The sequence below is a fragment of the Rutidosis leptorrhynchoides genome, chromosome 11, assembly GCF_046630445.1.
Source record: "Rutidosis leptorrhynchoides isolate AG116_Rl617_1_P2 chromosome 11, CSIRO_AGI_Rlap_v1, whole genome shotgun sequence".
In the NCBI taxonomy this organism is placed as follows: Eukaryota; Viridiplantae; Streptophyta; class Magnoliopsida; order Asterales; family Asteraceae; genus Rutidosis; species Rutidosis leptorrhynchoides.
In genome coordinates this window covers 234,237,266-234,309,354 of record NC_092343.1, presented here as the reverse complement: position 1 = coordinate 234,309,354, position 72,089 = coordinate 234,237,266, and the positions used below count along the sequence as shown (strand labels likewise).

At 36.2% G+C, this 72,089-nt stretch overlaps 1 protein-coding gene across 1 annotated transcript; it reads right to left on the bottom strand.

Moving 5' to 3' along the window:
- Positions 1-31,210: 31,210 nt before the first annotated feature.
- On the bottom strand, positions 31,211-41,362 carry LOC139876568 (uncharacterized). The gene is made up of 8 exons (XM_071863909.1): positions 41,270-41,362; positions 40,457-40,504; positions 40,334-40,370; positions 40,183-40,241; positions 31,984-32,015; positions 31,777-31,901; positions 31,601-31,676; positions 31,211-31,408 (listed from the first exon to the last, which is right to left on the bottom strand). The coding sequence occupies exons 1-8, from the start codon at positions 41,284-41,286 to the stop codon at positions 31,404-31,406; spliced, it is 399 nt and encodes a 132-aa protein (XP_071720010.1). The 5' UTR covers positions 41,287-41,362; the 3' UTR covers positions 31,211-31,403.
- Positions 41,363-72,089: the final 30,727 nt, after the last annotated feature.

Here is a 72,089-nt window from a genome sequence, read left to right as displayed (position 1 = left end):
CGGCCATGCGATCGCATGGCAAAAACACTGAAAACTCATGCGATCGCATGAGCTACAGTAAATCGAAAAGTAATATAAATACGCAGTTCGTTCGACGAATTTTTTTCAAATTAAACTCTCAATATTTATATTTATATTATAATTATAATTTTAAATTTAAGTTTAATAATAATAAGTTATATACGAGGGTGTTTTAATTCGGGTTTCAAACCGCTTTAAGCTAAGGAAATATTAGGTATTATTCGGGGTATTGTTCTTGAATCCAAGGCCAACCATACAGTCGTCTACCATCATTACGTCTACGCAATTTGCCTACAATATTGAATCGCAATATTGAACTGTGAGTTATAGTCTCCCTTTTTAAATACTTTAAATATTTTTGGGCTGAGAATACATGCAATTTATTTTAAACGCAATAAGACACAAGTACATACAAAATTCTACACTGAGTTAAACCGAAAATCCCTTAGCTTTGGTAACTAGTAGCTGCCAGTACATAGAATATGGACTGGTGGGCGCGAATAATTGTATATGGATCCATAGGGCTTGACATCCCCGTCCGAGCTAGAGCGCTAGCCTTTTAACGGACGTATATTATTTGAGTTTAAGACACGTTGGTTTGCGCGTATTAAAACGAATGGGGTAATTATCACTATAGCGTTAAGTTTAGTTACCAGGGTGCTCTGTTACGTAGAATCTATTGATAAACTTTTGATGAAATCTTGTGGTCTATCTTTATATATGTTTATGACTCGAGCAATTAAACCTATAACTCACCAACATTCGTGTTGACTTTTTAGCATGTTTTATTCTCAGGTCCTTAGAATGCTTCCGCTGTGATGTGCTTGTTGCCTGCATGGAGTCTCTCATGCTTTGTACAAAGTTTATTGCATTCAAAATAAAACTGCGCTGTGTAATAAATAATTGGACTGTGATGTCAACCTGTAAATTAAAGACTTATGTATTTTGGGGTTTTGCTTATACCTAAGCACTCGCCCACATGTTTATAACTTTCTATGTTTAGAAAGTCACTTATTTTAATGAATGCAATATTTTATCAAAACGTATCATATAGAGGTCAAAACCTCACTTTGGAATCAATGATTAACGTGCCGCGTCAATAGCGATTTTGACGGGTCGTTACACTTGGTAACCATACTTAACATTTAATCACGTCGCATATTCCCTTTATTATGAAATCTTACTACACCGTACCAAGTGTAGTCACGAAACGAAGTACTGTGCAACCGTTGAATACTGGTCGTCCAGTCCGGTTAGGGTTGTCAGGCCCGATAGATCTATCAACAGGATTCGCGTTTACAATACCGCTGTAAATATTAGTTACCAAGCTACAGGGAAGTATGCCAGTGGTACAACTCAACGTAGAATATATTTTTCAGTTACTTGTGTCTATAACGTAAAACATAAAATACATGTATTCTCATCCCGAAATATTTAGAGTTTAAAAGTGGGACTATATACTCACTTTCATCTTGAAGATATGTAATGTTGACTTGGTCTCCGATTGATATCACGAACCTATCCATATATAATTTATCAATATATTTTCATTTTAAACAAACGTCACATATATATACATATAATACTTTTAATACTTTTAATAATTCCTTAGTCCGTAGTTAGCAGCTCGATGTTAGTAATTCAATTTTAATGGTTCATTTTTAGGTGTTTAATAAACCCCCAACGAAATAAATAAAACCCCATCGTATATGTATTGGTCGAGATTAATCTTGACCCACGGTACCGGTGTTGTCAAATGACGTGTTGCGTACATAAAGTACCGGTGTTGTCAAATGACGTGTTGCGTACAATCATGGGATCTTATGATTAATCTTCTCGTATTGTTTACGGGTGATCCTGAACCATATAAAATTAAATTATGAGTACATATATATAAAATATCATGTTATTTTAGAAAGATGTGATTTATTTAATTTTTTCCAATTAATCACGTAGCTAAACTAGTCTTGGATAACCAATTTTGTTTTAGTCGTAGTTTCTTCGTTACAACTCCGTTTTTGTTGATTCAACTTGCCATATCCTTGGATCGAGTCCCTCTTTAAGAATATTAACTGTAAATACCTTAGTTTGTATTCGAAATCACAGGTCATAGGTGAAACTTTGGTGAAACTTATGAAGTTAATCATTTTTGTTACAAAAACATCATTTGATGACCATTTTTCTAAAAATACTTATACTTTGAATTAAATCATGAAATTTTTATGTGTTATCATATTCATAGTAAAAATCATTTTTACAGAAAATAAACCTCCAATTCAAAGTTTAAGATGGTTTTTAATTATCCAACCCAAAACAGTTCCCGGTTACACTCCGACGTCGTAAAAACAGTTTTTAAGGTGTTCTTTGAAAAACCAAGTTATACCTTGTTAAATTAGCATATATTTAAGTTATATTACAGGTCTTGAAGTATTTTAAAAGTTAAGTTAGAAGGATCTATTTAGTTTGCAAACAAGTTTGAAAACATTCAAACTATGTTCTTGTTGTTAAAATTTTATACCACAAAATAAGATAGCTATATATATATGAATCGAATAAGGTTATGAACAAAGTTACTACCTCAAGTTACTTGGACAAGATTGCTGTAAAAGAGGAGTAAAGACCTAGAACTAAAAGGGTGATGGAATTGGATGAAAGTTTGGAAGTAAACTTGTATAGTTGGAAGAATTTTTTTTTGAAGTGTTCTTGAAAGGATTTTCTTATGATGTTTAAATGTTGTTTTTGAAGCTAGTTCATGATGAAAATTTGCTGGAGTGTTTAAGGGATTTTTTTCTTTCTTAAAAGAGTGTGTTTTAGTTAAAGGAAATGTGTAGTAAAATGAAAATGGAATGGAGTATAAATGATGGTGTAAAAGGTGTATAAGTTTGTAATTTTGTGAAAAAATCTTTTAATCATGTGAAATTGTCATACTAAATAACAAAAGTAGTTACCTTATACATAAGGCATGAACAAGGGCTGGTTGGTGGTGATTTGATGTGTATATACCAATAGTAAATACGTATAGAAGCTAGGTATGATACGAGTACATATACTCTAGATATACGTATAGAAATTTTGTGAAAAATGGAATGAGAATTCAAATATAGCTATCTTTTGTGAATATACTTATATTGTTTTATGTATTTAAGTTCTTAAAAAGTGAATAAATACATTACATATACGATATATGTATAAACATTATAGGTCATAAGTATTTATGTCAAATAACGTTACGTATGGTTATCGTTTTGGAAACTTAAGTTAGTAGTTTCAAAATATACTTATAACTCATTGTTATTAGTACACAATGAGATGTTAAACATCCTTAGATCATGTTAAATATAAATAAATACATATATATACAAACATATAATTATCGTATGTTATATAGTTCGTGATATCATCGGTCAAATTGGACGGTCAAACGTTAAGTAAAACTCTTTTCAAAATCATAAATCTCAACAATTTAGATTGCTTATCATGTTGGTAAGGTTTAATTTATGTAAATATTAATCTTATAAGTGTAAAACGATCGGAAAAATCCGGTTCGTTACATTACCTACCCGTTAAATAAATTTCGTCCCGAAATTTGATAGAGATCGTCATGGATAACAATATGGGTGTTTTCATGACGTATATGAGGTGATAATGGAGTTTTATCATTATTGGGAGGTATAGATACAACGGCTCGATCAAGTGAAGCGCACAAGTGAAGCTATCACAAAAGAGTGAATTGAGTAAATATGGATTTGTTTGAACCGATAACGTGATTAGAATTGATTTCCGGAATTTATGGAAAATCTTACGTAATAAGATTTGGTTCTTTGGTGATCAGGATCTTCTTTGATTTAGTGCGGCGATCTGTTTCGATTTCTTTGTCGAATATTTTGCTATAAATCCACTTCCTTCTCTTCCTTATTTCCCCAACTCACATCTTCTATCCTTTCTCCTTCAACTCATACCTTAAAGTATTCTTTTAAATGCTCCATCCCGTTCTAATTCTTGTTATACTTCTAACTTTCATATCTTGCATTCTTCTCTTTCATTTATCGCCAGAAGAATCTATTTACTTCTATCCTTTCCTCGGAATTATAATGTTTTTAATTCTCCCGTGTCTTTACGTTGCAATACGTATTGATATACACGGTTTGTAAATCCTGGGTGATTTTCGGCCTTTGTATTCTTCATTATTTTTCAAAGCTTCATACTTTCGTTTTCTCTTCCCGACTTCGAGTCAAGCGAGTAATGGTCCGGAATTTGTAGATATGAGATTCGAAATGAGTATAGCTAATGCTCTAAGAAAGAAATGGTAATAGAACAATTTTGATTTGTCAAATTACCAGAATACCCCGGAAAAGATAGAACTGTCAGGATGACATGTTCCTATTATTTTTGAGAATTGGATAGAATGTAAGAGCCGTGTAACATGGCACATGATGATGGTACTGTGAATCATCACATTTTATTAGAAACTTAACATGACTTACTGTAATATAATGAAGTTGATCAAGTTTCATTATATTATACTAATTCATGCATCAGTTCCCAACACTGCTTCAGAACATTCCTATTTTAAACTTGAAGGTTTTAGAACTTAGAAACTAACACAGTTTCTTTTATGTTGTAACGCAGATATTACGGAGAGATAAATATTCTCAGATAAGAATAGTTGTAAAAATATCTCCAGAAATATGGAGAATATGTATAACGGAAGATATGAAGATATCTTATAATATCTAAGATAAGATGATGATGAAGAATATCATCGGGAAAGGTTTAGAATAAGGGGTAGGGTTTTTACTAATGGTTTCAGCAGGAACTGAATCGTTTGAATCCTTTGAAAGCAGATTCAGTTCTTGTGATTTATCCACAACCTCTTTCATACTTTGCTCAAACCGTTTTCCGGTTCCAACTCTTCTCTTTTTCTGAGTTTTATCAACACACTGTGCTTCATCATCAAACTTTTGACTGTTTAAAATCGTTTACAATTTTCGCTGCTTCATCAGCATTTAAAGAACTACTTCATAATTCAGGGTGTTTTTCAGAAACTTCACCTTCGGAGTATGAAATCCTTAGGAATAGACGTTATAGGTATGACTGAGAAGTTTTGCGAGATTTTTAAAATACTAATTGCGGATTTCGCCAAAAAGATGACAAGCTGCTGGTACATGATGTCGTGGAATATGAAAGGTTCTCCGATAACAACGGTGAAAGGACAAGGTATATATATCGAGGATATAATAAGAGTAGTCCTACTGAGAAATCAAAGTGGAGCTGTGACAAAATCGACTTATATTGAAAAGAGAAATGTAAGGTTGTTTTGCCAATGAATGATAAGGAATTTGACGCGGATAAGTTTTAACGATAACTTCGGTTTCGAAAGTTTCAGGTGTATAACTGTATGCATAAATCTTTCTTCCGTAGACGAGGTGCGGCTGGTTCAACTTCTCGATCGAGGTGTTTTCAAGAATCATGAAAAGATTTGAACGAGGATTATAATTGTCGAAGTACAAATGAGGTTTAGGATGAAATCAAGTGGCAAACTTGAAGAATTGTTTAGTTTCATATGTTATAATCAACATTTTATTTCATTTTAATTGTCCAAAGTTAGCAGTCCAAAAGTCCGATTGTCCAATGGTTCAATAAATTCGTATATAAATTAAATATATAATATTCGAGTTAATTTATACGTATCGTGACCCGTGTACTGGTCTCAGTGTCGATCACAACTCAAACCATATATATATTTTGGAATCAACTCCAACCCTGTATAGCCAACTCCCATCTTCACATATAGAGTGTCTACGGTTGTTCCGAAATATATATATAGATGGGTCGATATGATAAGTCGAAACCTTGCATACGTGTCCCGTTATTTAAAATGCGTAAAATAAATAAATATATATCATGACCCATTATACAATGTGTTGTCTCAGAATTAATCCGACGTATTGTTGTACATGTGTCCCGACGGTATGTAAAGTGCGGAAATTAAATAACAATAAATAAAATTGCGAGAATGTAAATTGCGATAAATTAAATGTTAATCAGTTAGCTGGGAACAGTTAGCCGAAACAGTTAGCGTGGAATCTTAACAATGTTCATCATAGTTAATTCGTGTGTTTCTAACCAATTTTTAATTTGTCCAATGTTTCTTCTTTATGCCACTTGTTGGATTCGGATAGGTAAAAATCCAAATATGAAATTTAAATGGAAATGGTTATTCTGGGGTGAACGGATACGTATATCGATGGTTGTAAGTAGAATAACAAATGACCGTTGAATCAGATTCGAAGAATGTACAGTGTAACTTATTAATATGAAATCCAAATATTCCACGGGTACTACCTACCCGTTAAAATATTTTTCATCATTAACAGTTTGTACGAAAGAATTTTTTAGTTACAATCTTTATGAAGATATACTTGCATATATATTTTCTTTGGATGTAATTATGAATTTAATGAGTCAATAAGATATTAAACTCATTTGATTTTTCGGTTAGAATTGGAGTACATAATCTTTAAAACATTAAAGATTACATAATCGCTATGTAGAACGAAAACAAATGATGTAGAACAATACGTAGAACGATGATAATCAATGTGGAACAATATATAGAACAAAGATCATACTCGAAGTTCCGATGAGGTTTTTGAGGTATGTGATGTTGATATCCGAGATACAGTTTGTGAGGTTGAGATTTTTGGGGTGACAAGAGTACTGTCGGCGTTGATGATGGTGGTACAGATTATGCTGCTGGTGCTGCTGCTGGTGTTTGTAACCTTCGCACCGTATTTTCTAAAGCCACTACCCGAGCGCGAAGCTCGTTGACTTCTTCTATTATACCGGGATGATTGACGGTTGGAACGAGCGAATGAACAAGATTCGAAATATGGGATAGTATGTAGTCATGATGAGATACTCTAGAAATGAGCGAGAAAATGGTGTTTCGAATAGGTTCGCCGGTAAGTGCTTCAGGTTCATCGTTAAGAGGACAATTTGGTGGATGGAATGGATCACCTTCTTCTTGCCTCCAGAGATTTAGTATATTACGAACCCATCCCCAATTCATCCAGAATAGATGATGGGAAATTGGTTGATCCATTCCGGTGACGCTGTTCTCGGAGCTCGAATGGAAATCCATATCGGCGTAGCTATCGAAGTCGGAGGAATTCGAACTGGATGAAGAATCCATCTTGTATAGTCAGAGAAATGAATTTTTGGTTTGGAATAGATTATAGAAATTGGGTTTGGTACTCTTCAATACATAATTTACATATGTATATATAATACCAAAATCCCGTGAATTACGGAGAATTTTTGAAATACGTCAAACAATGTCTATAGTAACAGATACGCTAAGATATGAATTTTGTCTATACACTATCGATGCACTAAATGCAGTAAGACGTATCTAGACTTAAGAATGATAAGCAGGCAGTTTCCTAAGGATGATAAACAGATGATTTCCGACTAGAAATGATAAGCAAAACTTTTGGACATGTAGACACGGTCAAAGTCCAGACTCACTAATGCATCCTAACAACTACCAGTTAGACACACTAATGCAAGGCCTGGTTCGCTAAGACCAACGCTCTGATACCACATGAGACGACCCGACCCAATCCATAGGGACGAATACAATAACATATGATAACATTGCGAGGTACCTGACCTCTATATGATACATTTTACAAACGTTGCATTTATTCTTAAAAGGCAATCTATTATTACATCAAAAGTTGACATGTTCGCCTAACACTTCATAATATCCAAATGACCTAATCTGTCATTTACTTAGTAATAGTCTCTAATGATCTTCAATGACTCGAATGCAACGTTCTTGAATCCTGGCTTAAATGGTCCCAAATAGTATCCTTAATATGAGCTAATGCACAGCGGAAGACTTAATTCATACCTGAGAATAACATGCTTTAAAACGTCAACATAAAGTTGGTGAGATATAGGTTTAATGCCGGCAGCAATATATATATATAGACCACAAGATTTCGTATATAAACATTTTAATAAAAATATTCTAAGTGGTTGAGCACTTGGTAACCATACTTAACATTTAATCACGTCGCATATTCCCTTTATTATGAAATCTTACTACACCGTACCAAGTGTAGTCACGAAACGAAGTATTGTGCAACCGTTGAATACTGGTCGTCCAGTCCGGTTGGGGTTGTCAGGCCCGATAGATCTATCAACAGGATTCGCGTTTACAATACCGCTGTAAATATTAGTTACCAAGCTACAGGGAAGTATGCCAGTGGTACAACTTAACGTAGAATATATTTTTCAGTTACTTGTGTCTATAACGTAAAACATAAAATACATGTATTCTCATCCCGAAATATTTAGAGTTTAAAAGTGGGACTATATACTCACTTTCGTCTTGAAGATATGTAATGTTGACTTGGTCTCCGATTGATATCACGAACCTATCCATATATAATTTATCAATATATTTTCATTTTAAACAAACGTCACATATATATACATATAATACTTTTAATAATTCCTTAGTCCGTAGTTAGCAGCTCGATGTTAGTAATTCAATTTTAATGGTTCATTTTTAGGTGTTTAATAAACCCCCAACGAAATAAATAAAACCACATCGTATATGTATTGGTCGAGATTAATCTTGACCCACGGTACCGGTGTTGTCAAATGACGTGTTGCGTACATAAAGTACCGGTGTTGTCAAATGACGTGTTGCGTACAATCATGGGATCTTATGATTAATCTTCTCGTATTGTTTACGGGTGATCCTGAACCATATAAAATTAAATTATGAGTACATATATATAAAATATCATGTTATTTTAGAAAGATGTGATTTATTTAATTTTTTCCAATTAATCACGTAGCTAAACTAGTCTTGGATAACCAATTTTGTTTTAGTCGTAGTTTCTTCGTTGCAACTCCGTTTTTGTTGATTCAACTTGCCATCTCCTTGGATCGAGTCCCTCTTTAAGAATATTAACTGTAAATACCTTAGTTTGTATTCGAAATCACAGGTCATAGGTGAAACTTTGGTGAAACTTATGAAGTTAATCATTTTTGTTACAAAAACATCATTTGATGACCATTTTTCTAAAAATACTTATACTTTGAATTAAATCATGAAATTTTTATGTGTTATCATATTCATAGTAAAAATCATTTTTCCAGAAAATAAACCTCCAATTCAAAGTTTAAAATGATTTTTAATTATCCAACCCAAAACAGTTCCCGGTTACACTCCGACGTCGTAAAAACAGTTTTTAAGGTGTTCTTTGAAAAACCAAGTTATACCTTGTTAAATTAGCATATATTTAAGTTATATTACAGGTCTTGAAGTATTTTAAAAGTTAAGTTAGAAGGATCTATTTAGTTTGCAAACAAGTTTGAAAACATTCAAACTATGTTCTTGTTGTTAAAATTTTATACCACAAAATAAGATAGCTATATATATATGAATCGAATAAGGTTATGAACAAAGTTACTACCTCAAGTTACTTGGACAAGATTGCTGTAAAAGAGGAGTAAAGACCTAGAACTAAAAGGGTGATGGAATTGGATGAAAGTTTGGAAGTAAACTTGTATAGTTGGAAGAATTTTTTTTTGAAGTGTTCTTGAAAGGATTTTCTTATGATGTTTAAATGTTGTTTTTGAAGCTAGTTCATGATGAAAATTTGCTGGAGTGTTTAAGAGATTTTTTTCTTTCTTAAAAGAGTGTGTTTTAGTTAAAGGAAATGTGTAGTAAAATGAAAATGGAATGGAATATAAATGATGGTGTAAAAGGTGTATAAGTTTGTAATTTTGTGAAAAAATCTTTTAATCATGTGAAATTGTCATACTAAATAACAAAAGTAGTTACCTTATACATAAGGCATGAACAAGGGCTGGTTGGTGGTGATTTGATGTGTATATACCAATAGTAAATACGTATAGAAGCTAGGTATGATACAAGTACATATACTCTAGATATACGTATAGAAATTTTGTGAAAAATGGAATGAGAATTCAAATATAGCTATCTTTTGTGAATATACTTATATTGTTTTATGTATTTAAGTTCTTAAAAAGTGAATAAATACATTACATATACGATATATGTATAAACATTATAGGTCATAAGTATTTATGTCAAATAACGTTACGTATGGTTATCGTTTTGGAAACTTAAGTTAGTAGTTTCAAAATATACTTATAACTCATTGTTATTAGTACACAATGAGATGTTAAACATCCTTAGATCATGTTAAATATAAATAAATACATATATATACAAACGTATAATTATCGTATGTTATATAGTTCGTGATATCATCGGTCAAATTGGACGGTCAAACGTTAAGTAAAACTCTTTTCAAAATCATAAATCTCAACAATTTAGATTGCTTATCATGTTGGTAAGGTTTAATTTATGTAAATATTAATCTTATAAGTGTAAAACGATCGGAAAAATCCGGGTCGTTACACATAATGTCAGAACGTCCATGTGAATCACCGTAATATAATCCCGGAAATTATATTACCCTGATTCACATGTGCATTTAACATTACTTTATAAAGTCAAGGTGGCGCGTCAACAAAATTTATCAACGTAAGATTAAGATCGAATACGAGTTAGATATGATAGAAAAGTTCGAGTATAATGCACAAATAGTCAAGTAATTCCTACTTCAGTGTATATGCCGGTTGTAGTCTAGATTCACCTATGTACCTATGACTCGGGGTGGACACAAATGAACTCTAAATCCCTACAACCAATGCTCTGATACCACTTGTAGCGACCCCGTCAAATCGTCAAGTGACGGCGTCATCTACGTAGGTCCTATTACATGGTCATAAGTCTTTAAGACAACGTTTGACCAAAATATGTCGCCTTCATTTCTAAAGTAAAGATTATTCCAAGGTTTACAAGAATTGTTCATCCAAAAGTTAAGTTACAAAGTTATTAGTACAAATGAAATCTAGGCGACACAGTTTCAAATAAAGTCAAAAGACGCTCCATGAAATGCATGTATACTCGACATCCAAAGTAAGTATCAAATAAAGAGCGGAAGCATATTTCACATATCGTGCAAGACCTGAGAAAAACATAGAAATCTGTCTACGAAAAACGTTGGTGAAATCATAGGTTTAAGTATGTAGGTGAGTAAAAGTAAAGTAAGCCGAACCACAAGGTTTGCAAAGTTGAAATAATAGTAATACATTCTAAAATTTAATATTCACGAGCACTCAATTATCAAAGCTTAACATTCCGTCCGTTGATACCCCATTCATAGTGCTAGAACAACACTGTTTCTCGAAAATATATTTCATCCGTAGACGGTAGCGAACCGTCAAAGATGAGGGTTTGTCAAACCCATATGGCCATACAACATAAGTTCACGCCTACGCTTACACACTGCAAGAGTACTAATGATAATTGAATTGAGGATTTTTGTTCTAAACTCGTATGTAGAATGTTTGTTTTCCGGTTCTTGTGTTCACTTAGTTAAAAGAAATGTTTATATTTTCTCATCCCAAAAGTAAGTTCAAAAGAGTAAAAAGTGGGACTATGATCTCACATTGAGTGCGAGAGTTAGTGAAGTACTTCAACAAGTAAACGCGTGCAAAGACAAAGCTAGTCTTGACCTAAACATATAGGTTATATCAATAACGGTAAACACAAACGGTCAAAGATGTTAAATTAGTCCTATGGATCGTTACGACTCGATTATATAGCATGTGAATCAAATTGTCAAGTTTCATGCAAGATACAAGTATATAAGCATGTTAAAACGATCACATAAAAGTTAGGTTAAGTTTGACTAAAAGTCAAAGTTGGTCAAAGTCAAAGTCAACGTCAATGAGGTCGGGTCGGGTATCCGACAATTTTTCTTCAATTAGTGGTCATATATAAACATGTTGGCCAAAATTCATGTTAATCGGAGTTGCGAGTAAGCGGGGATGAATTGGTGAAAACACTAAACAAGTTGGTCTACTTTTTCAGCACAGGAGCGTCGCACCAAAACCAGGAGCGTCGCTCTTGAGGGCCAGAAGCGGCGCTCTTGTTTTCAGGAGCGGCGCTCCTGACGTCTGATGAAAAACTCCACAAAAAGACCTACTAGGAGCGGCGCTCTTAGTTCAGGAGCGGCGCTCCTGTACCTGGGAAATGCTGTTTTCTGGGTTTCATCAAGTGCACGAACCAAACTTCAAACAAGCATAACTCATGAACCGTAAACATTCAAAACAAGTATCTTATATCGTTGGAAAGGTATTTTGACGAGGAATACAACTAAATACATAACAACAACCAAAAACATCAATTTAAATAACCGATTTCCCGTCAAGTGATCATTTAAAATTCATCTTCAAAGCTTCAAGTTCTCAAAATGCGTTTTAAGATTCGGGAAACCAATTCACACATATGATATGCCGTTTTGAAGGTAATGAAGCATACATTACTACTAAACACTAACAATTAACATTTCATGGCATTCAAGCATCAAAAATTCATTTCAAGAACTATCAAACCCTAGTCAAGCATCACAAAATCAATAATCATGTTTTTGAAGTTTTACAAATCACCCTACACATCAAAATGAAGCTAGTGACACTAGTAACACAATTAAAACATGAACTTTAACAAATTAACAACATTAACTCTTCCAAAATCAAAGATTAAGCAAGCACTTTTCATATTCAAGCTAGTTACACCAAAAACAACAAATCGAGCATACAAATTACATACACGACATCACAATGAGCCATAGACACTAATTAACACACTTTTAAGTCAAGAACACAAAATTAAAGAAATCTAGTGATTTTAGAAAGTTACCCAAATTTGATAAAAATCGGTATGGAATCGAAGAGGAAGATGCAAGGATTCCAAATATGTAATTTGTTTGGATTGAAGCTTGATCGATCTGAAATGGATGATGATTTCCTTTTTGAAAGATTGAGAGAAAATGGAGAAGTATGAAAAGAAATTGGAAAAGAAATGAAAAAGAAAGATGGGGAGGAGGTTGACTAGTCAAAGTGCTAGTCACCTCTTTGTCTTTTTGGCAAAACTAGTCCCTCTAGTTTGTAGTCGGGTGCGGGAATTAACCAAACGAATATTTTGAATTACACGGGAGTACGGGAGACGTTATAATCCAATAACGAAAATATTTTTAAGAATGTAGCTAATGGAGGATACGAATCGAGATGCTGAGGATATTAAATAAAATAAAAAAAGACGGCGTTAAAAATAATTTAACGGAAAAACACGGGATGTTACACACGGTTCTTAGCATTGTGGTTTCTAAATCATGGCCATTACACCAATTAGATGTCAAAAATGCTTTCATACATGGCAATCTCACAGAAACGGTGTACATGTATCAACCGTTCGGCTTCCGTGATGCCACGCGTCCGAATCATGTGTGTTTATTAAAGCATTCTCTATACGGTTTAAAACAAGCCCCACGGGCTTGGTATCAACGATTCGCCGATTATGCTTACAAGGTTGGTTTCATACATAACAAATGTGATCACTCACTTTTTATTTTTCATCATGGAAAAGACATTGCATATCTTCTCTTATATGTTGATGATATAGTTCTTACCACATCGAATGATGGATTACGAAAAAGACTCCTATCTCTTGTTTCTAATGAGTTCGCTATGAAGGATTTAGGTCCATTACATTTTTTTGGGAATCTCGGTCACTCGTTCATCACGTGGTTTATTCTTAAGCCAAGCCGCCTACGCAAACTCCATAATTCAAAGAGCTGGACTTACGGGTTGCAATCCAGTGTCAACCCCCGTGGATACTATCGGTAAACTAGGTGGTAAACAAGGAAAACCGTATGCCGATTCTACTAAATATCGTATCCTAGCCGGCGCTTTACAATACTTGACGCTTTATAGACCCGACATACCTTATGTCGTGCAACAAATTTGCTTGCATATGCACAATCCGAAAGAAGCACACATTAACGCTTTGAAATGCATTATTCGATATTTACAGGGTACCTTGTCTATTGGATTGCATATTAATCGATCTAGTATAATCTTGTTGCATACACGGATGCGGATTGGGGTAGTTGCCCCGATACAAGACGATCAACATCGGGCTATTGTGTATATTTTGGAGATAATTTGATTTCTTGGTCATCGAAACGTCAAACCACTCTTTCTCGTTCTAGTGCCAAAGCGGAATATCGGAGCATTGCTAATGTCGTTGCCGAGTCGTGTTGGATCTGAAACTTATTACTTAAACTACAAAGTCCGATCAATAAAGCTACACGCGTGTTTTGTGATAATTTGAGTGCCATATATCTATCCGGCAATCCAGTTCATCATCAACGTACAAAGCACATTGAGTTAAATATTCTTTACGTTCGAGAAAAAGTTGCATGAGGAGATGTTCGCATTATACATGTCCCTACACGATACCAAATCGTGGATATTTTCACCAAAGGTCTATCGCGAATATTATTTGAAGAATTTCGTTCCAGTCTCTGCGTCTCTTTACCGAAGGCTTCGACTGCGGGGGAGTAATAGCTGTGTATTTATTTATAGATAATATTGTATTAGTCAATGATAATATTGTATAGCATATTGGGTAGAAATAGTCATACATATCCATTCCATAAATAATGGAATATTGGTTAGGATTAAGAGATCACGTTCTTGTATATATAGGGACATTGGACAGATGAATAAAGCACGCAATATCATTCTTTCACTCGTCACCCATTCGGTTTCGTAATTCGGATTTTGTAACAACCCAACCCGATAACCGTCCAAAAACAGTCCCAAAAAAAAAAAAATTCAACTGCACAGCAGGGTGCGCGGCGCGCACAGAGCCTCCCAGGCTCTGATCAAACTGTTTTTATATCCGAAAAAGATGGACCACTTCCCGACATTTTTAGACCGAACGCTTTTCACAATAAGCTTATATATGTAAAACTAACACGAATCAAACATAAAAACGATGTTTTACAAGTGGGGCCCACACGACCCAAAATACAAGTTTAATACAAATTTTAGAGTTTCGACCACCAAAAAGTTTAAGTTCCAAACTACACAATGAGCATGGCGTTTGGGATTAAACTACCCCACTATCGGTCAAACTCCAAGAGCTACCAAAGCCAAAAGCATCCCCTAGCATCAAGCGGGAATCTCTAGTCCAAAACGATGCCCTTACCCTTGTCCAATACCGAACCTATAAAATAGTAAACACCGAGAGGGTAAGCAAAGCTTAGTGAATGCAATAATTATACGAATATATATATAATTATACCTACTTGCATACACTTACACAAACCGCAAACATGCTAGCAAACACAATTAGCTTAACGTCACAATATCAAGCTATAAACTCTAATACCATAAGCTAGCATAACAACCGCATATAAATATAACTCGAGCAATGTAATATGCTTGCAACACAAATAACCATGGTCGACCAATAGTACAAGGGAACGGCGCTCGCGAAAACGCCATCGGTGTTCATAACATCCATTAGGGCACTTAACATCTCGCACCACTAACCCCTAGGGTGGCACCTTAACACCTCGGCACATCACCCCGAGTGGCATCTTAACACCTCGATGCAACACTCATTATTTTACGGAGTGGTGTCTTAACACCTCGACACTACACTCCTAGGTGACATCTTAACACCTCGATGCTACACCCGAGTGGCATCTTAACACCTCGATGCTACACTCTTCACGTGAAACGTGGTGTCTTAACACCTCGACACTACACCTTTCACGCTACAACAAATAGATACATTATATACATACACATATAATTATTCCACTCACCTTAACAATTAGATGATGATTTCAACCTCCACAAGCTTCAAAGCAAAGTACCTAATATAATAAGTACTTGATCAACATACAAGCTAAGTGGACTCAATACCAACACTTACACATGAGCATTTAATGACTTAATGTATTAAATCGCCCATTTATAACAAAACCGCCCAATTAAAGTCAAGACCACCACTAATCACTAAAAGCTAGTGGCTAAGGTCCATCAATACCAACTAATACATAATTAGGGTAATTCATACCCATCTTTCCAAACTAGGTCAATTTATTACCCAAATAACCATTTTAAGACAACACACCCATTTCGGGTCATCCACCAACTAACCAACACCCATTTACTAATTAACTAGGTGTGTTAGCAATTAACTCACCAATTAGGGTTCATAAACATCATTTAATACTTTGAAACCCTATACTAGTCACCAATTAGTGTTCAAGACTCAAATTTACCCAAGAACACCCAAAATCACCAATAATGGGTTTTGTGTTCATCAATTACTCAAACCCTAACCCTTACACTAAATCAAAGTAAGGAAAATAAATTAGAACATACCACAACCACCAAAACGAAGCTAGAGATGAGATGAACGACTTTAGTGCTTGGACTTTAACCCAAAACAAGCTCCTTCCTCAAGGATTTAAGCTTTCTCTCTCAAAAATCACAATCTCTCTCTAGGATTAAAGTTAAAGTGATAAGGTTGTTGAAAATGGAGTAATGGTGCTCCACAAACTGACCTATCTGCCTTTAACCCGTCCATAAGTGCAATTACCAAAATGCCCATCAAAATATCAGATTAAAACAGCTGGAACCCGGCTACAGTAAAGGGTGCGCGGCGCGCTCCCTTTATTGTGCGCGGCGCGCACAAGGCGCAGATCCCTCAGTGACCTCTGTTTTAATTGTACAACTGATACACACACTAAATAAAGTATTTACATTGCTGTACAACAGATTAGGGTCTTACAACTCTCCCCCACTTATTCGGATTGCGTCCTCGCAATCCAAGCCGCATGACAAGAGGGAAGATATACCAACACGAACTCCTCGGGCTCCCAAGTAAACTCGGAACCTATACTTCGACGCCATTGGACTTTAAAAGTCCTCACCTCTTTATTTATCAATTTCTTAACCTTTTCATCAAGTATAGCAACCGGCTCCTCGACATACTCCAACTTGTTATTTAGTTCAATCTCGTCTAAAGGCATCCACGAAGAATCATCCGCAAGGCACTTACGGAGATGGGAAACATGAAAAGTATTATGGATCCCCGCAAGTTCTTCGGGTAATTCCAAACGATACGCGACTTCACCAACACGAGCTAAAACTTTAAACGGCCCAATAAACCGAGGAGCTAACTTTCCCCGTTTTCGAAATCGAATAATACCCTTCCATGGCGACACCTTAAGCATTACCATGTCGCCTTCTTGAAATTCGATCGTTCGTCTATGTTTATTGGCATATGACTTTTGTCTATCTTGAGCCTTCTTCAAATGATCCCGAATAATATCAATCTTGTTATTCGTCTCTAAAACCAAATCGGTACTCCCGATTTCCCTTTGACCCACTTCTCCCCAACAAACGGGAGTTCGACACCGTCGCCCATAAAGCATCTCATAAGGTGGCATCCCGATACTAGTGTGATAACTATTATTGTACGAGAATTCCACCAAAGGCAAATGCTCATCCCAACTACCACCGAAATCAATAATGCACGCCCGTAACATATCTTCCAAGGTTTGGTTCGTACGTTCGGTTTGACCGTCCGTTTGAGGATGATACGCCGTGCTCAACCTCAATTGTGTACCCATATCCTCATGAAACTTCTCCCAAAATCGAGATGTAAAACGGGTATCTCGATCCGAAATAATGGATATAGGAACCCCATGTCGAGCGACCACTTCCTTGATAAACATCTTAGCCAAGGTCTCCGACGATATTGCTTCTTTAATGGGAAGAAACAAAGCACTTTTCGTCAACCGATCCACAATCACCCAAATCGAATCATATTGAGTTCTCGCCGTCTTGGGTAACTTCGTGATGAAATCCATGGTAATGTGCTCCCATTTCCATTTCGGGATTTCTAATGGTTGCAACTTACCATACGGCTTTTGGTGCTCGGCTTTAACTTGCAAACAAGTAACACATTGTTCAACATACTTCACCACATCACGCTTCATTCCCGGCCACCAATAGTCTTTCTTCAAATCGTGATACATTTTCGTCGCGCCCGGGTGGATAGAATATTTTGACTTATGCGCCTCATCAAGTAGCACCCGTCGGTAATCACCCATCTTAGGCACCCACACCCTTCCTTGAAAAGATAATAAACCCCGCGAACCCATAGTAATAAACTCCGATTGGCCCACAATTCGTTCCTCATGCTTATTGTGAACATAAGCCTCGATTTGAGTCTCACCAAGCTTCTCAAGAAAATCATTTGTAATAATCAAACGTAACGATGCTACACGTATCGCCGGATGTTGAGTCTTTCGACTTAACGCATCCGCAACCACATTCGCCTTACCCGGGTGGTAAAGTATTTCACAATCGTAATCTTTCACCACATCCATCCATCTACGTAGCCGATAATTCAAATCCTGTTGAGTGAAAAGATGTCTCAAATTCTTGTGATCCGAATAAATCGTACATCTGACACTATACAAGTAATGGCGCCAAATTTTCAACGCATGCACAACCGCCGCCATTTCAAGATCATGAGTCGGGTACCTCATTTCGTGCTCCTTTAATTGTCGAGAGGCATAAGCGATGACTTTGCCCCTTTGCATAAGAACACACCCGAGCCCATTTAAGGAGGCATCACAATAAACCACCATGTCTTCAACACCTTCCGGTAACACTAACACTGGAGCTTGACATAACTTCTCTTTTAACAATTGAAAAGCAATTTCTTGCTCGTTCTCCCAAACAAACCTCGCATTCTTCCTTGTCAGTTTCGTCAACGAAGAAGCGATCTTAGAAAAATCTTGGATAAACCGACGATAATAACCGGCCAATCCGAGAAAACTTCGGATTTCTGTAGGCGTAGTCGGTTGCTTCCAATCTTTCACCGTCTCGATCTTCCCCGGATCTACTTGGATACCACTTTCATTCACAATATGACCAAGGAATTGAACCTCCCTTAGCCAAAATTCACATTTAGAGAACTTTGCATACAACTTCTCCTTTCTTAGCGTCTTCAAAACTTCACGCAGATGACGTTCATGTTCGTTCATACTTTTCGAATAGACTAGTATGTCGTCAATGAACACTATTACCGACTTGTCCAACATAGGTTGGCACACTCGGTTCATAAGATCCATGAATGCCGCCGGTGCATTCGTAAGACCAAAGGGCATAACTACAAACTCATAATGCCCGTAACACATTCGAAAAGCCATTTTCTCTATGTCTTCCTCGCGGATCCGCATTTGGTGATAGCCGGACCGTAGGTCGATTTTGGAGAAATACGTCGCACCTTGTAGTTGATCAAACAAATCGTCAATCCTAGGTAACGGATAACGATTCTTGATCGTTACTTTATTCAACTCACGGTAATCAATGCACATACGCATACTACCATCCTTCTTCTTCACAAATAACATCGGTGCACCCCACGGCGAGGCACTCGGTCGGATGAAACCCTTCTCAAGCAACTCTTGAATTTGATTCAACAACTCTTGCATCTCCGTTGGCGCTAATCGATAAGGAGTTTTAGCAATGGGGGTAGCCCCCGGAACCAACTCGATGCGAAATTCAACTTGTCTTTCCGCCGGAACACCCGGTAACTCGTCCGGAAAAACGTCTTTAAATTCACTAACCACCGGAATTTCATGAATGGGTGGTGGCTCATTACGTGTATCAACAACATGAGCAAGGAAAGCCATGCCACCGGTAACAACGGAACGGCGTGCCCGTGCAAAAGTGCATATCGGCACCGGTCTCCTTCGCTTATCACCATGAATAATCATTTCTCCCCCACTTGGGGTCTTCACACGAATAAACTTATCATGGCATGCAATATCGGCTCTATAATGATCGAGCCAATCCATACCAACGACAATATCAAAATCGCCCAGAGTCATCGGAATGAGATTAATTTTAAAAGTTTCGGCACCAAAAACAACATCACAATTCTTACACACATCAACCACTAGCACCGTCTTGCCGTTCGCTATTTCGACTTCTACCGGACGACTTAACTTAGCTAACGGTCTATTAAGTTTAGGCACAAATTTAGGAGACACAAACGACAGATTTGCACCGCTATCAAAAAGAATCCTCGCCGGATTAGAATTAACCATAAAAGTACCTGAGACAACTTCGTTCGATTGTTTGGCTTCATCGTTAGTCATCAAATAGTTGCGACCCCTAGCCGTGCCCGCCGCCCTCTCTAACCTTTTCACATTATCATTTCGCAAATCGGGACACTCCGGCTTCTTATGCCCCTCTTTGCCGCAATTAAAGCAAGTGATTTTGTTCCCGGATGATGGTTTCGGACACTCACGAGCCATATGACCCGGTTGCCCACAATTGTAACACGTATAAGAAAACCCGCCGGTAGTGCCTTTCTTCGTACTATTAACACTTTCGGCCCTCTTGCTCTTGCTCTTCTTGCTTGAGGCGTTAGAGTAACTAGAACCTTCAAACTTTCTTTTAGAAAAAGTAAAATCGCTTACTCTTGGCACCACCGGTTCAAAACCCCTAGCCAACTCGTATAAATCTTCAAAAGACTTAGCCATCCCCCGGCTAATCTTACCCTTCAATTCATCACTCAAGGTACGGTAGAAATCTAGCATCAACTTGTGATCATCACCCACATACTCCGGGCAAAAACGAGTCTTTGCCAAGAAAGTAGACTTGAGAGTAACCAAGTCCATTGACCCTTGTCGTAGATTGTGCAACTCATCTCGGATTTTATCAAGATCGGAAGAAGTTCGGTATTCTTGGAAAAATTCTTTCTTGAACTCCTCCCATGTCAAACTCATGCATTGCTCTTCACCATATCGTTTGATTTTATCATCCCACCACAACTTGCCTTCTTCACGCAACATGCTTGAACCATACCTCGTCTTCTTCTCGGGAGGACACTCCGCGGTACGGAAAGCCCCCTCGATGTCCGAAATCCAACAAGTACTCTTCAACGGATCCCTCACCCCGTTAAACATCGGAGGTTGAATATCCTTGAAGTTTTTGTAGTGGAAGTCTCGCCTTCCACCCCCACCATTACCTTCACCCATTTCAACTCGAGGATAAATGTTTCTAGCGTCAAGTGCCTCTTCGATAGTGGCCTTCATTCGTTCATTTATCATTTCGGTCACTTGCCCATCGACCGACTCTTGGAAGACCTTTCGAACGTCCGCAAGAAAATCCGATTTCAACTTCTTAAAGACGGCCTCAACCTTGGTCGAGAACTCGGCGTCTTCACTTGTACTTCTGTTATCGTGATCGGGACCTTTTCTCGTCTTCATTCTATAAAACGAATTAGGTTAAACCACGAAACGAAAGGACAAATATACACAATTACATACATACACGCCACACTACCCCATCTTGCTCAACAATCGTCGTACATTGCTCGTTTGACCCGATTTGCACTCGTAGTAATGGTAGCTAGTCATTACTACGTGAGCACGTCGCGCTAACTTGCTAGTACAACGTCCATCTCGCTTGATGATTGCTACACACAACACAAAAACAATAGCATATGATTGGTTGACATAAACCTATGCACTAACCATCCCGATCCGACCCAAAGTCCTACAAGTCCCGCATAAACGCGCACACAAAAAGTCTAAGTCTAGGCGCCTATCTCAAGTCACCTAAATCCCTTAGACCATGCTCTGATACCACTTGTAACAACCCAACCCGATAACCGTCCAAAAACAGTCCCAAAAAAAAAAAAAAATTCAACTGCAAAGCAGGGTGCGCGGCGCGCAGCCCCTATTGTGCGCGGCGCGCACAGAGCCTCCCAGGCTCTGATCAAACTGTTTTTATATCCGAAAAAGATGGACCACTTCCCGACATTTTTAGACCGAACGCTTTTCACAACAAGCTTATATATGTAAAACTAACACGAATCAAACATAAAAACGATGTTTTACAAGTGGGGCCCACACGACCCAAAATACAAGTTTAATACAAATTTTAGAGTTTCGACCACCAAAAATTTTAAGTTCCAAACTACACAATGAGCATGGCGTTTGGGATTAAACTATCCCACTATCGGTCAAACTCCAAGAGCTACCAAAGCCAAAAGCGTCCCCTAGCATCAAGCGGGAATCTCTAGTCCAAAACGATGCCCTTACCCTTGTCCAATACCGAACCTATAAAATAGTAAACAACGAGAGGGTAAGCAAAGCTTAGTGAATGCAATAATTATACGAATATATATATAATTATACCTACTTGCATACACTTACACAAACCGCAAACATGCTAGCAAACACAATTAGCTTAACGTCACAATATCAAGCTATAAACTCCAATACCACAAGCTAGCATAACAACCGCATATAAATATAACTCGAGCAATGTAATATGCTTGCAACACAAATAACCATGGTCGACCAATAGTACAAGGGAACGGCGCTCGCGAAAATGCCATCGGTGTTCATAACATCCATTAGGGCACTTAACACCTCGCACCACTAACCCCTAGGGTGGCACCTTAACACCTCGGCACATCACCCCGAGTGGCATCTTAACACCTCGATGCAACACTCATTATATTATGGAGTGGTGTCTTAACACCTCGACACTACACTCCTAGGTGACATCTTAACACCTCGATGCTACACCCGAGTGGCATCTTAACACCTCGATGCTACACTCTTCACGTGAAACGTGGTGTCTTAACACCTCGACACTACACCTTTCACGCTACAACAAATAGATACATTATATACATACGCATATAATTATTCCACTCACCTTAACAATTAGATGATGATTTCAACCTCCACAAGTTTCAAAACAAAGTACCTAATATAATAAGTATTTGATCAACATACAAGCTAAGTGGACTCAATACCAACACTTACACATGAGCATTTAATGACTTAATGTATTAAATCGCCCATTTATAACAAAACCGCCCAATTAAAGTCAAGACCACCACTAATCACTAAAAGCTAGTGGCTAAGGTCCATCAATACCAACTAATACATAATTAGGGTAATTCATACCCATCTTTCCAAACTAGGTCAATTTATTACCCAAATAACCATTTTAAGACAACACACCCATTTCGGGTCATCCACCAACTAACCAACACCCATTTACTAATTAACTAGGTGTGTTAGCAATTAACTCACCAATTAGGGTTCATAAACATCATTTAATACTTTGAAACCCTAGACTAGTCACCAATTAGTGTTCAAGACTCAAATTTACCCAAGAACACCCAAAATCACCAATAATGGGTTTTGTGTTCATCAATTACTCAAACCCTAACCCTTACACTAAATCAAAGTAAGGAAATTAAATTAGAACATACCACAACCACCAAAATGAAGCTAGAGATGAGATGAACGACTTTAGTGCTTGGACTTTAACCCAAAACAAGCTCCTTCCTCAAGGATTTAAGCTTTCTCTCTCAAAAATCACAATCTCTCTCTAGGATTAAAGTTAAAGTGATAAGGTTGTTGAAAATGGAGTAATGGTGCTCCACAAACTGACCTATCTGCCTTTAACCAGTCCATAAGTGCAATTACCAAAATGCCCATCAAAATATCAGATTAAAACAGCTGAAACCCGGCTACAGTAAAGGGTGCGCGGCGCGCTCCCTTTATTGTGCGCGGCGCGCACAAGGCGCAGATCCCTCAGTGACCTCTGTTTTAACTGTACAACTGATACACACACTAAATAAAGTATTTACATTGCTGTACAACAGATTAGGGTCTTACAGATTTCACAAGCTTCATTGCGGAAAAACATTTTTCGACGGTTGAACGATGTTTTCCAGTTTCCACCATTAATCAAGAAAGATCAGTAGTTATATTCAAACTAGCAATGTTAACTGTGCAATGTTAAGTATTCGTGAATGCATCATTCTACCTTTCTAAGTTATTACTAGCGTGAATGATTGAATATTGAGAGTATAAGTCTCCAAGCATTAAAAGAGATTTTACTTAATGCTTCAGAGAAGAAATGTGGCATATTCAAGGAATTTATTGGTGCATAAAGGGGAAATCAAGTGAAGTTGAAAATAATGTCACATCCTGGGGGAGTATGTTTATCCTCAAAAGAGTTTAGTGGTGTATAAGTCTGAGTAAAGAAGGAATGTTGATAGAACTAGGTCATAGGGAAGTTTGTTGATGCATTAAAGTCATTAGTTCGTATCACCCAACGTAAGATAAAGCAAGACGAGATTGTCATCGACAAACAGGCCTGTTGACAGATGGTCCATGCATAATAAATAACATCCTATGCTTCACAAGTTAGGGTTATTCACCCTATTGAGTTTCCTCGCCATTTTCTCTCTATTCCAGCTGTTCCCAAACCCCACAAATTGAATTAACGACTCTAGGCATCAATCTAATCTGACAATCCAGATCGGTTTGACTCAAGTGATACCCGAAAGTAAAAAGGTTCGCTAGAATACTTGATCCCAAGATCCAAGTATATATGATTAATAATAATAACGTGATCCAATAGGAATAACGATAATAATAATAATAATAACCTTCAACAAAAAGAGATACGAAACACACAACAAATCTGTTGCACGTGTGTACGATCAAATGTGTTTTTTCTTTGTTTTGTTCTTCTTCTTCTTTGTGTTTAATTAGAAGCACTGGAGAAAGAGGCTCTTCTAGTTCTACATCGTGGAAGGTTCTTCTATACAGAGTTTCTTAACCATGTTGGTATTGCGTACTACGTGAAAGTCTAACACTGACCAGTCAACATCCTTTTTTTTAAGTTGCCAATATTTTTCTCTAACATGAGTAGAATCATTCTAGAAATGCGAAGCAAGTATAGAGTTGCACACTGGTACATATGTGATTGTTTGGTGAATAGTGAGTTGAGAAGACCTGATATGGGTAGTGGAATTGAGTCTGCAGTTCAGCACCTTCGGGACTCGATTCGAAATGCAGGGTTTCGAGTGTTCCGGATCACTAGAACTAGTCAGTTTCATTTTCTTCTATTACACCACTAGTTCCAAATGGTTAGCAAAAGCTTTCACATGCTTCTTTATCGTCTTTTTTCCCCTTAACTGTGTAAAACATGATCATTAGTTTATCATACTCGTTAGTTCAGCATACTCGTTTCTTCGTTTCTTGTTGGTCATCTTCTTTATCATCTTTTTTTCTTTCTTAACTGTGTAAAACATGATCGTTAGTTCAGATGATTAGCAGAAGCCTTCACATACTTCTTTATCATCATATTTTCTTTCCTTTTTGTTTTTATCCGCAATTATAAAACAAAAATAATAGTTCACGAGTTTAAAAGTTTTAAGTTTTTATGAAGACAAAATTGCTTAAATAATCTGGTATTATACCTTTTTAGCTTTTTTTCGTCCCTCTCAATTTATAACTGCATCAATCAATAGTGCTTAAATACACTATTTATTCTCAAATACATCCTTAGCCGTAACGATAGTGAGCTGTTGCGTTAAAATTATTTGGTCTGATCAATAATTTGAGAATCATTTAAATTGGTGGCCAACGTTAACCAATTCGTACAGACAATCTCGTCATGATGTATTTTAAAAGAGTATCGTGAATATTCGAGGACTTCAATCGTCACTTCACAACTATCAAGGTTATTCAGCTTGGTTTCTCTGACTTACCGAATGTTTTCTTTGTTCCTATTCAATGGTTGACAATGGCACTAAGGGCAATTCGTTACAAGGTTAGACCACCTGATGTAACTGGTCAACGATACAAACAAAGACTTGCAAGTGAAGCACGTGTTTGTCTTGAAACTATCGAATCATGTCCAACACTCCAATTATGTATTTTGAATCTGGGTCTTGACCAATTGAGCTATTAATCCTATCATGAGCCTGAAAGAATAAATGAGTGCAACTTGACGGGATAGTTAATATTAACTAACGAGTTAATATATAGAAATGGTGTACTAGTAATGTCTTTTGAGTCTAATATTGCAACATCGTCTGTAAATTACGTTTCCTATCTTCTTTTTTTTTTTTTTTTTTTTTTCATTTTTGATTTCTGATTTTAATCATGCGATTGATGAATATTTGGCGTTGGTAATGCGATTGATCGTTCGTGTTGGTAATGTGATTGATGAGTATTTGGTTATGCGATTGATGAATATTTGGTGATTATATTTTAGCGTAATTGGGTCTTTTGTTTTCCAGGCATGGTTTATTGTTTTCAGTTTTTAATGTTCTTTTTGCTTTCTGCTACCGTCGGAATGAAGTTGTAGGTTTCAATTTTCTGAAAGGTTATCTTTTTGGGGATTTTAGATTATATGCTTTCGAACTAAATTTTATAAAGCAAGTTGGTTGTTTTTGCAAGGTGTCTGTACTTGGTGATTTCAGAGTGGTTTTATGTTCTTTAGGAGTATATTTCTACTGTTATTTTGTAACATTTGGCAGAATTGCATTTTATGTTTTTCTTTCATAACTGTTTTCAAAGGATTTTTTGTTGTTGTTTTTCTCTGCAATTTTTAGTAATTAGTAATCTAAATTATACCATCTAAGTATTATTTTCATTGATAGAAAAGCAAACAAATGGTCTCGAGTAATCATGTACACGTTGAATATGATTATAATTATTAATTATACATATCAATACAAGAAGTTTTATCTCTGCCTCTTTGTGCTCTAAGTTACTACTTTAAAAGTTATGCCTATAGTGTATTTTGTGTTAGTTTTTTCCAGGTTCATTGCTGATTAGTTTGTTTTTTGTCTCTTCACTTGCAAAAGGTAACATTGATGTTTGTTATTTCAAGTATAGATAGTATTAGTTGCACCTGTTAAGTTACAGTTGTAATCTTTGTTGTATGAAGTAACATTCAAGGGCTTACTATCTCAGTAATCGTACTAATCATCATATAATTTGTTCATTCCTAGTGAGCCTATTATTTCTTCGTTTACCATACGACGGACATCAACAGGCGGTGAACATGTGTTCGTCGAGTAAGACTCACCTTAATCACAACAATCTAAGTCGTTTTTGGTGTTACATTGTCCAGAGAGAGAAGAAGGCGGCGGGGGGTGGGGTGGGGGGGGGGGGGGGGGGGGGGGTAGGGTACCTATTAAATTACCATTAGAGAGTTGCATTTTGACCATCAATGTGTGGTGAATATGCGACCACAAGAACAAGTGATATAATTATGTTTAAGGTGTTCATATCATAGTTGTACACACAAGATTACGAAATATGAAATGTTTAGTAGAAATAACTAAGTACTATTATATAAGTTTTGTCTCCATAAGCTGGGATATGCACATCAGCAGCAATCATTTTGACAACCTACAAAACAAAATGTCATGCTTTAAGTGGTGTTACAAATATCAAGTAATCAGATTTAAGTAATCACAAGTTGATATAGAGAAAAATGAAGAAAATATTATATGTAACCTGCTTAATTTTCTTCCTTGACGCCACTAGTTCTGATTATCACCGGTGCCCTCACACCCTTCTTTACCATATTCAATTCTTTCTTGCCTGTGTAAAATATAAATATGATGTTAGTATGTTCGTTTTCTTCATTTCATGTGTGAAACATAAATAAATCAAATTTCCTAATTTATTTACGGGCATTTCACCAACAATCTCTTCTTCCCTTCTAAATGTTTTGAATTAGTTTAGCATGCATAATTATTTGAAAACTGTTTCATACCTTCCATAGCGTTAAGATGCTCCTCCACAACCCGGGTGAAATCTTGATAAAGAGTTTCAGTAAATATTTTCTCATCTTGAAACGATTTTTCAACCTGCGTATCAGAAATTAAAAGGTAAATGAAGAAGTAATACGGGTGTTCATCGGTTTGGTTTCCGGTTTTTCCGGTTCGGTTTTTTTCAAAATTTTCAAAACCAAAAACCAAATTTTCAAACCCAAAAACCGAATTTAAATTCGCTGTTCGGTTTCCTCAATCCGAATTCGGTTTGGTAATCGGTTTAAACCAAATATTGAACACCCCTAAAATTTAATAAACATTTTAGTCTCTGCTGCATACCTCGCTGAGATTTGATAGTGCCTTGCCAATAACTTTCCTGTAATTGACACGATAGATAACAGATAAGCATTTTAATTAAGAAAATTATTACTAAAATAAATAGCTGAATATAAGCAGTTACGTACTTCCTTTCCTGCAATAGTGACAAGCACTCGTCAATTTTAGCTGCAACACTATTAGAAAAAAAAAAAAAAAAAAAAAAAAACAAAAACAATTAATAATAATATTAAGGTGCAATCAACTAAACATTGAGTAGCATAGCAAACAACTATCATATCATGCAAATTCCATATAGCACAAACATGAATAAACCAAGAATAAAACCTTACTAGGTCAAATAAACTCATTTTTTCAATAATAAAATTGTACAATAAGCAACAACTAAACCCAATCAAACTATGTCAATCACAACAATTATTAAAACTGAATATAAAGAATATATTTGAACTTTCAAAGCGGCAAGGCCTGGTGTTTATGATTTATTTAGTAACACACACATACACATGAAGAGAGTGCTACTGAGTGAAATATATAAAAGGCAAAAAGGGATGGGACTGAAATCTTTAGCTGTATTCTGAATTGAAAAATAGGGTAAAATGAACTGCCTGCAGCATACTCATGGCCAATTTGCAAATTATCGGATAAGATTCACAAACTATTTTGGTTTTAACCAGTGTTACAACGAAATTCTCAAAATCACAATGTGCAAGGTCAACGTTTATACATTATTATGATTTTAACAATTACTTTTAATCATTTTCTTCTTTTTTTAGTTTCAATTGTTTACTCATCATACAGAAGAACTGGTATCAATCAATACATATAAACATAATTATAGCAGAGCACTTACTTATAATCTCAATAAGTTACAAATATACATACATTATACGAATTACAACTAACCAATGTTTTCCAAAACATCAATTTATTTCTTTACATACGAATTGAAGGAACGTACCTTGAATTTGTCGCCATTAATTCAGGATTGATGAAAGAAAAAAGGTTCAAGAGATCGTAAGATTGTGGCCGGTTCCTGAACTCTAGGGTTTCTAATTGGGGTTATATCTTGACTGGTTGGGTTGTTGATTTCATGTAATCAGCTATTGGGCTACGAAAACTTGGGCTAAAATGGTTACCTGGCCCTAGAATTGTACCGTATAAAACGAGGAAAAATAACCCATTGAAGTGGGATGCTTTGGTTGGTTAAATAGAGGAAGGAAAAAAACTAAAAATACTTTAATAAATTAATTTTTTTTTTTTTTTTTTTTTTGACAATCCCCAAAGTTGGAGATAATTACGGGGCTACCATTGTGAACTCGATGAGAAATTTCGAAACCCTAAATTCTTGAACCGGGTCCGAGTCTACGAGTCTGGCTCGACTATCGGAATGATTTTTTTTTTCTTTTTCTAATTTCGGGTTTGGGTCCGAGGATTCAACCCTTGTAGAAACAAACACGATTATAAAACAACAATTAGAGAGATGCACAATGAAGTATCCAATCCATACCTGATTTCTAGAAATTTCATAACCCAAAGTGTCATGATTAGGCAATACTAAGAGGTGGCCCAGGTGGTAACATTGACTCATTTACTTGTACATGGTGGTTTTTTTCGATAATTGAACGTAAAAATAATAATGAGATGAAAATGAAGGTAAAAGGAATGACGGGAAAAAAAAATTAAATAGAAGAAGGAAAAAAAAAACATAAAAATAAAAAAATGACAAATTACCGATTAATTTTAGCTGAAATGGATACTTATAACCCATTTGGGTCATACGCGCCTATTTTGACCCATATGCGTAGTTTTGAGACACCGAATGTCATTATAGACTTATGGTAACAACTGGGTCAGCCCAGGTTGATTAGTTTGAATTTTGAGTCGTCGACGAGAAAATTTTACCATTTTGGTTAAAGTGTCAAAAATAAATTTCGGGCCTAGTTGAAAATGGTTAAGTTTTGGCAAAAACTAATAATTGATTTAGAAATTAGACCCGACGAGCTTCAAAATGGTATATGGTATGGTTGGGATTGTTGAGTATAAACGTGTTCTAATATGATGTCAAAAAGGAACTTTGTATGCTGCTCTTGCTGTCCAGCTGCACTTGGTAACAGCATGAGTCAACTATTTTACTATTTTCGTAAAGCCATAACTTTCTAACTGTAAATCCAGTCTGGACAAATAAGCTATCTACAGAAATGTGCGAGAGTATTCTATTCAACGGTAATGGCCTAAGAGACTATATCAGATTACGTTGGACCAATAATCAGCTGAAAAGCGGCTTTTTTCTTTCTTTCTCTTTTTTAAATATAAACATCGTGGTTTACACTTGCCTCATCGCAGCCCTGTTGCCTTAAACTATGTTTTGGTGATAAGAGACAAGATTGGGAACCTTGGTGTGCACGAAAGATCCATGTATCCATCATCATATACATTTGGTAATTAAATGTTACAAGTGTTGTTCTTCATGATTTTGTTAAATGTTGTCGATGATTAGCTTTTTATGTAATAGTTAGGGTGGAGGGTATAACTCATTTCAAGCTAAATTGTAACAAATCTAAAATGTTTTTACAGTTCGTTATTTAGTAGTCATCATGCATTTCTTCATGTTCTATGTTTTTAGGTGACATTTTGTTAATTTGAAGATTTTGATAAATAAATGTTCATGATATTTATCTCTTTTATTTATGGTGCTCAATTGAGTGTACACAAGGTTTTCGGTTGTGATTCTTCAACGGTTTAGGTTTACCAGGATGGAGCAAAAGGCGAAACAATATAGGTTGCCGTTTTCCCGTTTATATGTTATATGTAAGCCACGTTTTGTCATAACCCCGCCGCAACAAAGCGCGGCATGTTCCTACACTCGTTGATGTATCAATTAGAGCATGTGGTCTGCATCCTATAAAGTAACGTCTGTATTGCAAAAGTAAAAAAGAAAAATGTACATTTGAATTCAAGGTCAAAGAAAAACCTGTAGCCTTTATAATATTATAATATATCTATATCTATATTTGATGATAATATACGGTTTACACGCTAGTTAGTATGTAACGGGGACCCGAATACCCGTGGGGATACCCGTTTACCCGCAAGTTAGTAATTAAATGGGGTCCCGTCGGGTTTGGGACAGGGTTTCTTAATCGGGTTTGGGTTCGAGATTACCTATACCCGCCCGATGCCATCCCTATTTGCAGGCAATTAAGCCCATTAAAGTGCAAGTAAACAGGACCAAATTCAGTTTTGACTAAGTAAAATACTTCATCCATCTTGTCTCAAATACTTAAATATAATATGAAATTTATGATGGAAATAACTAGTAGTGAGACAAGTTTTGTCTAAATAAGCTAAGGCTATACACCTTTAGCACTAACCATCAGCTTCGATTTACTCGATGTCCTCAACAGCATCAATAGTTTTGTCAGCCTACAAAACAAAATGACATGCTTAAAGTGGCGTTTAAAAATATTGATTAACCAGACTAGAACAATCTCCAGCATATATAATAATTTTAGTATTGATTTATTTATAATATGACCATATATTTAGTGATTTAGTTCGGTGCACAAGATCTGTAAGACATACATGTCTCCATGAATGAGTGAAATTATTTATTACCTCCGCCGCCACCACTGCTGCCAGCACCTGTGTTGACAGTGAGGCTTTCAATCATGTTGATGAAGCGTACTTTGTTCTACAAAACAAAATCTCAACAAGTATTAATATGCGTAACAGGTTAAAAATGAAAAAATATATGTGTGTGTGTGTGTGTGTGTGTGTGTGTGTGTGTGTACCTCATTAAATGTCCCGTCCACCACTTTTTTGAGCTCATCCAAAAAACGCGACATGACGTTTTTAATCAACGTATCTTGAGCCACAGTCATTTCTCGGAAATTATGCACCAAATGTTTTTTTGCATCTACGTACAGTATTTTGAAAGATGGTGGTTAGTGTAGCAATATTTAAATCATATTTATTTGGAATTAGGGAAGGTTTTATACCATCTAAATTTTTAAGAGGAGCTGCTAAATCCCTGATGTAACAACCCAACCCGTATTAAAATCCGACCCATAAAATTTTTTCCTTTTAATACGCGTTAAATAGTACTTTAGGTCCCATTTATTATTTTCCGAAACGTCTTTAACACAATAATAAGTTTAACAATCTTTAAAACATTTAATACATTAGTTAATTGTCCAACCGGACATACACGACCCGACTGGTTTAGTCTCCAACAAAACCGAGCATGGTGATTTGGGACTACGCTACCCAAATCCTAATCGAATCCAAAAGCAAGATCTTCTAAAGAAACTAGCCGAGATCTCTAATCCCCAAGCTTACCCGAGCCGCCAAGCATGCAACCTATAAAAATGTCAACAACGAGAGGGTAAGCTAACGCTTAGTGAGTGATAATATACTACATACATATATATGTATAAAATGGACACGCTACACAAATATCAAATACCGCATACCGAAACATTCATGTAAGGCAACTACACTAAGCATACCGTACGATCTCAACGTCACAAGCTAAAGATAACAACAAGGTATAAGTTCACCAACGACGATGTGAACTATGCCGATAAACTACACCCGAAGAGTTAGCTACATCACAACAATACAATAATATAAACAACATTATATGTATACAATATACATATATAACAACGCGTAAAAACATCCAAGGTTAACCATAACGCTATGGTGCTACCGGCTCGTGGTTCACACCATACGCATTTGAGTCTCACTCGTTTATAGTGCTACCGGCTCGTGGTTCACACTCGATGCTACCGGCTCGTGGTTCACATTAATTATTTTATAGTGCTACCGGCTCTTTGGTTCACACTCGATACTACCGGCTCTTTGGTTCACATCCATTATTTTATAGTGCTACCGGCTCGTGGTTCACACTCGATGCTACCGGCTCTTTGGTTCACATCCATTACTTTATAGTGCTACCGGCTCGTGGTTCACACCATAACACTTACAATATTACCCTTCGCAATTTGGGTCATATAATCCACATCACAATATTAACCCTTCGTCATTGGGGTTACAACATCCAAATCACAACCACGTGTGATAACGTACACACAAACATGTACCTCGCCAAAGGTGGTCAACCAAAACGCACAACCATGCCAATTGGACTCATACAAAGATCCATCAAATCCACCTATATGTAAAGTGAGCTCTATAACCGAGAATCACTTCACCCGACCCGCACCCATCCTACACATACATATGCACATAGGATATTAACACTCACCTTGAAGTCTTGAGAAAAGCTTCCAAGTAAACCGCAACACGCCAATGGGAAATACCTATTCCATTATCATAAATACCACAACACAATTAGATTGGATTTACAAACCAACCCAATTCGACACTTAGTGCAAATTCGACCCGAATGCACTTCCAAGTACAAACCGCAACCAAACTTTACCAATAATCATTAACACAAGTGATAATGGTCTTAATACGCCAATTAAACTCGAATGCAAGTGTTACACACGTGTCTCACCCATTTTGACACCAAAACCCTAATTTTGACCCATAAAGGTCAAAATCTCCACATTTACAAGTTTAACGCCAAAACACAATTTAAATCGGTTTATTACTTCAACTTAATCCATTTTAAGTTTATAAACCTTGCTAAATCGCTAATTGGGTCATAATCACCACTAAACCCTAATTTTGACCCAAAGTCAAAACTAGTCAACCAAATACCCTAAAATGGTTTCCAATACATCCATAATCACTAATCCAAGTGATTACACACTATAATCAAGTCATAAACATGGCTAAATCGTTAACCAACCCAAAACCAACCAACATCAACAATAATGAGTTCCAATTACCCATTTCATCCTCTAAATGGGTTTTTCAACAAACTAACTCAAAACCCCAAACTTGAATATCAAATTACCAAAATGAAATTCGGAGTTGAGACTTACCAATACCGCCAAAATGATGCCGTTGACGAGTAGAACAACTTTAATACTTGCAACCTTGATTGAATCAAGCTTCTTCCTCCTCCAATGGAGCTTTCTCTCTCTAAAATCAAGTTCTCTCACTAGGGTTTGAGTGGAGAAGATGAAAGAGTGAAAAATGAGTTAGGATAAGGTTTGGGGACTGATCTCAAGCCTTTATCCCGGTTTTGAAGTGAAAGGACCCAACTACCCTCGAATTCTATTTAAAAACGAGCACCAAAAAGGTCATTCAGCAACATTGTCGCGATCCGCGACTTGTATGTCGCGTTACGCGACGGCTGGGACGCGGTACCACCAACTGAAACGCGATATATAGAACAGTAGGCCCCCAAATTGACTCGTCGCGTTTGGGCTGGGTCTGTCGCGACCCGCGATGAGTTGAAACGCGATGATGGTGGTTCAAACGCGATACCACACTGTTTTGGCCCTTTTCCAATTTTAAAACATGCTTAAACCACTACTACTAATCATGGTTCAATATTAAATGTTTACGGGCTTAAATACGTACCTTAAAACACGATTGGGAAGAACGGGGTGTTACAACTCTCCCCCACTTAGAATCGATCACGTCCTCGTGATCCTAGTCACGAACCCAAATGAATCACACTCCACGGTCCTCAACTCAAGTCCCAAACCGACTTTCCTAGGCAACTCTTTCCAATGAATCACCTTCTAACAACCAAAATCGTCACACGCGATTTATCAAATCGTAATCCGAGCACTGAAACCATGCTCAATCCCGCACACCGGGAAACTCAACCAATCTCGAACCGAGACATCAACCTTCTAGCGTACCATTACCAAGTACAATGCTAAAAGCAACCAAGTCTCAAACCTAAGGTCAACAATCCGAAACGATGAAGACCGAACCAAACGAATCCTCACGCATAACACAAATCACTAAACATCCCTTGTAGTGCGCAATACGACCCATACGCCACTACCGTATCATCATAATCCACGGCTAGAACCGATAGCGTCCAAAACGACTAAGGAAACGCAAATCCCAAGGTGCACGAAATCGACTATCGTCACACCCGTAACAACATGTGAGCGAAACACGGCTATCGCATCACCAATCATACCACATGGTCCTCACGACCCCACCATCGGTGTATGAACAACCGATAGTTCACTCAACACCGGATGAAGTCAGCGGACCCCGTCAACGGTCATGCTTCACCGATATAACAATACCTCATGATGAAGTCAGCGAACCCCGAAGGTCATGCTTCACCAATATCAACACCGGATGAAGTCAGCGGACCCCTAAGGTCATGCTTCACCGATATAACACCACGCTCATGATGAAGTCAGCGGACCCCGAAAGTCATGCTCCACCAATCACGTACTCTCATGATGAAGTCAGCGGACCCTAAAGATCATGCTTCATCAATCAACCATACCATAATGAAGTCAGCGGACCCCGAAAGTCATGCTTCATTATTCACAATACCATGATGAAGTCAGCGGACCCCGAAAGTCATGCTTCATCAATCAACGCCCTTTTTGGCCTCGAACGACGAGTAGCGTAACATCGTGCTCTGCTACGCCATAGTGAATACTAACGGATACCACTAACCATCCACACACTCGAGCAAGAACCACCTATATCGGACATAGGTACCAAACAGTAATTCTCCAAAAGAGAATCCGACACATACCTCCCTTAACCAAAGGATTTCACCTTGCTCGCCAAACACGTCCATTATCTCTCAACGAGATTTACCACGTTACCACCTCGGTGATAATTCAAATCCAAACCATAAGTACAATTTATCCAAAATTGTACTCTACCACAAATCGACCAAAACTAGGTCTCGACAAGATTTCCGGATCTACCAAAAGCATCATTCGAAATATCACACTACAACTTCCTCGTGCGGGAGTGCGACTCCCCCACTTGGAACCACGTTCCTATATCACAACTCGTACAACCGTACAATGCTACCAAAGGTAGACTTTACCAACGATTACACAAACCATACCCTCGCAATTATCTAATTGCTTTAGTTTGTCAAGTTTCACCTAGTCACTCGTGTACCTACGGGTTTCTCCCGGTACCCTAAGTACAATGTAACCACAACACAATCGGAGTCGACACCACGCTAGTAGGTATAAAAGAGGCACCTAATGTCGCGTCATAAAGACTCCATTACCAACACACATCGAGATTTTAAACACTCGTCCTCAAAGGTTCCAATCACCCGACGAACCTCATGGTTCATCATTTCAACACAAAATCGAACACGCGCTTAACAATCGAACATCAAAACCATTTCCGTGGCTTGGTAGAAACATTACCCAAATACTAAGGAATGCTTGGTTGCACCAAGTCTTACGCCCTTCGCCCGACAATCAACGTCACCATTGGGTACTTCCATTAGGAACGTCACCCATAACAACAATATGCACACCACAAGGCATTTAACAACTCAATCTCAAACGGCACCGAACATCACTAAGACTTGTGACCCCTCATGCCACAGTTGTAACATCTAGACGCACTAGAATCCGATATACCCGTTCGCATACCACCCGTGCTCATACTCGGACCCTTAGTCCTCTTACTCGGAGCACCATAAGAAACAACTTTTCTCTCACTTGAAGGTTTACCCCTTTTCGATCGTGAATACGACTCGAAACCTCTAGCCACGGCGACTAATTCCGAAACGATTCCGCGTAACCCCGGCTAATCTCATTCTTCAAGTCATCATCCAAAGCTCGATAGAAATCACCCATCAACAACGATCATTCCCCAAATACTCCGGGCAAAAGCGAGCCCTCGCCATAAAGGTCGTCTTGAGAGTACTCAAATCCATAGACCCTTGTCGCAAGTTTCGCAACTCATTACGCAATTCCCACAAATCGGCCGAAGCCCGGAACTCCACGAAGAATTCCTCCTCAAACTCGTCCCACGATAAGGCCATAAACGTTTCGCCACCGACAAGATCAATCTTACCATCTAACCAATCCCTTGCCCTACCACGCAACAACTAGTAGCGAGTCTCGTCTTTTCCTCGGGAGGGCAATCAATAGTACGAAAACACCCTTCGACATCCGAGATCCAAGTTGTGCTCACCAAAAGATCCGGTTTCCCATCACACATCGGGGGTTTAGTCCTCATGAAGCTCTTAAGACATCGCTCCATTTAGCCACTACTTTGAAGTTCGGAGTACTTCCTATCCATCACTTCCCGAAACGCACTCATTTTCTCCGCAACGGCGGCCGCAACTCTAGCGTTAAACTCCGCGTCATTCGTCTCGATCTCGTTTCGCGTCGTCATTCTAAAGAATGCAAAACGATTAGTCCACGTACGTATAAAACCGCACGCACAACGCCGCCCCATCTTGCTAAACACTCGTCGTACATCACTCGTTAGACACGATTTGCACCCGTAATAAGGTCTGCAAGTTCTTATTACGCATACACGCCGTATCGACTCGTTAGTACAACGACCGCCTCGCTCGATGATTTAACCAACACCGACAAAATTTCCTACACGAGTAAACATACGCAAGGAATAACATCACAATACAACCCAAAATCCTAGTTAGTTCACCTACACGCTAAGGCACTAACCAAGTTCCCGTCCGTCCCTTTCTCCTACAACTCCCGCAACAAAGAAGCACACACAAAAGTCTAAGTCTAGGCACCTATCTCAAGTCGCCTAAATCCCTTAGACCATGCTCTGATACCACTTGTAACAACCCAACCCGTATTAAAATCCGACCCATAAAATTTTTTCCTTTTAATACGCGTTAAATAGTACTTTAGGTCCCATTTATTATTTTCCGAAACGTCTTTAACACAATAATAAGTTTAACAATCTTTAAAACATTTAATACATTAGTTAATTGTCCAACCGGACATACACGACCCGATTGGTTTAGTCTCCAACAAAACCGAGCATGGTGATTTGGGACTACGCTACCCAAATCCTAATCGAATCCAAAAGCAAGATCTTCTAAAGAAACTAGCCGAGATCTCTAATCCCCAAGCTTACCCGAGCCGCCAAGCATGCAACCTATAAAAATGTCAACAACGAGAGGGTAAGCTAACGCTTAGTGAGTGATAATATACTACATACATATATATGTATAAAATGGACACGCTACACAAATATCAAATACCGCATACCGAAACATTCATGTAAGGCAACTACACTAAGCATACCGTACGATCTCAACGTCACAAGCTAAAGATAACAACAAGGTATAAGTTCACCAACGACGATGTGAACTATGCCGATAAACTACACCCGAAGAGTTAGCTACATCACAACAATACAATAATATAAACAACATTATATGTATACAATATACATATATAACAACGCGTAAAAACATCCAAGGTTAACCATAACGCTATGGTGCTACCGACTCGTGGTTCACACCATACGCATTTGAGTCTCACTCGTTTATAGTGCTACCGGCTCGTGGTTCACACTCGATGCTACCGGCTCGTGGTTCACATTAATTATTTTATAGTGCTACCGGCTCTTTGGTTCACACTCGATGCTACCGGCTCTTTGGTTCACATCCATTATTTTATAGTGCTACCGGCTCGTGGTTCACACTCGATGCTACCGGCTCTTTGGTTCACATCCATTACTTTATAGTGCTACCGGCTCGTGGTTCACACCATAACACTTACAATATTACCCTTCGCAATTTGGGTCATATAATCCACATCACAATATTAACCCTTCGTCATTGGGGTTACAACATCCAAATCACAACCACGTGTGATAACGTACACACAAACATGTACCTCGCCAAAGGTGGTCAACCAAAACGCACAACCATGCCAATTGGACTCATACAAAGATCCATCAAATCCACCTATATGTAAAGTGAGCTCTATAACCGAGAATCACTTCACCCGACCCGCACCCATCCTACACATACATATGCACATAGGATATTAACACTCACCTTGAAGTCTTGAGAAAAGCTTCCAAGTAAACCGCAACACGCCAATGGGAAATACCTATTCCATTATCATAAATACCACAACACAATTAGATTGGATTTACAAACCAACCCAATTCGACACTTAGTGCAAATTCGACCCGAATGCACTTCCAAGTACAAACCGCACCCAAACTTTACCAATAATCATTAACACAAGTGATAATGGTCTTAATACGCCAATTAAACTCGAATGCAAGTGTTACACACGTGTCTCACCCATTTTGACACCAAAACCCTAATTTTGACCCATAAAGGTCAAAATCTCCACATTTACAAGTTTAACGCCAAAACACAATTTAAATCGGTTTATTACTTCAACTTAATCCATTTTAAGTTTATAAACCTTGCTAAATCGCTAATTGGGTCATAATCACCACTAAACCCTAATTTTGACCCAAAGTCAAAACTAGTCAACCAAATACCCTAAAATGGTTTCCAATACATCCATAATCACTAATCCAAGTGATTACACACTATAATCAAGTCATAAACATGGCTAAATCGTTAACCAACCCAAAACCAACCAACATCAACAATAATGAGTTCCAATTACCCATTTCATCCTCTAAATGGGTTTTTCAACAAACTAACTCAAAACCCCAAACTTGAATATCAAATTACCAAAATGAAATTCGGAGTTGAGACTTACCAATACCGCCAAAATGATGCCGTTGACGAGTAGAACAACTTTAATACTTGCAACCTTGATTGAATCAAGCTTCTTCCTCCTCCAATGGAGCTTTCTCTCTCTAAAATCAAGTTCTCTCACTAGGGTTTGAGTGGAGAAGATGAAAGAGTGAAAAATGAGTTAGGATAAGGTTTGGGGACTGATCTCAAGCCTTTATCCCGGTTTTGAAGTGAAAGGACCCAACTACCCTCGAATTCTATTTAAAAACGAGCACCAAAAAGGTCATTCAGCAACATTGTCGCGATCCGCGACTTGTATGTCGCGTTACGCGACGGCTGGGACGCGGTACCACCAACTGAAACGCGATATATAGAACAGTAGGCCCCCAAATTGACTCGTCGCGTTTGGGCTGGGTCTGTCGCGACCCGCGATGAGTTGAAACGCGATGATGGTGGTTCAAACGCGATACCACACTGTTTTGGCCCTTTTCCAATTTTAAAACATGCTTAAACCACTACTACTAATCATGGTTCAATATTAAATGTTTACGGGCTTAAATACGTACCTTAAAACACGATTGGGAAGAACGGGGTGTTACACCTGACCATTTGGGTACATCTTTCGACAAATTCAAGCTCACTTTCCATTGATTTTCTAATCTACGTATTAGAAATCAAAAAACAGTTAAAAAAAAAAAATTAGAGAAGAAATACGTTTTAATACAAATTATAGTGTTATAATATTTACATACCTCGGTGAAATGTGACTCCCTATTACCAATAACCGTCCTGTAATTGAAACGATATAAACATTTGAAATTAAAATTATTATTACTAGATACCAGATAAATGGTTGAAGACGAGGAGTTACTTACCTCCTTTCATTTAACACACGCATGCACTCGTTGATTTTAGCGTCAAAACTGGCAGGAAAAAAAATATATTTATATATATTATTAAGGTGCAATCAACAAAACATCGAGTAGCATAGCAACCAACTATCATATCATGCAAATTCCAAATAGCACAAACATGCATAAACCAAGAATAAAACCTTAATAGGTCAAATAAACTCATTTTTTCGATAATAAAACTGTATAATAATCAACAACTAAACCCAATCAAATTATGTCAATCACAACAATTATTAAAACTGAATATAAAGAATATATTTGAACTTTCAAAGCAGCAAGGCCTGGTGTTTATGATTTATTTAGTGACACGCACATACATATGAAGAGAGTGCTACTGAGTAAAATATATAAAAGGCAAAAAGGGATGGGACTGAAAGCTTTAGCTGTATTCTGAATTGAAAAATAGGGTAAAATGAACTGCCTGCAGCATACTCATGGCCAATTTGGAAATTATCATATAAGATTCACAAACTATTTTGGTTTTAACCAGTGTTACAACGAAATTCTCAAAATCACAATGTGCAAGCTCAACGTTAATACATTATTATGATTTTAACAATTACTTTTAATCATTTTCTTCTTTTTTTAGTTTCAATTGTTTACTCATCATACAGAAGAACTGGTATCAATCAATACATAGAAACATAATTATAGCAGAGCACTTACTTATAATCTCAATAAGTTACAAATATACATACATTATACGAATTACAACTAACCAATGTTTTCCAAAACATCAATTTATTTCTTTACATACGAATTGAAGGAACGTACCTTGAATTTGTCGACATTAATTCAGGATTGATGAAAGAAAAAAGGTTCAAGAGATCGTAAGATTGTGGCCGGTTCCTGAACTCTAGGGTTTCTAATTGGGGTTATATCTTGACTGGTTGGGTTGTTGATTTCATGTAATCAGCTATTGGGCTACGAAAACTTGGGCTAAAATGGTTGCCTGGCCCTAGAATTGTACCGTATAAAATATTAGTAACCACATAATCTCAAGAAAGTTTTAAAACGAGGAAAAAAAAAAAAAAAAAACCCATTGAAGTGGGATGCTTTGGTTGGTTAAGGGTCGGCTAATTACGTGCTTTGATACAACAGTGTGGTCTTGTTCGATATTTGAACGTAAAAAATAATAAAGAGATGAAAAAGAAAGGTAAAAAAAAAATGACATGAAAAAAGTTTTAATTAGAAGAGGAAAAAAAAACTAAAAAAAAAAAAATCAAATTACCAATTTATCCCCGAAGTTGTGGATAATTACGGGGCTACCATTGTGAACATTATCAACCTCATCCCTTTTCGTATACGTTTTATAATAATGAAGATAAAGAGTGGATGATCAAGTTTGTTATTATTATCCTTTGTTACTATTCTTTTACCTAGGGATGACAAAAATATCCTTTGGTTATCTTTAAATTGCTTTCATCTTATGCTTTCGTCTATATGTTATAATCATTATATATGTTGATATTTATCTAAAATGTTGGAAAATTTAATTGATTTATTAGAAAATCGATTAAATATGATGTATGAATTAAAATTGATGTTAAAGAGTGTGTTTAATGGTTACAATTATTGTGACTTATCACATCTTTTACTTATCAATTATAATGACATTTAATTGTCATTAATTGAGCATCCTTTTGTTTTCCCCCATGACATAATATATAGAGATGTATTCTCTAGTTGTGGGATGATGAATTTGGCTTATGGAAAACACACACAAACTCACGTTCACATAATTTTTCTACAAGCATAATAGTGTTCCATCACATTTTGGACCAAACAAATTTGGTCATGTGTGTTGGCTTACAAAGAACAATGTAGACAACTTTTTCAGGCGTATGGTTCAGGTCCGGTAGTACTACTGCTTCGGCCGTTGTACCCTGGGAAACAGACGACGTGTAGACGGCGAATCTGTTTTAAGGGAACCGGGTCTAACACGGGCCTCGACTTCAACATTTGTTGTTGAATATCTTTCGGCTGCTCTTCGTGAAATGATAAATATCCTTTCCGTTATACGCTTGCTTTTTAAGATATGTCTATTTCATTATATTTGATTTCTTTATTATAATGAATATAATGTATTGATATATTTTCGGGTACTATATTTCTTACAATCTTAAAACAGATTTATAATGAGTACCCGAACAATTTTGGAATAAGTCTAGGAAAAATTATTTTGAAGGATATTATTTGGTTGAATGAGTTATACGATTAAGTATAAATAACACCCGTTAAAAGTCTGAATAGACTGTTTCTTTCATTAGAGTTTGGACGACCGGGAAATGGATATCATTTTACTTTGGCTTGTTATATTACTATGGCTTTGATGTGTAGTATATACGGAGTAAATAATTTAAGAAACATCATGGCCATTTTTGAAATATTTATAAATCTAATAGATGAAGAATTTTTTTTTTTTGGTGTAAACGTCGTTTACACTTCATATTCTTCAGAATAATATATGTTTCATTTGTGAAGTTATTAAAGAGTGTTCATAACGATTGTTTTATAACGATTAAATAGCTTTTGGAAATGTAAACTTGGTTGGAATTGAAAATAAATTCCTAGTTTAATATGACGTTTTGTCAAGTATGGTTTTGACAAAATTTTGTGTATTGAAGTAGTATGAAGAGGTGATCGAAGACTGTTTAAATAAAATATGTGTGGAATTTGTGTCCAAAGAATGTGGTAAACATAATATGATCATTATGGCAAACTGAATGCGTTTTTTTTATATCTTTTTGCCACACTTGTAACAATATTTGTTACATAAGGGTTTAATATAAGTTTTAAATCAAATCGTGGTTTGAAAAAGGATATTTGAAGAGGCAACGTATAATTAATGGGTACAAAATAATCTCATTTAAGTAGAGTTTGTTTCTACATATGAGGTTGGCTATATGTTTTATCCTCTGACAAGTCGGTGGTTTGTATCGAGTATATTTCTATATAATGCTGAAAATAAGTTTGGTCTTTTGACAAACGGATATTTTGCAGAGTTTGTTATGCACGACATTATTTTAGGAAAGGTTCATAACAGTAGTCTAAAAAACGGGATTCGTGAAAACGTTTTCATGTGCCAAGTATGAATTAACTTTATTGAAATACAAAATATATGTGTTATGTGAAAATGGTTAAAACGAATTTTGAACGTTTTTGGATAAATCATGGTCCTTATTAAAGATATGTAAAGTGTGTTTCTACACAAGACGTTTCTTTACATATGGTAAAGATATTGACATATCTAAGTTGTTAAAAATTAGGATGATGGATTTAAAAACATGATGTAGTTTGAGAAAAAATTCAAACATATTGTTTTGGAGTAAAAATTTATTCAAAATATAAGTTCTAATGACTTGTTGGGTCTTGGATTATATTCCATTATGTTGTAAGGTTTAGTACCTTCAGAATATTGTTATATTCAAAACATATAGTTTTGTACCTCCTTTAGTTTGGAATATAATTGGTATTTAAACTGTAAGATCCAGTACTTTATTTATATTGAAAGATAATGGTCCTCAAAATGAAGTTTAATACGTTATTGGTCTTGAAATATAATGGTATTCAAAATAGGAGGTTTATTACCTTTTGGGTTTTGAATATAAACGTATTCAAGACGTGAGATTTTGAAGTAATTTTTTATAATAGTTAACAGGAGATAAACAGCCTACTACGCGATGACGATGTAGTTTGTTAACTATTTGATGGTAAAACTTTAGAACATATTGTTGTTTGTTCTAAATTGTTTTAGTCTCTTAATGAAACGTGCATATGAGACAATGGATGTAAAGATCTTCAACTTGAAGAACTGATTTGCATTCTACGAAAGGGCTGTGATTAGAACTATGTGGATATATTACATATCTCATGAGTGTGAAAAACATGTTTGGTTTAACATGTTTAGTTGAAACCTGTTTGGTTTAACATGTTTAATTGAAACCTGTTTGGTTCAACTTAACTGTGATCATTGGAACTTCCATATTAGTTCAGTGGATGATCACGAGTGAGAATGACTTGGTGGTCATTTCTGGTGGTTGAAACCTATTTGGTTTAACCTAGGTGTGATCCTTGGAACTTTCGTATTAGTTCAGTCACGAGTAAGAATGACTTGTCGGTCATTTCTGATTGTATTGGTTATCATTTGAATGAGATAATGATAATTAGGGATAATATCGACATATCCCATCATTAAATCGGAAAGGACAATGAAAATGTATGAGGCTTCTTTCTATAGATTGTCATGAGATTTTTTGTACCCGTTAAATTATATTTTAGTACAAAAACTAGAAATGAAATAGTTTTGGTTGGTTCATCTATGATATAAACCTACTACTTTTCAAGGAAAAAGAGTTTTAATAAATTGAATAATTTCCCCTCTTTATAATTATATTTTTTAACGGAGTTGTAAGAGAAAGGTTTTGAGTTTTACCGCCTTCAAAAATGAGTCATGACAATAGTTGGAAAGAAGTTAGCTATGTCATTATATGACATGGATTATTTCAATACATTTTGTAAGATGTGATTCAAATTTGTGATTACGACACGCATGTTAATTAGAAAATTCCTTATGTAAATTAAAGATTCGAGACTATAATGTAGAGCCTAACGAGATTAATAAATCTGTCGGTAGAAACTTCTACCTTGAGTGTACGATTAAGTGTCGGAATACATTATAAGTGACATGGCATTAAGAGGTTAATATTATAATAAATAATTATAATTATATGTACCCTCGATGAGTGAACGTCATAAGATTATGATGTTGAAATTAATTCGGTTTATCTTTGGATGATAAATTGAATTATGTGATAAGGATTCTGAAGATGTCCAAGAGAAATTCTCTGAAAGAGAATTAGAGGAACTTCATTATTCATATGAATGAAGTGAGACTGAATGATTGATAAGAGGTATTGTTTATAAGACACTCATGATGGTGTCTTTGTCTAAAGTGGATTTTTTCATGATACAAGGAACATGGTATGAGATTCCTTGTGAGTGAAAGCTATGGAGAAGTAGAGTGATGCATCTTCTATTCTCATGCTTTGGTCTTAAAGTCTACGGCATGCCAGACTTAGAGTTGTTAATGATGATCACCTGCAGAGATCTATTAACAATGAACATTCCATTGTGTGGAAATTATGTTATGACAAAATCCATGTTCATTCAGTTCAGAAGGGTCTGATATATTTGTAAAACCAAATTATTGATGACAATGATATGGATTATTTCCATTTAATATGGAAGTCGATCATAAATGTGAATCCGAAGATAATTATAAACATAAAGATATCTGTTTTGTTAAATTATCTTGGATTTTTCAATTGCCTAAAGTTGAATTACTTAACTGGAATTCAAATTTGCAAGTGTAATTTGAGTGCGAAAACTTGATTAAGTTTTCTAAATTCGATGTCTCTAGGTCCAACCTAGAATATGACTGAGAATTGCTCAATATGTGTTAAAATATGAAACACAAAAGATGTAAATCTTATGTGGGGGCATTTGACTATATCATTGATTAAGAATCATATTTGATGTATATGATTATGGTTGACTATATATCAACTTGCAAGACATGTGGGGGAAGCTTTGAAAGGATAAGCATTAACCTACCACTTGTGTAAGTTGAACACAAAGCCATGTAAATGTGGGGGTGTCTTGCATTTTGATATCCAGTACATGATTCATGATTAATTGGATGGCCAAAAGTAAGCATCTAGTTGATTTTAAATTTCTTTATCTTTTGAGCCAGTGATGGTAATTAAGTTTGACATAGTCAATATAATTACAATAGAACAACTAATCTCTTTGTAGTTTATCTTAGTGAACTTTGTAGAGTTCAATGATAACAATTCGGATCCGACAACCATGGGGTTGAGAAGAGATTATGTTGTGGAATGAGACTAAAGCCCTTGAAATGATAGTTTATATGAAGGAAACCTAACCCAGTTGACTTGAGATTCCAAGATCTGGGTTCAATAGGACAACCTAATTGTATAAACTAAGAGTGGTCACTGTGGGGGAGTTCATAAACCTCCAAAATCAGTTGAGGGAGTTATTTAACTTCCCAGTCCATTCCAATAAATAACAGTGACATTATATGAGGATAAGCTTTTGGCTTTTAATGATTTTAAAGATATAACCTTAAGGCGAATAAAGATCTTTAAGAAATCACCTATGTGAGAGAGAAGTGGGGTCGCTTCGAATGGAATTAAAGGGGCATAATTCCTAATAGCTCTTGCAGAACCAGGCTAGTGTTCCAGGACCATAATGGACACGACTATGAGGACTTGACAATGTCAGGGAGAATCCTGTGTGAAGTGTATTGTCGTCTACACAAGTAGCAGACCAGTTCAAACACATCACGTCTACTGTGAGCTAGGAGACTAAGTGCATTTCATAAGGGAAGGTTCAAAGGGTAACACCTACCTTCCTATGCAGGGTTCAACTGTTGAAAATCTTGTTGAAATTTGTGTGTTTGAGAAATCGATTTACATTCAGTTGCACTCTTGATGAAAGATTTAGGCAAAAATAAGGTTTTCGTAGACTTTGGATTGTGGTTATGTAGTCGGTGGCCAAGGCTGCATAACATAATGTAATATATCCAAAGTATGATGCAAATGAATGATATATCGATGCTCAAGGAGATGTTGAAGTGAGTTGTGTTGAATGAGAAGTTTGGTAACATTATTGTTTTGGTTATCAATTTCATTCATGTGGGGGATTGTTGGAAAATTTAATTGATTTATTAGAAAATCGATTAAATATGATGTATGAATTAAAATTGATGTTAAAGAGTGTGTTTAATGGTTACAATTATTGTGACTTATCACAATCTTTTACTTATCAATTATAATGACATTTTATTGTCATTAATTGAGCATCCTTTTGTTTTCTCCCATGACATAATATATAGAGATGCATTCTCTAGTTGTGGGATGATGAATTTGGCTTATGGAAAACACACACAAACTCACGTTCACATAATTTTTCTACAAGCATAATAGTGTCCATCACATTTTGGACCAAACAAATTTGGTCATGTGTGTTGGCTTACAAAGAACAATGTAGACAACTTTTTCAGGCATATGGTTCAGGTCCGGTAGTACTACTGCTTCGGTCGTTGTACCCTGGGAAACAAGCAACGTGTAGACGGCGAATCTGTTTTAAGGGAACCGTGTCTAACACGGGCCTCAGTTTCAACATTTGTTGTTGAATATCTTTCGGCTGCTCTTCGTGAAATGATAAATATCCTTTCCGTTATACACTTGCTTTTTAAGGTATGTCTATTTCATTATATTTGATTTCTTTATTATAATGAATATAATGTATTGATATATTTTCGGGTACTATATTTCTTACTTAAAACTTATACCATTGTTATGCTGAGACCTTGTCGGGTTTAGAAGTCTAATTCACATATCACCCATTCCAATTACTCACGTGGCTATAACCAAGTGCTAGGGACTGATCAATCTTAGAATACAGGGTAAGTAGTTATATTTTCTTAACGTTATAACGAGGGTTAGTACCTACGTATATATAGTAACATATTTGTCACATAAGAGCTGCCCGATTAAAGGTTGTGATTAGGATAGTTGTTGTAGTATTCAGTGAATGCTAGTCAAATACAGAAGCAAGATTCGTGTCAGAAGCAAGATTTTTAGATGTTGTAAGATGATCCTATTTGCTTTCAGCTTTGTTTGGATTGGTAATTGTTTGAAAGTCTCCCCTTCAGCTTTTCATTGATCCAAATAGCATAACCTCGTGTTGGTGATTAGTTTCAAGTATCAGTTTGATGAAATGGGGTTGATTATTGATGTCTTTTAAAACCCTTCATACCCTTCTTAAGAGCTTGGTTTAAGAATTTATTCCTCATTCCCATTGCACCCTTTTATCAGACCCCCATCTATTATGAATGTTATGATTGGAAACTAAATGCAACCTAAATTACTCATCGAACATTTTATTCTATGGGGATATTTTTAGACTACTAATTTATATATTTTATCATGTACATGCATTTATTTTGTTGTTAGGGAGAATCGAAGTCCTCATCTTCAGATACAGAGTTATTTTACGATGTAAACTTCAAAAGTCTGGTTTATTTCATGGTTGCTCCTACTTTGTGTTACCAGGTACAAAACACTCGAACCTACACTACTCTACAACTGGTTAATATTTTGTATTTTGACTAATATATGTATGCAGAACTTATGAAATTGTATGATCGTTACAACAACAACAACAAAACCCAAATCGTTATGATTTAAAGAAGAAAAAAAATATGTTGTTTGAACACATTATGCAAGCGATGGACAATGTTGATCATGCTATGTACTTTGCTTTCTTGAGCACTTACATCACCGTATTTAACCTAACATTAAGTTAGGGTCATCGAAGGTCATCTAACCCTTCAATGGGCAAAAATAAGAGTGGCTTCTTTGCAGTAACTATTCATTGTTTTCTAACTGTTTACACATTTACATATTGAATATCAGATAGGAAAACAGTTCATGCTAAATATGATGTGGTTTAATTCTGTTGTTAACTGCATAGTTACTGTGCATTGAGATTTCATTTAATATAATAATACGGGGAATATTTGCTTGTAGATTAACTATCCTCGTACTGCTGTTATACGAAAGGGTTGGGTGATACGGTAACTAATCAAGCTAGAAATAGTATTAATTTTGTTCCGAAATACTATTAAATATGCTACATTTTACACAAGTTATTTATTTATTTATCGAGTGGATATACTTAAACCTTGCTACAACACTTATAGGCAGTGTACCTAATCGTATTATAGTATAGTTTTTAGTAAGTCCGGTTCGTTCCACAGGGAAAGCTCGAGAAGTTTAACGCACACAATATTATTAAGTTTTTATATAAAATAATTATAAGTAGTATTATTATTATAAAAGGGGGGTTTTACCGTTTAATGACCGGTTTGTCGATTTTTAAAACTTAAATAACAGTTAAAACCTAATGCAAAATATTAAAAATAAATACAACTTAATTTAAAGCGTAAAGTAATAAATGATAATTAAAATGACAGAAATTAAAGTGCGATAATTAAAAGTGCAATTAAATATGAAAATAAAGGAATTATGCTTATTTAAACTTCCGTAATCATGATGTTTGGCTTTTTGATTTTAGTTTAGTCCGATGGGTTAATTGTTCTTTGTCCTGGATTATTTAATATGTTCATACGGTTTTGTCCATAATGGTCCAACGGTCATAATTATAAGTGCGAGGTTCTTCGTCAAATTGTCCTTATGTCCGAAGTCAAATATTCCAACTAATTGGGGACTCGAACTGTAACAAGGTCTTAATACTTTGTTTAATGAATACACCAGGTTATCGACTGCGTGTGTTCCAAGGTTTTAATACTTTGTTAACAATTACACCAATTACCCTTGAATGTAATCCACCCCTGTTTTAATGAGTCCAGTGACTATTAATCCATCCACGTGTCCGGTCAAATCCACGTGTCCGGTCAAATGAACAATAATTTGTACTTATAAATATCCCGCCCACCGTGTCCGATTAAGCGTATATGGATATTTATGGATACATAAAATCATAACCTTTATAGAAAATTAACGAGGTATCGTTAATTAAATATAAAGCCCATTAATAGCCCATAGTCTAATTTCCACAAGTGTCGTTCTTTTGTCCACACCCCAATTATGGTCCAAAGTCCAATTACCCCATTTTTAGTATTTTTAGTCCAACATCATGATTACTTCGGTATTATTAGCTACTAGACATTAATGAAAATAATATAAACATAACTTACATTGATTAATAATAGAGTAGTATTACACGGACAAAATTTCGACTTATACACTCAAAATATTTTCTATCATAATCTTATTATTATTATAATTTAGAATTAAAATTAAAATTATTATTATAATATTTATATTAATATTACGATAGAGAGATAGATTAGATTTTTTTTTAGGATATCTAAAACGATCAAACTTCGCTGGCTTTTATAGATGTCTTGGTCCCAGGGACCTCCGCGAGTTGCGGAGGTTTTCTTCATCATTTGCCGCGAGTCGCGGAGAAAGGAATTACAGCTCATCGTTGGACTCTTACTTGCCGACATAATTTTTAAATATAAATATAATATAAATATAATATAAATATATAATTTATATAATTAATTATATATTATATTATAATTATATACATAATTAATTTGTAATTTTCGGTCCGTTGCGTCGTGCGTTGAGAGTTGACTCATGTCCCGGTTCCGAATTTTCGAACGTCCTTGCGTACAATTTTATATCGTGTACTTTGCGGTTTGTAACTTGTAATCTTGTCATTTTTAGACGTTCTTCATCATTAATTTGAACCTTTTTGATTGTATCTTGTACTTTTTAGCTTTTTGGACCTTTTCGTCTTCAATTTGTCGAATCTGTCTTTTGTCTTCACCTTTTAATATTTTAAACGAATATCCCTTGTAAATAGAACAATTGCAACTAAAATCTTGTCTTTCTTGAGGAATAATGCTATAAAATATATGTTCATTTTTAGCATTATCAATATTCCCACACTTAAGCGTTGCTTGTCCTCAAGCAATATAGTCTTGAAATAAAAATACTTGAATCACTTCTTTATTCTTCACACTTTGTACATCAGTGAATTCAATACGGCGGTATGAACAATGATAGTAACGATATGGTTAAAGGTGGGTGTGTCATCCACAGTTGCCTCGGGTTTAGGTCAACGACACTTTCAATCAAATAGCCGATTTACTTTCGGTTTCCAAAGCAAAGTGCGCATTTGAAAGGCGGTTTACAGTTCCACATGACTATAAAAATTTAGATCCTTAAGGAAATTGGATCTTTATGAAAACATTTGATCTTTTGAAAATTCATGCTAGATTTACCTAGACAAGTTTTCTGATTTGATCCACCATCGGTGTTGCAAAATATATTTGTGGATCAATATTTTGGCTAAAAACTTTTAGGTTCGTGTAATCCACTGCTATCCCTATATCGGAAAGCACATATCCAGTTTACTTGTTCCATATATTACCTTTCGGTAAACTACCGTCCGGTTGTAAAAGAAAAGCGATGAACAAGAAACTGTTAAGGCAATGTCCCGTGACATGCAGATGATTATGGTCTTTTAACGTGTCAGATGCTAGTACTATCCTTGGTAGGAGCAATAGTAAAGATCATCCTATAATTTTTCGGTCTGGCACAAGGTCCTGTCTCCGACCATGCTATGCAACCATCGTTCTTATGGTTGATACCCGATTTGGTTCAGGTGACCTAATGAATTCCAGGTGAATTCCTAGGATTTTACGTTCAATGGTAATGAACGCATTGAAAATGGGTTTTCAGAAAACAAATCGGTTTATAATTTTGTTCAAAATATTTTCTCGTTCAAGCTCGAGTTTAGATATCATCGAATTCCATGAGTTTGAATTCTCAATCTTTAAGGTCAATCTCAAGGATTGAGTAATATCAGTCTTAAAAGCTGATTTTTAATCTTTAAGGAGATTATCCTTTTTCTGGGGATCTGATTCATTAGTCTTATCAAGCTAATTTGCACGGTGCCCCCCATTGTACGAGATAAATCCTTCTCATGGTTAGGATAAATCTGACCACTTGGCGACCCTGTTTGATGCTGAGGTCCGTGGATTTCCTCCTGATTTTAGAGATGACTTTTCTAGATTTTTCGTCAACCTACAGCTGGTCTGGACGACAACTTCTTGACCTAAATCAAGAAGCGCGTGTCTTTTTCGGAAGACTTTACTTCCTTTAATTGATGGAATTGATTCATCGTGTAGATCCATCTTTTCTTTTCTTTCATTGGGTAAAATAGTTGATTATCGTCCAAAACAAAAGTATTTTCAGTTATTTGTACAAAAATACGTGATATATGTTTTGAATAACTTGGTAAAGTTTTCCCACACTTGGTTTTTATTATCCTTTCTTTGCCTTTTTATTTTCTTCTATTCCATTTTAAATGAATTCTAACGTTTTGGGTTGTTTCTCAATTTATGTCCTTTCCGAGGTAACGACAATTTCGGTATTTGATCATATACATAGCATTGTATATGTATATTTTTATTGCTAAAGACAAGAGCAAGAATTACGCGAATTATAATGTACATTTATGCGGTGCTCGCTAAAAACAATCACTGCGGTTAGGTATTCGCTGAAATACAAAACCGCGGTTCGACTCGCTGATTTCTGCGGAGAGCGGAGCATCTCGCAGACCGCGGAAATCACGGGTACTATAAATAGAGAGCGTGGCCTCTCATTTATAGGTTGTTGATTCTCGGACATTTGCCTAAGACTATTGTGAATTTCACTTGTGACTTTGCCCAAGGACTTTTCACATTGAGTTAAGGTGAATCATGCTAATCGATAACGAAGACCGGGTCGGGGTGGTTGATCACTTGATTGCTAAAGTGAAAAACGATCATCGGGGCCCAAAATAGTTGCACAACATCCCATACACCATTATAATTTTATTGCACTCAATCCGTAATTAAGTAACATGATTAATTAAGGATTGATCAATTGGCGCCATCCGTGGGACACGTTTTATAAAATTAAGCTGAAATTTTTTGTTTAAACGCTGATTTAACAATTAATTAAGCGGTTTAATTTTAAGTCGTGTTATTGTTGTGATGAACTGCAGGTGTATCATAATTGGCAGTAAATAATGGCTAACAATAGTGATAACATGGCCACTATGCGAACAAATGCTCAAAAAAGAGGAAAAAAGCGAAAATCCGCTAAGATGTATAATAATTGGCAATCTACGCCAATTAGCTTTCCAAATATGCAGAGCGATGATTTTTCTGAAATGCCGTTAGTAGTAGCGTGTAAAATTGCGGACGCTAATATCACCGTCATGAAAGTTCACGTTGATAACGGCAGTAGCGTTGACATTATTTACGAGCAGTGCTTTGCTCAATTGCCAGAGGATATTAAAGCAAATCTACAAATGACCGCGGTTTCGCTAACCGGGTTTGCGGGAGAGTTTTCTTTGCCAGTTGGTGTCTTATCGTTGAACATCGAGTTAGCCGATGTAAACGATGATACTTTAGCACGACAAGCGCGGTTAGACTTCTATGTTATGCGAGCCTCTTCTCGCTATAACATGCTGCTAGGAAGATCCGCAATAAGTAGGTTTGGAATTGTACCGTCTACAATTCATGGCATGATTAAATTTCCAACATGCAAAGGAGTTGCCACAATATGCTCAGCGAGCATTATGCCAATTTGTGCGGCTGTAAATGTTAAAGCTGCAGGCCAGAAACTCGAAAATAGTGCGGACAATGTGGATAGCATGGAGGTTGTTAATCCTGCATATCCAGAGCAAAAAATAAAAGTAGGCCGTAATGTAAGTGCGGATACTCGAAAGCGAATTGTGCAATTGCTTATAGAGTACATGGACGTTTTTGCTTGGTGCGAAAATGACATGACTGGTGTTCCGCGTCATGTCGCGGAACACAAGCTTAATGTAAACACAGCGTTAAAACCTGTGGTGCAAAAGCGAAGGGGTATGGCTCCAGATCGCGTTAAATGGCTATGCGAAGAGGTTACAAAATTAGTGCGAGCTGGAATTTTGCGCGAGGTTCAATACCAATCATGGATCGCGAATCCAGTGTTGGTCAAAAAACCTGATAATTCTTGGCGAATGTGTATTGATTACAAAGATCTGAATAAAGCGTGTACAAAAGATAATTATCCGCTGCCAGAAATCGATTTAAAAGTGGAATCTTTGCATGCGTTTCCATATAAATGCTTTCTGGACGCGGCGCGTGGTTATCATCAAATTCCTATGGCGAAGGAGGACGCAGATAAAACCGCGTTCCACACTGGCAAAGGTATATATTGCTATATCATGATGCCTTTTGGATTAATCAATGCGGGTGCGACATATCAACGCTTGATTGATACCGCGTTTGATAAGCAAATAGGGCGTAACCTTGAAGCTTATGTCGATGATTTAGTCATCAAAAGCACAACGCAAGAGCGAATAACTGAAGATATGCGCGAAACTTTTGATAAACTTCGTGAGATAAACATGAAGCTCAACCCGCTAAAATGCAGTTTTGGCGAGACTGAAGGCAAGTTTTTAGGATATCTTGTTACAGAACAAGGTATTCAAGCTAATCCAAAAAAGATTGCGGCTATTGAAAATATGACTGCGCCGAAAACGGTTAAAGAGGTGCAAAGCTTAACGGGAAAATTAGCCGCATTAACGCGTTTTCTGTCTAGAGCCGCTGAGCGACAGTTGCCATTTTTCAAAACATTAAAAGGTTGCTTGAAACAGAAGAATTTTACTTGGACAGCGGAAGCAGACTCTGCGTTTCAAGAAATGAAAAAACTGCTGAAAACTTTGCCTACATTAACAGCGCCAATTCATGGCGAAACTCTATATCTTTATATTTCAGTAGCAAATGAAGCGTTTGGCTCAGTTTTAATAGCGGAAAGAAACAAAATACAAAAGCCAGTGTATTTTGTTAGCAAAGCTCTTACAGGGAGCGAAATAAACTATGCGCCTATCGAAAAATTTGTATATGCGCTAATTCTTACAACGCGAAGATTACGCAGATATTTTCAAGGGCATCCAGTGCATGTGTTGACCAATCTGCCAATAAGGCAAGTCTTAACAAAACCAGAAATATCTGGTAGACTCGCGTTATGGGCAGTTGAGTTAGGTGCATATCAAATATCCTATTTTCCGCGAAGCGCGGAAAAAGGACAAGTTATGGCAGATTATCTCGCAGAATTGTCTGGAGAATTGGAAGTGATCAATGAGCGAACTGCGCTAAAACCAGAGAATAATGACACTTGGGAATTATATACTGATGGTGCTTCTTGTGCGGAAGGAGCAGGTGCGGGTTTAGTTTTGGTAAGCTCTAACGGCGAAGAGCATACTTATGCACTGCGATTTAATTTTGATGTGACAAATAATGAAGCAGAATACGAAGCATTGCTTGCAGGCTTAAATATCGCGCAGAAAATGAATATTTCAAAATTGCGCGCATTCACAGATTCGCAGCTTGTAGCGAATCAATTCAGCGGATCGTTTGAGGCACATGATCCTTCTATGCAGAAGTACTTGAGTTTGTTAAAAGAAGCCTCTGCGCGATTTGCAGAATTTGAACTCGCGCAAGTACCAAGAAGTCAAAACAAAAAGGCAGATGCTCTGAGCAAGCTAGCTGCTCTAACATTTTCGCACTTTCAAAAGCAAGTGTGGGTTGAATAATTGCCAAGTAAATCAATTGATAGTGATTTAATGATCGCTTCTGTTACGGAAGTACAGCCAAATTGGATGGAACCAATCTTGCAATATATCCGCAATAATGTTTTGCCAGAAGATAGCCGCGAAGCTAGGCTAGTGCGAGAGCGAGCACCAATGTACATCATTCAAGATGATGTTTTATACCGCAAATCATACTGCGGACCAATGATGCGCTGTGTTGGTCCAATTGAGGCAGAAATGCTTGTTGAAGAAGTACATAATGGTACTTGTGCGTTGCATTCAGGCTATAAGACTATAGCTGCGAAAATTATGCGGATGGGATACTTTTGGCCTTCCCTATACCGCGATGTGGCAAAAATTGTTAAACGATGTAAAAGTTGCCAAAGACATGCTCCGCAGAATCGAATGCCGAGGCATGACATGATTCCTGTTAATTCGCCTTGGCCATTTAGTAAATGGGCGATCGACATTGTGGGACCATTTCCTGCAGGGCCTGGAAATGTTAAGTTCCTGATCGTTGCTATTGATTATTTTACTAAATGGGTTGAAGCGAAAGCGGTTCGCACTATTACTGGTGTGCAAGTGCGTAATTTTGTGTGGGAATACATTGTGTGTAGATTCGGTATTCCGCGAGAACTGGTAAGCGATAATGGCGCACAAATAGCGAAAGATCCATTTAAGACATGGTGCACTGACCTAAACATTATGCAAAAGTTTACGTCGGTCGCGCACCCGCAAGCTAATGGTTTGTGCGAAGTAACAAATCGCGATATTGTAAGCGGAATCAAAAAGCGATTGTGCGAAAAACGAACTGGCTGGGTAGACGAACTACCTAATGTGTTATGGGCACATCGCACAACTTTCAAAAAGAGCACAGGCGAAACTCCATTTAGCTTGGTTTATGGCTCTGAGGCAGTAATTCCCGCTGAGATTTTAGTACCGACGCATCGAATCGCTAACTTTAATGAAGAAGCAAATGATTCTGCGTTGTGTGAAAATCTCAATTTTATAGAAGAGCGGAGATTAATGGCTGCTATTCGCGAAGCAAATAATAAACAACAAATCGCTAAATACTATAATAAGCGAGTACGAGCATTATCATTCGCTATAGGTGAATGGGTACTGCGTAATAATGAGGCAAGTAGAGCAGAAAAGCAAGGCAAATTGGGTCCTAATTGGGAAGGCCCTTATCAAATTGTGGAAATTAATGCGGCAGGTTCATATAAACTCGCGGACATGGAAGGGCGAACTTTGCCGAATGCATGGCATGCTGTACTTTTAAAGCGATATTATGCATAAGTTTTGCGGAAACTATCAAATGTAAATGTAAAAATTGCGAAATGAAAATTCAGTGCACATGGCTGCAATACTTATTGAGTGTACTTGTTTTTAATTTTTTGCAAGTCTTGATCACGCTTGTTGAAATCTTAAGAATAGTCACTTGTAAAAGTATGCGAAAATTGTAATGCGAATAAATATGACATGTTTTGCAGTTAATCTCATATTTTTATATTCCGCATTGTTTATACAGCAAAGTGATGACATTGCCCACTTTTGCATGCGAATTGTTGCGAAAGGAATCTTATATCCTAAATATTTGATCTTGCCAATATTTAGATGCTTCGCAATGCTAATAATGCCTAAGGATCGTTACGGCGGACTTAGAAGATTCATAACGTATAAGTATATACGCATACAAATTGTTTCGCGAAAGTACGCACTTATTATGTGCACAATAATAATGTGTTGGAAATTGCAAAGGACAAGTTTGTGTTATGGATATTGCTAAAAATTAAAAGCGCTATACAAATTGAGTACTCGCGAATAAAAAGTTAAAAACGCTGAAATTTTATTAATAAACCGCAGAGATAGCTGCGTGCTATTACAAGTCCCTAATCTAGCTTTGACAAGTCTAACGCTATGATGTCTTGGGCTGTTGCATCCTCCTCATAGCTGATCGCGACGACTTTGTCAATAGGGATGTCTGATAAATTTGCTTCTGCCACCGCAGCCGCGTTTCGCGCATCATTAAGACCGCAAATGCGGTCATCAATTGCGGGAGGGATTGGATCTGGAATGGTGCAAAACGGCGCAATTTCATGAAAAAATTCTACCCTTTCGCGCAACTGAATGGCAGAAGCGTAAATGTTGAAACGCGCGTTTACGGGCTCCGAGTTGAGCACCTTTTTAGCAAACTCCGGCAAATGACGGCGGAGTTGCGAGAATTCCTGCTTAGCAGCAGCAGCTTTGGACAGAGCATCATCGCGCTCTGTTGTAAGCCTTTTAATTTCCCCTTGCAGGGAAGACACGGTTGACTCTAATTGCTTTTCAGTTTCAGCAGCAGCTGAAACCTTAGATTGCAAATCAGCGGCGGTAGCTTTCGCCGTAGAAAGTTGATTAGCTAAATCCGCAGCTTGATTTTCGCTATTTTCAGCTCTGATTCGCTCAGAGCTGAACTTTTGCTTTTCATCGGCAAGGACATTGAAGAATTGCTCTTCGCGCACAATCATGTCGTACGCTGAGTTGAAACACATATAAAAGTTCTGAACGAAACTATTATGTGCGTCAACTGCAGAACGTTTAGCGAATTCACGGCGAAGTTCACCGGGAATTGCTAGTTTCATCTGCTCGCGCTGGTCTGCTGCAGCGCCCGCAGATGCATACGTGTATCCAGATAGCCCGTCGATTCGCACTCCATATGCTTCAGGAGGAGTGCGAAACAAGTCAGTAATCATGGCCGCCGTGTTGGGGCTGGGAAACAGAGGATCGAAGGTCGTGCCTTCTGCAAAACAATAAATGTATATGAATACCAACTATAATAAGCAAATTCTTAGACAGCGGTTTTACTCAAAGAGTTTGGATTCATACCAGTTTGCTGTTCCCCTCCATAATCCGCTGCGACCGGATTATCAAAAAGGGGGGAACTCTCTCTCGCCCTCTTGCTTTGAACCGAGGGAGGAGTTTCCTGCGGGCGTTTTCCTAAGCTTGATTCAGAGGGAGGAGATTTAGCTGTCAAATCAACAAGAGGAACGTCAAGTTTCTCTTGTTTAATGGGACGGCCAGATGATGCCCCCTTTGCTTCTGGGCTAGTTAGTAGCTTATTGATAAGAGTTTTCGGATCTACTTTGCGGCTAATTTTATCCATCTTCATGGTTATGATTGATGTTTTGATAATAATCGAGAATGCTAAACGAATTGTAAGTAAGTGAGCGAGTTGATTGAGAAAATGCGGAAATAAGAGAAGAAGGTGTGACGATGGTGATTGTGATCAAAATATATATAGTGCTAAGCAAACGGATTAATTAACCGTTGTAAAAACTCAAACGGTAACATTTGAGTTAGCTTGCATAACGGTAACTTTTGCAACGGTAACTATGCAAGTGCGAAATAACTTTCTGCGAAATTAACTGCGAAAAATGCAAAATTTAGAGTTTATCATGATGCATTAACTTCGCAAAATGCATCATAATAAACTGGGGGGACTTGATCATATACATAGCATTGTATATGTATATTTTTATTGCTAAAGACAAGAGCAAGAATTACGCGAATTATAATGTACATTTATGCGGTGCTCGCTAAAAACAATCACTGCGGTTAGGTATTCGCTGAAATACAAAACCGCGGTTCGACTCGCTGATTTCTGCGGAGAGCGGAGCATCTCGCAGACCGCGGAAATCACGGGTACTATAAATAGAGAGCGTGGCCTCTCATTTATAGGTTGTTGATTCTCGGACATTTGCCTAAGACTATTGTGAATTTCACTTGTGACTTTGCCCAAGGACTTTTCACATTGAGTTAAGGTGAATCATGCTAATCGATAACGAAGACCGGGTCGGGGTGGTTGATCACTTGATTGCTAAAGTGAAAAACGATCATCGGGGCCCAAAATAGTTGCACAACATCCCATACACCATTATAATTTTATTGCACTCAATCCGTAATTAAGTAACATGATTAATTAAGGATTGATCAGTATTAACACCTAGTTTTCATCGATCATAAATATGTATAAACATGATTTTGAATTCATTTAGTTGAAAATTTTGAAAAATTTTACTAGAAGTGGGTAGTCAGTATATAAGACTAGGGCTGTTCTTTGTTATCAGAGAGCACTAGATTCTAATACAACTACTGCGTTACTAGTATTTTTAATGGTAACCAAGTGTTTAAATCAAAAAAAAAATTTAAAATCCGAAAGAATTTAACCCCTTCCCACACTTAAGATCTTGCAATGCCGTCACTTGCAAGAAATCAAAAACAATTTAAATTATTGAGGGTGATTAGCGTAGAAAAATGATTAAATTTTACCAAAGTTTCCAAACATATTGTTCTTTGTGTTGAATGATAAATGGTGCACATCATTTGTTCATTCTGTCTTGTTGTTATTTCACATATATTTTGCATCTTGTCGTCAAAATTAGTTGCTTTTGCTGAACTTAATGCCAGTCTTTGAAAACGCGTTGTTTTACCCTGTTGTGTACATAAGATAAACTGCAAACATATATATATATACATATTTTTGAAGTTGGGTATATCACCCCACATTCAAAAATTATTAAAATCTAATAATAAAAGTTATAAAATTATAAAAACTATTACAATACAAACATAAATGTTAAATGTAGTAACATTACAAAAAAAAAAAAAAAAAAAAAACTAAGGAGACTGGGGTTGATTTTGATACCAGAATGGGTTCCATGCATAACCGTATGTGTTAAGAAATGCTTCAGCTGGGTTATAAGTAGGATACGGTGGTTGTATCTCTATAGACCAGGGAGGAAATACAGGCTTCGGAGTAGGAAAATAGTGTATACCTGCATATTGGCAATAAGCATTGATGTGGTTTTGATGTTATTGCCAATCTTCAAATGCTCGATGTCTAGCATTTTCATATTCTTGTGAAGCTATAAACATTTGCAACATTTGATTTTCATTTCCTCCTCCCACATTACCTTGCTGTTGACCTCTCTCAACCTGTGGATGTCTCCCAACATATGGTACTGCCCTGTTATTTCGCCTTTTCAAGACCTTAGCACCATGATAAACATTTAAACCAATCATATCGCGGGGTTCTGCTTCTTCTTCTAATAATCCCCCCGACTTATATCCACATTGAGATACTCAGCAATCAATGTAACAAATATACCACCTCCTATTATACTGTTCGGTCTCAAACCCCTAACTATAGCTGATAAATAATAACCCACACAATAAGGTATACTTACAGCGCTTTGTGGGTCTCGAATACACATATGGTAAAATAAATCTTGCTCATTTACCTTTTCCTTGTTTTTACCCCTCTGTGTAATCGAATTAGCTAAAAATCTGTGAATTACTCTTAACTCGGCTCTATCTATATCCGTATAAGAGTAATCTCCCCCTTTAAACCGGTGATGGCTAGCCATTTGACTCCATACCTCATGCATATCAAAATTTTCATCTATTCTCCTACCATTCAATATCAACCCTTAACAATCGGCAGATGCGAGCTCCTCGGGCGTATATATACATAAAGCCCGAGCCATGTCTAGTAGAGACATGCAACGCATCGAACCTCCTAACAAAAATCTAATAAAAGTCGAATCGGTCAAAGTAGCTACCTGATCATTTATTTCTATACTACATAATAATTCTTCACACCAAACTTTATATACAAACCTACGTGTGTTAAATAATCGTACCCAGTCATCAAAAGTGGAATTACCATACCTTTGCGTAAGTAATTCTCTAATCCGTTCGGCCAATCCTACGGCTTCTAACGGTTCCCAATCTATAACCCTAGGTACTTCAACAGCCTTTGAATGAAAAGTGTGTAAGGCTCTTTGGTATTTTGGATAATCTATCCAATGTCTGTCCAATCTTAAGTTTGGGTGCAATCGTTCCACGTGCAAATCTGAAAATGTTATAATCGGATGAGGTGTATCTTGTTTGTACATTCTATCAATATCCTGTTGATTCGCATTTTCAGGAGGAGCAAAGCGAGCTTGGGATGAAGATTCACCCCTTTCATTCTGCAAAACACATTAAACACAAAAATTGTGCATCCAAATATGCATTAGTGTTAGCAAAATAATAACTTGAAACAACTACAATGACATGTTCAATTCATATCAAACTCATGCTCATTTTCATATTTTTATCAAATCTACATTTTTTCAAATAGGTATATACGAAAATGTTCACCAAGTTTATAAGCATTCAACTCAAATAACATGTCAAAATAATCATTACTAGTAATTAAACAAGTTTCAAATGACATTTACATCAAATTAATCAAGTTCATGAATTTTAGACTTAAAAAGTCCACTTTAATTCTCAAAAATCATGTTTAGGCTCAAAGTTTGGATCATTTAGCTACCTAAACATGTTACACTACTCAATTTAGCAATAATTCATGACAAAAATCGGCCATAACTTGTTTATATCAAAAAGCCCCAAATTGCTCAAGAACACAAACCCTAGATTCTTAAAAATTTGAAGTTTAAGGCTTCTAATCATGTTAAATAGCATCAATCTAGGTTATACAAGCATAATACACAAGCAATTTAACACTAAATACAATAAAAATTAACAAAAATCAAATTAAGAAAAATAGCTCAAGAACACTAAAATAATTCGGATTTAATGGGTGTTTGATGTAGAAATTTACCTGTTTCCTTGAGTAATTCTTTGAAAACATCCTTCTCAACATGTTTTTAGTGAAAGATTTGATGAAAAACGGTGTTAAAATGCGATTTTGAGATGAGTTTTTGGGTATTTTTCGGGTATTTTCGCTGTAAATGTGGGTGTTTGTGTGTTATGTTGGGGACTGTCTGATCAGTCGATCCCTTTTATTTTTTTCTGGTTTTTAAAAGCTCCGCGAGTTGCGGTCATACTCCCTTAAAAGCTCCACGAGTCGCGCTGTTTTTTTTTATATAAAAATCTTATACTACTTAAAACATAAAATTAATTTAAATTTTAAAAATTTTGTTTCTTTTTAGGATGGGGGCGTTTTGGAATGATGCCCTAGTCCGTCCCTCGACAAAATTTTAAAATTTGTCTTTTTGAAGCGCGGTTTTAAAAGTAAAGATTTTCAGGTTTTTTTTATGTTTTTGACATACCTTAAATCGAATAAGATTAAAAATAATGATAATAAAATTCTCGTCCCGCCCTTGGGTAAAGCAATTTCGGCTCAACGGCCTAGTTTTCAACTCACGACGAATTTTAAATCTCATATTTTTAACTTAATGAAATAAAGTAAATTTTTGTTTTTAAATTCACACAAACTTAAATACATAAAATTAAAAATTCATATTAAAAGATTAAAAATGTATTATATCATTAATTTTATAAACTTATATTCAATATCACTTTATAAAATATTTAATAACTTAAAGATATTTATATAAAAACATTTATAATATTAATTTAATGTTTATATATTAATTTTAAAAACAAGGTGAAAATAAAATTAAAATTTTTTTTGGTCTTTTATCCCACTTTAATCAATCAAATATTATCAAAAATATACGCCCCTCTTTTGGGTAAAGTAATTTTGGTTCCCTAACCTAGTTTTACTCATGACGAATTTTTGAAATATTTTGGTTTGATTGATTAAAGATATTTATACCTTATGAATAAACGGTAAATTTCGCGGTGATGCATTAAATTTTTGTATGATATCAATAATTTCGGCTTATGCCTAATTTTATTAAATATCAATTTAATACTTTATAGCGAACGATTCAGCGTTTATTTTCAAAAGGTTAAAAGCAGTAAAAATAAAAATAAAAACTGTACATACTTACCTGCTAGATGGAATTCTCAGTGACCTGCTTTAGCTGACTCATAGGAGAGTCTTTCGATTTGGTTCTCCATGGCTACATAAGCGTATCCGCGAGCGTTTAATAAGTTTTCGTCTAGACATACGTACGGTCCTTCTCTGCATAAAGTAACGAACTCGGTATTGGAATGTGTCTGATTGTTTGAACATTTCCCTTCATGTGACCATTTTCCGCATTTGTAACATTTTTCAAGGTGTCATCCTCTTCTTTTTGCTGCGGATTTTGATTTTCCTCTACCAAAATGCATTTTATTATGATTGTTCCTGAGTTCTTTTCTTTCTATGTCCATTTTGCCTCTTATTAAGCATATCAGTTCACTCGGGAGTACGTCATTATTACGTTTAGTAATCATAGCGTGTAGCAGTAGACCATGGTTTAGATCAAAGGAATTCTTCATCTTGTAAAACCTAAAAGAAATAAAAAATTCAGAATGGGGGGAGAAGACTAGTTCTTTAGGGTCTGCTAGGGAAAGACCAATCGGGTTCCATTTTCGAGAACGAAAACAGACAATCTAACTCTAACAGAAATTCATATTATCCTTAAAAAGACTTAATTCTCCCCATACTTAATTAGCTGTGGTATTGAAATTGTGATTAACTTCATTATCTTCAATTGGACTATCAACAACTTGCCTATCACTGACTTTTGTTCTAAGCCAGTTGGTGATTTCCTCCGATGCATTCACATATTCAACTAACATCGCTTTTTCTTCAGGCGATGAATTGGATATTAATCGGTTACATAACTTAAAATTCCCCTTATTTCTAGCATCTTGAATCCGTTTATAAAGTTTCTTCGTTGCACTATTAAAAATGGGTTTATCTAATTTTGTATCATCATCGGGGTTCTTTGTTATCGGTTCCTCAATAGGTGTTTCTTCATCTTCCCCACACTTAGGCATTTTTATTGGTTCAACAGTTTTGGTTGGTGGAGGTCTAAACTTTTTGTTCATAAAGGTGACTGATTTATCACCATCCCTAAGTGTTATTCTACCGTTTCTTACATCAATGAACGCGTCGGTGGTTGCTAAAAATGGGCGACCTAAAATTAGAGGAATATTGAGGTCTTCCTCCATATTAATAACTATGAAGTTTGCAACAAAGGTCAAACTTCCCACTTTAACAAGTAAATTGTTTGCTATTCCAACCGGGTGTTTAATAGTTTGGTCGAATAATTGAACACTTATTTTGGTTGGTTTTAATTTACCCACACCTAATCTTTTGTGTAAGGAAAGCGGCATAACATTTGCACTTGCTCCTAAATCTGCGAGTCCATTATACATAGCACCATCATTAAGTAAACAAAAAATGATAAATTCACCTGGATCTCCCACTTTAGTAGGTATTGTTGGTTTATTAACCTTATCCGGGTGATCTTTTCTTGGCTCTTTCACTTTTTGTTCACATTTTTCTTTATTTCTTAGAATGGGTGGTTTGTATAGAAATTCTTCTTCATCACTCCAGTTTGAAGCTTCCCCTTCTTCAGATTTTTGTTTTTCATATGTTGTTGATAACATATTTATGTTTTCATTTTGAGGGTTTTCTTTGGTGATGAAATTATGACTAATTTCATTGTCAACTTTCCTAGGAACATGTATGTAATGTTTAACTCTGTGACCAGTAACTTTAAATTCAATCCCATTTGAATCTATTAATTCTATTGTTCAGTATGAGAAAACTCTTTTGACTATAAATGGTCCAGACCTTCTTGATTTCAATTTTCTAGGAAATAGCTTGAATCGTGAATTGAAAAGAAGAACACGGTCTCCTTTTTTAAAATCTTTTGAACTTCTGATTCTTTTATCATGCCATCTCTTCGTTCTTTCTTTATAGATTAACGAATTTTCATAAGCTTCATTCCTTAATTCTTCTAATTCGTTTAGTTGACTTAATCGTAAACGTCCGGCTTCATGTAAATCAAGATTACATGTCTTCAAAGCCCAAAATGCTTTGTGTTCAATTTCTACTGGAAGGTGACATGCTTTTCCGTAAACGAGTTTAAAAGGTGTGGTACCAATCGGAGTTTTGTAGGCTGTTCTAAAAGCCCAGAGTGCATCCTCCAATTTTATGGACCATTCCTTCGGATTTGATCCTACGGTTTTCTCTAGAATTTGTTTTAAAGCTCGGTTGGTATTTTCAACTTGTCCACTTGTTTGTGGATGATAAGCGGTTGAGATTTTATGAGTTACTCCATAACTTTTGAGAACTTTCTCAAGTTGATTATTACAGAAATGAGTACCCCGATCACTTATTAAAGCTTTCGGTGCTCCAAACCTTGCAAAAAGACGTTTTAAAAAGTTGACTACAACTCGTGCATCGTTAGTTGGGAGAGCTTGTGCTTCCGCCCATTTAGATACATAATCAATGGCAACGAGAATGTAGCGATTATTATGAGATTTTGGAAATGGACCCATAAAATCAATACCCCAAATGTCTAATACTTCACATACTTGAATGACATTTTGCGGCATTTCATCTCGTTGACTTATTTTTCCGGCCCTTTGACATGCATCACAGGATTTGAAAAGAAGGTGTGCGTCTTTGAAAATTGTAGGCCAATAGAATCCAGCATCGTAGACTTTTCTTGCTGTGAGTTGAGGCCCATAATGCCCTCCTGTTGGTCCTGTGTGACAATGGTTTAAGATTTGATTGGCTTTGATGTGGCCGAAACGGACGGTTTTATTTGCACGGTGTCATCAGGCCGCAGCTCGCCAGAATCAGCCACTCGTGGGAGAGGGTACTTGTTTTAAATTTATATTTAGCGGGGCCTAAATCTTACTACTCCTTATAAGTAAGGGAAGTATGACCTAGGGTCGTATTTTTGAGATATCAGTAGCATCGAACCTATATTCTACCTAAGATAGTTAGGGAGTAGTAAATATTTGTTTTTGGGATTTTCTAGTTGATAAGATAGATAAAGTAAATGCAATAAAATTTGTAATTCAGATACGGTTAAAGTAAGTGCATACTATGACTTCATCAGTTATTCTGCCGAGATTGTGGAATGCTGGCTCATGAATAGGCAGAGGCCTTGTATTCATTACACTAGTCCTAAACACCCCTGTCATAAGACATGTCACTGGGAAATGCGTTAGGCTTGAAGATTATGAATAGACAGCAACGCCCCTTACCCCCGACGCCCGCGCAGTCTGACTACAGGCATACACGTTCAGACGGCTCATCCAATTGAGCGACTCGGTTGGGTGGCGTATTAATGTTCCAAAATAGTCTAAACTTTCTTAAGCGTAATAGAATACATGATTACCGTATCCGAGAGACGTGATGTGTTTCAATGCTTTCGTTAATGATTGGTAAAATATAGTTAGGCCCTAAAAAGAGTTCAACCATAAAGGAACACCATGGCCAAGTCTAGATGACTTCCATGAACACGTCCGGTTATCCTAACGGTCCAATCCTTTATGCGTCTAAACAAACAGTTCCTTAATTAACTAAGAATCCCTCAAGCGGGGTGCAATGCTTGAGACCGCGTTATGGTTCAGTGTACTGGTCAACACTAACCGTGTTCCATGGCCTTACTTAGCAGAGGTACAGCCTACAACAACCGCTGTGCTTCGGCGTGCACGTACGAAGTTTATATGCTTAGTGACTACACCAGCATGGTCTGGGACCGACAATGTACTAGGGGTCTAGTCAGATGTTTCACTACGAAAGAGTCCTCAGTCGGAATCCAAAGCTCGATAGACTTACTACAACCGGTGTGCCTCAGTCGATCTTACGTTGTATCCGAGAGATTTCTCTTACCAAGGGGTGACACAGATAGTGTACTCTGAATCGGGGTTCGCGACTTCCCAATAACAGAGCCTATAACTACGTTCTATTAGTTGGAAAAGCGATTGAGTTTAAAGCATAATCGGAAAGCATCTCAACAACATACACAAACCATAATATTATTTCGGCATTATAACTGGTTACATCATAGCATACACTAAAGATAACTACTCGCTAATCATGGCAATAATATCAATAAACATTATATAAGATAAAGGATAGAAGTACCAGTAGATTAAACGAGTTCTGAATACAAAAGTGACAACTTCAAGACTCCAGACCGCTCCTAATACAATCTTCGGCGTTCTTCTCCGGGTACTAGGTTTCCCGCACGGAGTCGAAGGCCTTGAGAGTATGGCTAATATTGTACAAGAGAGAGAAAGAAGTGAATTGAAGTGTGTGTTGAAAATGAATGAACAAAGCTCCTTAAATAAGCATGAAAATTCAGCCAAATCCGGCCGGCAAGCCGTACTCGGCAAGCCGGATCCGGGTTGGCAGCAAGCATGGTGGGGCGGATTTGGCAAGCCGTACCCATACGGCAAGCCGGATGGCAAGCCGTATGGCAAGCCGGATTGGTGCCTGGTCAGCCCTTTGTTTCCTGGATCGTAACTTGATTTCTTGACTTTCACCGTTTTCGCTCTAGAATCTTCGTTTTAGCTCCGATTCTCTTGATTCTTTTTGCACCGTCTTCGTAATTACTTGTTCTTCAATTATAACCGACGAAGTGGGTATTTTGCCGACAAAGTTGGAATATTTCTTGTTTTTGGGCCTCAATACCGGGGTGAAAACGTGACTTTTTAGCCGATATCAAATATCCCACACTTAGACTTTGCTTGTCCTCAAGCAAACTCTCATTTAACCTTTCGGCGTTTCTTTTCTAATAGCCTAACGGTTTGCTTTTATTATAAGAGCAAAAAGATAGGGTGAGTCATCTATGTTAGGACTGAAATTATCTCTGCAAGCATGCGAGGAGGTTACATGACTTAGGCTAGCTTTCACGGGTCACTCAAATCATTCAAGTGTTTAGGGTTCCCTATAGATCTAAGAAATGAAGTACACTCTTAGCCAGTCATGTTGCACCCATCGTCATAGGCTTGATAAAGACTCAAATCCTTGCTGCTAACGCGAAAACGGTAGTAATCTTATCTTTATAGATCATTTGTCAATGATGAAGAGGGAATTTTGGAGTGGTGGTGAAGTTGTTTTTGAGGGGTGTGTAACGACCCGGATTTTTCCGCTATATATATAAGATTAATATTAACATAATTAATGTTTCCAACATGTTAAGTAATCAAACTCATTAAAACTTGGTTATTTGAAATGATTTTTATACAAACGTTTGGCCACCCAGTCTGTCTGACGATTCACGAACGTCATAATTTGAAATAATTATATAATGATGTATATATGGATATATATATATACTTATGATTTGTTAAAATGATATTTAAGTATCTCATTACATATATTAATAATTGGTTATATACAAAAATGAGATTACTAACTTAAAGACTTCAAGACTATATACATATATATAACAATTAACGTTGTAATAACTTTTAAATTAAAATGTATATATATGTATTGTATTAATATGAATTAATACACTTTTAAAGGACTTAAGTACATATATACTAACATACTTATACTCAACAAAGATAGCTATACTCATAATCTCATTCAATTCCATCAAGATTTCTATACGTATTGATTCGGTATTCACACCGTATCATACCCAACTTCTAGATGTATTTATTATTGGTATATACCAATAGGAAAACATCATTTTCAACTTTTTAAATGATTAGAAAACATATTTAAACATATTTTGTAAGCTAGTATCAATTATTACACAAAAATACAAAACTACTTTTGAAATTATTACTTATATCATTTATATACTTATATATATTACATACTTACACACATAAAACCATATCTTTCCATTCTTATGCCTTCCTCCTTCATAAACCACGACCAAGAACTCTTAGATCTTCATCTTTTTGATCAAAAATCCAATCTATAATTATCTTATAAGAATCATTCAAGAACACTTCATGAAGATCATCCATTTCAAGTTTATACTTTCAATCTTTTGAACCCATTTCAAAAACTCTTTGAAGATCAAGAACATCACTTCTATCTCAGCAACTTTGTTCAATTGATTTGAGGTAGTCACCTTATACCAACTAATCTTATTCGATTCATATTCATATAGCTATCTTATTTTGAGTTTATAACTAATAACAACAAGAACATAGTTTAGATCATTTCTAAACTTGTTCGCAAACAAACTTAATCCTTCTAACTTGACTTTTAAAATACTTCAACACATGTATTATGACAGTATGTCAAGCTAACATAAGGATATAAAACTTGTAAACACAAAGAACACCTTAAAACTGAACATACGCCGTCATAGATCATCGGGGGCTGTTTTGGGTTTGATTTTTAAAAATCTATCTTGAACTTTGAATTAAAAGATTTCCTTTGGTGAAAAATCTTATTTATATGGATATGAAATATATCCAAAATCCATGGTTAAACTCTAATTGGAAGTATGTTTTTCAAAAGAGTCATCAAGATGTCGTTCTTACGACGGATATGACTATCTTCTTGTATTTGACACCTAAGCTGTATTTTCGACTATAAACATATTCTTTTTCTGTTTAGATTAATAAATAATGGGTTGATACAAAACTATGGCAAGTTGAATCACTTAAAACGGATTTGTAACGAAGAAATTATGGGTAAAATAAAATTAGATATTTTTATTTTTTAGCTACGGTTTTGATTAATAAAAATGGATGCTAACCTTATCCTAGCTAACTTACCTTGTATCCTACATGTATTTATACATGTCTTGTTCCCGAGCTTATGGAAATACAATTTATAATAGTCGTGATTAAGTTCTACGACAATATATTATAGTCTTAATAAAGATCGTAAGGCACCATATATATATATGACTTGATCACCGTGGATCCATATACAGCGTTTTGACATATCATTTTGACTTCTTCTATATATATTATTGGAACGAACTATAAGACACCATTGGCAGTAATTGCGAGTTAGCTGTGGGTCGAAGTGGATTCCAACATAATATATATACTTTGAGTTGTGATCGAGCCTGAGACATGTATACAATGGGTCGCGGATTGCTTCAGACAATATACATATTATGTGTCTTATTATATTAAGACAATATATTATAGTGTTAGTAAATTCTAACACAATATACGCATTTATATTTATATATATTTATACTGTTGGACTATCGGACTATTGGACTACGAACATCGGACTACTAACAATGGACAATTTAAAGTATCACAAGTATCATAAGTATGGAATATTAATTATATATATATATCACACAAGAATATTATTATTAGGTTCGTGAATTTGTCAAAGGCCAAGTCTTATTACCATCTATTCGGAAATCATCACAAGTGAGTTATAGTCCCATTTTTACTATCTAAATTATTTTGGGATGAGAATACATGCAAATTTATAAATGTTTTACAAAATAAGCACAAGTTCATGAAACTACATTCTACGATTGTTTTGTTATACCGGATATCTGTACTTATTATTATTATGCTTGGTAATCTAAGAATTTGTGAAAAACACTAATTGACGCGAATCCTAAAGGTAGATCTACGGGCACCAACCACCCCCATTTTCGAATAGTGGAAATGCTTCAGTACTTCGAAGGGTCCTTGTCATACATTTGAATAGTGGAATGTATGATGCCAGATATCTTAAGCGCTCTATGTTAAGGTCGGTTACCAGGCGACTCATCGTATGAATGATTTTTGCAGTTGTAATGATCCTGCGCATTTAATTAAATGAAATCTTGTGGCTTATTAAATGTTATGATTGTTATATAGAAACTAAACCTATAACTCACCAACAATTTTGTTGATTTTTTAAGCATGTTTATTCTCAGGTGATTATTAGAAAGCTTCAGCTGTTGCATGTTTACTAAACGTCAAGATTTGGAGTCATCATGCTTTTCTAAATAAATAAACTTGCATTCGGAAATTGTATTTGTATTATATTGTTGGCAAGTATGTAATGGTGTGTGTAAAATACATGTATTTTGAGGAGATTGTCTTTGATCGACAATCAAAACTTATGTTATAAACCTTTATTCAATAATAAAGGTTATGGTTATTTTAAAATGAATGCAAGCTTTGAAAACGTCTCATATTGTCACACCCCCAGTTAGGGCCTGGGTGAAATGTGACTTAATATCAAAATATACCAACATATTATAATAGTGAGAACAATACTAAATGAGAAAATGAACTTTATTGAGTGTGCAGCGGAAAATGAATTGTCGTTACCAAGGAATAAAGTAAATGTTTAAATGCAGTAGTAATAAATGCAATATCTCTTGATCCGATTTCCAAGTAGCATCATATAAGCAGTAAGTAAGAAAGCTTGATCAGTCAGCACCTGAGACAAAACATGCTAAAGTATCAACCAAAAAGGTTGAGTGAAGTTCATAGGTTTAATAAATAGTTTGACCTTTGTTTTAGACCACAAAATTTAGTTTGTAAAGTCGAAAAGAAAAAAAGTTATGCCAATTTGTGATATTTAAACTAATACGATAGTATGCCCCATGACAAGAAAGTTCTACTTGTCGGTTTAATAGTTATGCCAATTCGTGATATTTAAACTAAACGATAGTATGCCCCATGACAAGAAAGT

Excerpts from the sequence above, each read along its gene's own strand:
- LOC139876568 (XM_071863909.1), bottom strand. Across the intron at positions 32,016-40,182 it reads AGATGTACCCAAATGGTCAG|GGATTTAGCAGCTCCTCTTA; the intron begins GTGTAACACCCC and ends TTGTTACATCAG. Across the intron at positions 31,902-31,983 it reads TCCTCTTAAAAATTTAGATG|ATGCAAAAAAACATTTGGTG; the intron begins GTATAAAACCTT and ends TACTGTACGTAG.